The following is a 71,105-nucleotide window of genomic DNA, read 5'->3' as shown; positions in this document are numbered from 1 at the left end:
TTCAACACTTACTACCCACATTCTTCTAAATAGAAGTAGAATTTTGATAGATGATAAACAAGTCTGCGCTTTTTCCATCCTTCAAGTCCAATAGGCTGGCATGTGAGGCAAAATGCTCTATATTGTCACTATAAATGATATTACCTCTATATTAATCCCTAAAACCCGGGGGGAAATACTCTATATTGTCCTATATTCCCGCATTTTCAACACAAATGTATTGTGCTACATAAAAAAACACCGTCGGCTACAAGTTGGGTAAACTATACATGGGATTAACTGAAATTAACCATTCCAACATATGTAAAGTATGTGAATATTATTTCAAATGCATAGGTCAAGGCAGTTTTGAAATTCTTGCAGTGCTGTTTGAAGCTATGATGTTTGAAAACATTGGAATAAGCCTGATTAATTCCAAATCAGATTCTAACTTTATCAACATAAAAATAAATAGAAAAAGTGTCTTTTATTAGATGACCGGCTCGTAGCTAACAGCAGTACAAGTATGTGGATGAAAGACTTCTGCTTGAGGGTGTAGCATATACTAGATGAATGGAGTGATTTTTGAGTGAGAGGTTGTTGGAGTGTCAAGTGAGTAAGAAGTCCCACAATTGATATAAATGAATATGTTGAAAACCATATAAATGAGGGGACCCTTACACAAAAAACCTTAAAGGTTTCGGGTGAGAGATGTGATCTTTTTCTGACTTTTTCTAGCCCAATAGCAGAAATATCCCTAAAGCTTTAGGCCCCCCTAATGTCCCCAAAGTGGTACAACCAAGGGACCTCGAGTTGGATCCTTGTTGCCCTGTTATTCTAATAAAAGTTGAAATTTACGCTTTAGCACAATATAGGTGCGCACGCGCATCTTCAAGCATAATAGGATCTTCCGTGAGGGGTCGTGTTAGAAATAGTGTTGTGAAAATTGAGATTCTACATAGGATCTGTGTACGGTCGTAAATTATAGAATTGTAAATTGTATCATCATATTGATAGAAATAGTGTTGTGAAAATATGGTGATTAGCTGATATAGTATTAATAGAATAATATAGAAATAGTATGATAGTTTCATCATTAATATCACAAAAATCATATCAATGACATACTAGAATTATAATGATGGTTGTAACATTGAAAGGGATTAATCTTTAACCACCGGTTGGGGACACCAAGGAGTATACCAAAAAGAAAACCTAAGGAGCTCAACCATAAGGTAACAGTTTCTTCAAGGATCTTACAGGAAACTATATCTTTGTAATAAGATAGTATTATCATGTTAGGAATGATATCGAGTAACTTAGATTATCTTTTAAGATTAGTTTTCATATATTCCTTTTATAAATGTGTACTTATTGAATTCCCTCATTTGATTAAAAATGAGTCTGGTTTTGAAATAAATACGAATTTGTGTTTTATCTTATGTAATCAAACAAATATATCACATTAATATAATTTTATTCTTAGCATTCCTTTTTCTTCGAATAGCTTAATAGATAAAATCTCATAATTCCAATCGATCTTCTCCATATGTTCTAGTTGCAGAGTATGATGTGTGTTTGTTACTTCTTTCTAGTAACTCAACCGTGATTTCGCATATCCCAACGCACAAACGAAGAAGCACGATTTTGCCGCGTTGAGTTCCAAGCAAAATCAAACACACACACTAAGTTATTTAATACTATTTGCCATCAACTTGATAATAAATTGGATTACAAATACAGTCTGCACTTTTATTTTCCCATTCTCCAATGATAATTCTAGAAAAAAATTCGCAATGATCAGATCAAAAACGAAAGAAAGCGCATCCGACAGGGTAAAGTTACGTTAATTGACACATAATCAAAGCAAAGAAGAAGCAAAGTACATTACTGGAATACGAGAAGTTGCATATCGAAAATAGATTAGCTAATAAAGCAACTCATAACAAAAAAAAAGGTAAATTAGCTAGCACTGAACTTGTAGTTTCTTAGTTACCTGAGATCCGAACGCGTGTCTCCATTGAAGGACCAATTCGAACTTCGAAGCAACCTGGATAATGAGAAAAATACACAGCTCCTGAGTGTGCGACAAGAAGAAGCAACATGACAATGGTAGAAAGTGAGAAAACAAACTAAGAAAGAGAAATCTAAAATCTGCAACAGTTAGGGTTCGTTGCAATGAGTTCACCATTTCTTCTTCCTTTGGTATCATACCTTTTTTTTTCCGATCGCCGTTTCTCGGCAACCAAACGGATTCAGAAGATGGAAACTCTTCTCCGTTGTAAGCGCGAAAACGAAAATCGAGCGCGGGAACTCGCGCCATGAGAGGAGGATCCAGAAGCAACGAAGCACAAGGCGAATGGTGACGGTGAACCTGTAACCGTTCGTGTGCGAGGGAGAGGAAGCGAAAGGACGAGAGAAGCGTGTGAAGGAAGGAGCATTCTGTTCTGTTGCGATTTGCGAAGAAAATATCTGGAACTACTACTATTAGACATTGTTATCAGACTCGGACAGGTAATCGACTCGGTCGAGGCACTGGGTCAATGAGTCAATGGTTCAACCACTGGGTCATTGGTTTGATTGCTTGACTCGGTTTATATTAAAAAATTATAATAATTTAAAATATAACCTTAGTATATCATATATATAAAATAATATGCATTCTTCTAAACAAGAAGTAAGGTGGTGTAGTGGAAATTTGGATTAGCTTTCCTCCTTGAGGTCCTGTGTTCAAGTCCTAGCCATGACAATTTTTTTAAATAACTCTCAATTGAATATCATTTGACCAAATAATTAACATTAAATGTAAATTAATTACAGTTTGACCATTAAAAACAGTTTCGACAAAAAAAAAAAAATCAGAAAAAAAAAAAAAAGACTGACCGGTCCAAAAAAAACCGGCCGAGTCGCCGGTTTATTACCTGAACCGGCCGGTCCAAACCGGTTCATACCGGTTCAATTACATGCCCGATCCATTTAATGGCTCGGACCGGTCAAGGGTCCGGTTCCCGGTTCAACCGGTCGAACCGGCCGGTCCGGTCCGAGTTTTATAACTATGCTATTAGAGAGGCAATTTATTTACTTAAATAAACCGGTGTGGGGTCATGGGTTTGCATCGTTCTCAAAACTAATAATCATTGTTGATTAAGAAAAAAAAATGGGAGAATTTTACAAGAAAATATTTAAGGGCTTCTACCTTATGGGCTTGTTTGTTTTGTTTGCAGTTTTTATATTATGTTCCAAAAAAAATTAGAAACCGTTTTTATTTTTCAGTTTTTTAAGCAATTCAGATATTTTGAAAAAAAAAAAAAACAATTCAGATATTTTTTGTGTTTCTATTTTTAAATTATAATTTTTTTTAACATTGTAAAACACGATTTAAAAAAAAAAACATTGTAAGACACTGCATTCTAGGGAAGTCTGGTCGAGGCTGAATGCGTTAGCGTGGCCTGGGTTTCTGTTAGGGCATGCCCATGCTTGGATCAAATCGCAAGTGACGTGACGGGCTCCCATGCTTCTTTGTTTGTCTTTGCGCTTTGGAGAATGTGGCGATGGCGCAATAATGCAATATTGGGTGATGGTAGTTGGACTGCGTTGAGCACAGTGAATTGGATTATTAGAGAGCACACTGAGTTCTCATCTTACCTTGCGTCTGATCTTGCTAGCTCCATGGGGCATGCAGCGGTAGCGCGTTGGAGTTTGCCTCCTTCTGGCAAGCTGAAACTTAATACAGATGCAGCTTGCGACCAGAGTGGTGTGCACATGGGCATGGGGGCCTCGTCAGGGATGCTAATGGTGCGTGGGTTAGTGGATTTTGAGTAGGTTCCAGTGGAGGGGATCCATTTGAAGCTCAAGTTGGGGCTTTAAAGTTGGGTTTGACTATGATGTGGAATGCCAACATTAGGAGTGTAGTTTGTGAAGTGGACTGCAATGAATTAGTTCCGGTTCTAGTTGATGAGAGGTACCAATTTCATGTTATGGCGTCGGATCTTCTTGATATCCGGCTTCTTTTGGACCGTGATTGAAATGTCGAGCTTAGGCATATCTCTCAGGATGCCAATGGAGCTGCTGATTATCTTGTTGGTCTGGGTTCAAGACTCTAGTGCACTTACACTTGGCTTGAGGCTCCGCCTCAACAGATTTGTCTCATCTGGCTAGGGACTTGTTAGCCTTGCAGTTTCTTTCCTTGTTTCGTTTAATTTTCCGATGTTAAAAAAAAAAAGCGACTCACTTTAAAAACTATTTCTAATAAAACTATTTTTAAATATATAAAACTAAAAGATAAATCAAATAAACTCCACCTTCACATGTTAGGTTAACTTTAGTGTGAATTTTCTCCATATTCATATTCTCTTTCTTTGCTACTTCTTTCACAAAATAGTATTGAATTCATTATGTGATTTGTCGTAGAATTATAGAATCCTTGCAATGTGAAGGAGACTCTGACCGACACAATACGCAACAATCAAATGGGTGTGAGGCTTTCACCAAATTCCTCAAAACCCATTTTACCAATTATGACGTGGAAGGTTGATTTCTCACAATATGCAGAGGAGACTATGTATGTGGGGTTTTCGACATCATCACGGGTGCTAGCTAGTTCACAGTAAAACCAAACCTCCTTAGTCCTAACAAAGATTCCATGAACCACTGAATTTGTTTGATGGAAAGGGGTTTTGCTTTGTTTGAAATTCTTACTTTCATGGTGAGTGTGTGTTAGGCAGAGACGCAAGGGCGAGTAATGATGGCAACAAGCGGCACAACGACAACAATTGGCAAAGCAGGTGCAAATAGTGGCATCATTGAGCGGTGAAGGATCCTTGTGTAAATGTGAAAATGTGAAATACAATGATAGTGTGAAATCTAGATTCAATGCAGAAATTGAAGAAGGAACAAAGAAACCCTTGCTAAAAATTCCAAAAGTAAAAGGATCGATCGCCGGTTCCACACTGGATATTTGACTTCTCTATTAGTGGAGACAGAAAGAGACAAATCTTCACTGTAATTGTTTCTTCTATGGAAGAATCAGAGGGTGCAAGGGAAGAAGGGATCAAAGAACGCATGGTAGAATATTTATCTTCTACCTTCACAAATGATGCTTGCTCCATAGTAGAACAAAATGAGGGCAAAGGAGAAGATGAATCTGCGACGACATCAACTCCAAGACCAATGATGAAATATGAGAAACTCAAGGAAGATGATCTCACGGTGGTGATGCGGCGGCAATGCTTGAAACCTTGATGTCGAGCAGTAAGAGGTAATGATCATAGCAAGGTGACGGTGGAAAAGGCGAGCTCCATTATTAGGGCTCTTATGCCATGTGAGGATAATCAAGAACGTGCATTCTTTCACATGGTCCCAAACAAAAGAAAATGAGGAGAGAGAAAATACTTGACCCAATAATCTGCATTATTGATAAAGGAAAAAAATACTTGACCAAATAGTCTATCCTTATTGATTTAGGTGTGGAAAGATGACGCACAAGAGCCTTATTTGGCTTTTTACCCCACTAGTATAATTTCTACCAATAATTACCGATTTAGTGGAACTTTTTTTTTTTATTTAAACTTTTGGTGTATATCACTAGTTTTTGTGGCAGCACCCAAATTACTTTTCAAATGTCGCCATCACAAATAGCGATACATCTGTTTTTTTGTTTTTTATTTTTTCCTTTTTCCCACGTATATCGCCACTACCAGTGGATATATGAATATTTTTTATTTTTTTCACCTATATCGCCTATAGCAATGGCAATACCGTTTTTTTTTATAAGATGATGTCAATCTTGTTGGCGATACATCTTTCTTTCTTTCTTTCTTTTTCAAATGTTGTCAACCATGTTGGCGACACACACCCCCATTTTTTTTTACCTAAATCGCCACCCTTGGTGGCTATAATGAATAACTCGCCATATATAAGAGGTTGTGTAACTAACATTCATATCACATTCACTTGCAAATTTTTCAAGAGCTTCTGAGATTAATGTCCGAGGCCAATTAAATTTTTAAAGGTAATAAATTCATTTTTTTCGTATCTTTATTCTTACTTTCATTTCTTAAAATGTTTACATCATCTTTTAAAATTTGCAGATGTCATCTAATTTTATTGGTAGTTCAGATATTCGTGATAATACTGCAATAAGGGATATTGTGACTGAATTTAGTGAAGAAGAAGATAATAGAAATGATGAGTTTGTTGATGAACCTTCTGATAATATGATGTTATCACCTTTTTATACTAATACTATCACTGAAGCATATGAAGATCTGAATTTTCCAGATGGTTGTAGACATGGAAGGGTAGGTGGCAGCCAAAGTGTTAGTAATGAACTTATGGTTGGCATGTCTTTTGAGTCTAAACTAGCTACAATCAATGCAATTAAAGACTTTCATATAAGGCGTTCATTTGACTTTGTGGTTGAAGAATCAAGACCAGATAGGTATGTTGGCTAAGTGTACAAAATTTGGCAACGGATGTTTGGAGGCTAAGAGCATATTTCAGCAAAATTTGTAATAAATGAGAGATCAAGAAGATTAGTGGAGATCACATTTGTATAACTTATGTGCTGAGAAAAGATCATGGAAATTTAGACTTATCCATTATTGCTAATGGTATTGTTGAGTTAGTAAATGCAGATCTTAATATTCCAATAAAAGCTTTGATTGTAGAGACTAGAACTCAATTTGGCTTTTCTGTAACTTATAGAAAGGCTTGGATTGCAAAACAAATTGCAGTTGCAAAATTATTTGGTGGCTGGGAAGAATCATACAATTTGCTACCAAGATGGTTAAATGCGATCCAACATTATGTTCTTGGTACATTTGTTAAAGATAAAACTTCTCAACCAATGTAAGAGGGTATGAGAGACTCTTCCAGTTTGATCCTTGATCGTGTGTTTTGGTCATTTAAACCATGTACTGAGGGGTTTTTGTATTGCAAACTCATTATTCAAGTGGATGAGACATTTTTTACGGGAAAATATTGTGGCACATTATTAGTTGCTGTGACTCAAGATGGAAATCGTGACATATTTCCGATCCCCTTTGCAATTGTTGAAGGAGAGACAAAAGAAGCTTGGATGTGGTTCTTATACCATCTACGCAGATTTGTTACACCACAACCGAATATATATGTGATATCTGATAGAGGAACAAGGTTGTTGGCAGCTTTGCAAGATCCGAGAGTCGGATTTGGGCCCAGTGCACAGTCAGTGTTTTGCATTCGGCACATTGCAAGTAATTTCAACAAACGATTTAAAAATGTTGAGATAAAGAAAGATGTCGTCAACATGGGCAAGTATATATTTTTGTGCTAAAGTATTTTAACTTTGTGAGTGCATAATTTAGTATAACTGTGAATATTATTGACAGGATATGAGATGAGGCAACCAAGACTTGAACCAAAGCTACGTGAACTAAGATCGGATTTTCCAGAAGCTGCTGCGTGGTTAGATAATATCCCAAAAGAAAAATGGACTAAATCTTATGATGGAGCAAAAGATACGGGCACATGACTGCGAATCTTGCTGAGTGTATGAACTCTGTATTAAAAGGAGCTCGAGCATTGCCCTTGACAACGTTGGTTAAGATCACATTTTACAGGTTGAATTCTATGTTTATAGACAGAGGGATCAAAATATGCAACATGATGGGAGCAGGGCATATGTATTACGAAGAGTTATTTGCAATTCTGCATGAGAAACGACAACAAGCTATATCTCATTATGTTCGTATGTACAACAGACAATCAATGGAGTCTGAAGTGGAAGAAAGTGTGAATCCACGTGTTGGTAGACGTGCAATGGTATGCACTATTAAGTTGAATGACGGTGGTGTGATTACGGTGAGTTTCAAGCACTAAGGATCCCTTGTTCACATGTCATTGCATCATGTAACCACATCAATGTGGACTGTAGTTTGTTTATTGACCATGTTTACAAATTAGATTATATCCATAAAATATATGAGCATGAGTTTCACCCTCTTGAAAATGAAGAATATTGGTCATCGTACTCAGGTCCCACACTCAAGCCTAATCTAGAAAGAAGAAGAAATACTTCAAGAAGACCAAGGACTTCTCGCATCCACAATGAGATGGATACCAGCGTTCCGAATAGAACAAAATAGTTGAAAGCATTTGTCTTCACTTGTCTAGTCTCTTATCAACCTAATATTCACGGAATATATTCTCTAAGCTTGACCAAAACCATTAGTACTAGACAGAGATTTGATTCTTCTATACTATCTTCTTCAATTTAATCATTTCGTGCTTGAATATGTCAAGTCATTTCTTTGAACAATAGAGATTCTTTGAACAAGCTGGCATGGAGAATGTGAGTGACCTGCGCATGGTAAGAAAAAGAAGAAAATGACCATTGCATTGCTTGAAAAGAGGCACATGCTTTGAAAGCATTGATAGACTAATGCATGACAATGTAATAAACAAGTGAATGAAGCCAATATTCAGCCAAGAAATCACATGAATAAAGCCAAGATATTCAGCCAAGAAGTCACGTGAATAAAGCCAAGAAAGCATTGATAGACTAATGCATGTGGACTCATGATGACATGCATATATGTGGACTCATAAAATCCAAGATATTCAACAAATAATACATGTGAATTTAAACAAAGAATCATGACATGCATATATGTGCATTGATGACATGCATGTAGTTCCAAACTATTTGATGTGGCTGGCAAGGAAAGAAACCTTTATTCGCACAATTTCAAGAAACCTTCATTCATTCCAAACTAGTTTTCATCATATATACGTATCACCGAACTTCACTACTTCATTCACACCATTTCACGTATTTGAACACCAAACTCAAACACTTCATTCTAAAAAAAGTATTCATCTTTACCTTCAATTTAGTTTCTACTTTGTCCCTACAAAAACATGGAACCTGGACCGCTTGATGGATCATTATTGCGGCATCAAAGAAATCATGTATCAGAGAAGATATGGGAGGGAAAAGAAAGGATGATCAGGCTAAGACATTGACTAATTTTTGGGGTGCGAGATATAGATGCTTGTATCATTGACTTAATAGCTGAAGCGGGTTTCAGACATATTGAGGACGCCAGCATAGATCACTACCTTATTACAACATTGGTCGAGAGATGGATGCTTGAGGCATATACCTTCCATTTTCCGTATGGTGAGGCCACTATTAGATTGCAAGATGTCGCCTTACAGCTTGCTCTTCCCATTGAGGGTGATGTTGTTACTGGACATAGTAATGCTAGCTGGAATGATATTTGTGACCAATTATTGGGAGTGCATCCCCTAAAAAATGACATGATGGGAAGTAAGGTGAATCTTACTTGGTTAGAAACCACATTTGAAAATCTTCCTCCTAATCCAACTGATGAAGTCATAGCTCAACATGCTAGGGCGCACATCTTGTTACTTCTTGGTGGTCTTTTGTTACCCGAGACATCACGGAGTCGTGTTCACCTTATGTATCTTCTTCTTTAAATAGATTTGCCAACTGCTAGAAATTAGCTGGGGTTCAGCTTTTTTAGCTTCCTTATATCGAGGTTTGGATCGAGCAACTAATCCTCTACAATCAGAGCTTAGTGGTTGTTCGTTGCTTCTCCAATCATGGGCATGAGATCACATTCCATGCATTGCCCCACGTCTAGATATTTCTAGGGTGCATCTGCCTCTGCAAGAAGGATCTCTCTTCTCTCTTGTACAAATGTATTATTACCATTAAACTTATATTTTTTGTTTACATATGTCATTATTTTTTATTACTTACAATTTACGTGTCAGGTGGAGTAATCCATTATGCACAACTAACATCCCAAATCATGTTGTAATCATACGAACCATGTTTGATCGGATGCATATAAATGAGGTCTGTGTTTTAATTTTTTTTAACATTTTTCTTATAAATAATCTCTTATAAAATTTGAAATTGTTTTAAATAGGTCAAATGGACACCCTACGATAAGCCTGAAATAAGGGAGATAATTGGTGATTTTGAGGTGTCGAATGTTATATACGCAGTTGTTCCCCTGATATGCTATGGTGTTGTGGAGTGGCACCATGTAGATAGGGTGATGCGACAGTTTGGGTACCAACAATGTGTTCCAAACCGCCCAGCTAATTTAAACAAACTCCACAAAATTAATTTGCGTAGCAGATCAGAAAAAGTTGGCCTGAGCTTCATGAACGTTGGATTGCACTATGGAAAAACTGGCCTGCCCAACAGATTAGGGGACAACCGTGTACTGGTTCGTTTGATGAAAACTCAAGATATATGGGGTGGTATATACCTCGTACTCGTCGATATATATCTCGTTAGGGGGTCATTGTTGCTGCTACGATAATTAAGTTGATCTTGGCTATTTTACAAATTTTTATTTCTTATGATATTTTACCCTATTTGTGACATGATAATGTTTACTTTACAACACTCATTTGCGCGTTGCGTTATAGATTACACTGAGTCACCCACTGTTTTCAATAATCCCATACAAACAATCTAAATCATTAGGGAAAGAGTCATTGCCTTTTCAGGTGCTTTAAAAGAGACCAATCCATCACCTTCTCCAACAAAACTATGAACAAGCTCCACCAACTCAAGATTCTATCAAGAAACACAACATCACTCACAACCACCTACTTCTCAAACACAATATCATTAACCTGTGCAAAGAGATTTTTATGCAGGAGAAAGTTTGAGTTTTTTTCCTCAAAACTCGTTTTCGCAGGTTCCTTTAATGTTTGACCAAAGATCAATGTTTGCCACATCTCTTACCACAACTGCGTCTGCATACTTGCCACCATATCAATTGTCTACACATCAACCACAACAGCCTTTTCCCTCATAGGTTTCAACCTCAAATTGAAGAAAGTGATGATGATGATGAACCCCACCTGCACTACAACTGCACCAGGCTGGTCCGAGAATGAGAGGTCAGCTGCCACCGCAGGTGGAACAACCTCAGAGGGAGCGACCACAACGTCAAAGAAGAAGGCCTCATTGTGGAACATCATCCCAACATCAATTAGTTTTATGTGTAATTTCATTATCACTGTATCACTTTTTAAATTATCTTAAGATGTTTTATGTATGACTTTGCAAGTGAATGTGATAGGAATGTTTGTGGGCATTAATATTGTTATAGTCCCTTTAAAAAAATAAAACAAAACATTGCCACTAAGGGTGACGATTTAGGTAAAAAAAAAAGGGTGTGTCGCCAACATGGTTGACAACATTTGGAAAAAAACAAGAAAAAAGAAAGAAAGAAAGATGTATCGCCAACAAGATTGGCAGCATCTTATAATTACAAAATTAAAAATTGTATTGCCATCGTTATAGGCGATATAAGTGAAAAAAATAAAAAATATCCATATATCCACCAGTAGTGGCGATATACGTGGGAAAAGGAAAATAAAAAATAAAAAATATATGTATCACTATTTGTGATGGCGACATTTGAAAAGTAATTTGGGTGCTGCCACCAAAACTGGCGATATACACCAAACGTGTAAATAAAAAAAAAGTTGCACTAAATCGGTAATTATTGGTAGAAATTATACTAGTGGGGTAAAAAAGCCGCCTTATTTATAGAGCAACTTACTAGTTCTAGTAGCCTTAACTATATGGATGTCTGGGTTGCCATGTTGGACTCCAGGAGGAGTGTTAGGAAGGTCAGAAAGGAAGGTTTTTATTTGAAACCAAGTTATACCGGTAAAATGCTTGGAGGTTATGCTTTGAATATCGTTTGTGAGATAAGTTCTAGGCTGAGTTTGCGTGATGACTTTTGTCAAGATGTTTCAATTGACGATGAAACTTAAGATGAAGAATGGGAGGAAGAACAACAAAACGTGAGGTCGAAGAAGAATGGAGAACCAAAAAAGTCATGTTGTGACTTTCATTAATATGACATGACATTACCAAAATTCCACATTAGATTAACAAAATGATGTGTTAGGCTACATAAGGTAGTAACCTAAGCATTTATAAGCCGAAGGACCAAAACCTAAGTCGGTTTATCCTTATTTTACCATAGCTAAAAACATATTTTTTTGAAACTAACTAAAAAAAACATAGGCTTAATTCCAGTTTGGATCCCTGATGTTTCACAAATGTGCGGTTTGCACCCCCTGTGTTTAAAACGTGCGGTTAAGGTCCCTCATCTATTTAAAACGTGATAACGATGCCTTTCCGTCCATCTCTGTTAGTTGACCAAATGGAAATACTAATTGGTGACGGAAATAATCCGTCACAAAACCCTTCAGCCATTTTACCCCTGTTCAAAAAATTAATCCCATCAAGATCCACCCATCATCATGTTCATCATCGTAACATAAAAATTTGGCTTAATTCCCCTAAATTTTAACAAATTCAATTTCATTCACCGTCATCTTCAACTCATCACCATCATATTGAGAAAAAACCCCCACAAATTTCTTCAACTCATCGTCGTTCTCTTCTCATCATCATCTCCTATTCAGCCAAACCAAACACAAATTCCAGAAAATTCCAGACACCCAAAACTATTGTTCCTTGGGTACTGCCTAAGCCAAGAGCCACCGTTCATGGTTCTCCCCCCTCTCTCTCTCTCTCTCTCTCTCTCGTGGTGAAGATCCAAACGCCACGAGCTCAAATACCACACACCATCCCCAAATAATCAAATCTCTCAATCGTAATGAGAACAACAAACCCAGAATCAACCAAAAAAATTCAAAAAATTAATCTTTCGTACCAGTTGGAGACATCATGCTTCCAGTGGCCCTCCTCACACCAACACCACTACAAGGTCAGAGAGGGTTTTGGGGTCAAGCAAAAGATGGGGTTGGATCTGGGTTCTTTGCGAATCTGGGTTTTGGGGTAAGATTTTGGTTCTTCTCGAATCTCGGTTTTGGGTTTGTATTCTTTAATTTTCTGGGTTATGGGTTCTAGCTATGGGTTGGGGTTCTGGGTTGTTCTGGGTTATGGTTCTGGAAGATGATAACAAGGAAGGGTAGCACAAAAGTTTGATTAAGTTGCTGGTTTTTTGGGTTTCATCAGATCTGGGGTTGACATGATGCTATGAAATATTTTTTTGAATCATGATGCTATGAAATAAAGGGGTCTGAATTGTGAATTTTTTAAGCCTTAAGGAATTGGGTTGTGTGAGGGAGGAGTCGGTGGAAAGTTACGAATGAAGATGAAGGAGGTTACTGTACTGGGTTTGGAGTGGATTGATTGATTAGAGGCTTAATTCCAGTTTGGGTCCCTGATGTTTCACAAATGGTGGTTCAGCCAAGGATGAAAGGAGAAGTAGTATGATGAGAGTGATGAATAGAGGAGAAGGGTGCTACCATGGTGTGTTGGGTTGCAGAGGAAAGGGTAAAGAAAAATGAAGAAGATGATGTTGCAGAGGAAAGGGTAAAGAAAAATGAAGAAGTTGATGATGGTTGAAGGATTTTGTGACAGATTATTTCCGTCACCAATTAGTAGCCTATATTTTATGAATTAAATAAGTGACACATCAGCATTTCCGTTTGGTCAACAGACGGAACCTAACTGAAGTTAACGGAAGGACATCGTTATCACGTTTTAGATAGATGAGGAACCTTGACCGCACGTTTTAAACACATGGGGTGCAAACCGCACATTTGTGAAACATCAGGACCCAAACTGGAATTAATCCAAAAACATATTTAACACGAGATATATATATATATATATATATATATATATATGGCTTAAATGCATTTGTTGCCCCTGATGTATCGCCAATGTGCAAAAGACAACCCAAGTCTATTTTTGTCGACGTTTGTACCCTCAATATTTTGAGAAAGTATAACGAATGCCCCTCCGTCAGATTTGACGTTAAAAAACTAACGGAGGGGCTGACGTGGCTTTTCTATTTTATTTTTCTTTTATTTCTTAAATGACACATCATTAAATAAAAATCAGAAACTTCAAAAGGGGTGGGGGGAGATTCGAACCCAGGACTTGAATGTGGCAAAACACACACTTTACCAGTTAAGCTACTCAAACAATTAATAATGTTACGAACAAAAATTTATTTATATCATGTTTATTCATCAAAATACATAAACCCTAACAGTTCTCACTATTTCTATTCATCTTCATCCAAACACCACAATCTAGCACAGAACAAATAGAGCGAGTCAGGTCCTTCAATCTCCGCCCGAGTCCAAGTCCGCTCAGCCCCAACTCGTTCGCACACCCTCCTTGCTACTAGAGAGACACCTCGTTTAAATTTTCCCTCTTCCAATCTCAACCTGCACTTGCAGTTTCAGAAACAAAGCACATCCAACCCGATCCGGTTGTGTCGACACGTGTTCGGGCTCCTTCGGTGTTAGAGCGGGTTCGATCCATGAGCTTCTCGCGTCAGTACAGATCAGAATCGATGCATCGAGAGGGAGAGGATTCGGGTCCGGACCCGGGTCATGTGGAGATGATGAAATCGGCGAGTGAGAGGGTGAATTCAGGCGAGAGGGAAGAGGAGGAAGGGGCAGTGGAGCGGCGGAGGCCGGCGACGGCGATTGGGAAGGGTAAGACGACGTCGTGGGGAGAAGATGAGGAGGTGGATGCGAGAGCTGATGATTTCATCAACAGGTTTAAGAAGCAGCTGAAGTTGCAGAGGATGGACTCTTTCTCCGTTACAGGGATATGCTCAGAGGAATCCCTTTCGAAGAAATTAGCTTTCATGGTGAAGAATGGTTGTTGTACCATAAAGTAAAAATTGCCATGGTTAATTTGCTGTTGTTATTTATGTTCATGCTTTAAATAATATTAGTATTAGATTACATTATATATGCATGGAATTAATCTCTTCTTTTTCATCCAAAAACCTTGAATATATGGAACCAGTAATTCAGAAGTTTTTGGGTTGTATTAAAAAAGTTACTTAGATTTCATGAGACCAGTTATCCAGAGTTTCAGTACTATGTCTATGGTGTTTGCAGAATCAAGCCATGTGGTGTTTGGATGAAGATGAATACGAAATAGTGAGAACTGTATGGGTTTATGTATTTTGATGAATAAACATGATATAAATAAATTTTTGTTCGTAACATTATTAATTGTTTGAGTAGCTTAACTGGTAAAGTGTGTGTTTTGCCACATTCAAGTCCTGGGTTCGAATCTCCCCCACCCCTTTTGAAGTTTCTGATTTTTATTTAATGATGTGTAATTTAAGAAATAAAAGAAAAATAAAATAGAAAAGCCACGTCAGCCCCTCCGTTAGTTTTTTAACGTCAAATCTGACGGAGGGGCATTCGTTATACTTTCTCAAAATATTGAGGGTACAAACGTCGACAAAAATAGAGTTGGGTTGTCTTTTGCACATTGGCGATACATCAGGGGCAACAAATACATTTAAGCCTATATATATATATTTTTTTTTTTTTTAATTTTTTTTTTCTCATTAAAATCAATCCAATCAGAAAGGCACTAACCCCAATGAAGCCCACCACCCCAAGCATATTGTTGTCCTGCACACATTCCCATTTTGAGGACCCCACGCATCACACCTAAAATACAAATCAAAATCACCACCAACCCCGACATCACCCACCCCCAAACACACTCACTCTCATCACTACCATCCCACCCATATATAGTCCCACCAATCTCGTACATTCCCCTATCACTCGCACTGTAAGAAAAGAAAACACCACCTCAATGGCCATGGCTCTCCGCCGACTCTCCTCCACCTTCACCAAACCAACCACCGCCTCTTCTGTTTACCGCATGTCCTCTTCCCTCCCCGCGCTCGACAATGACAAATCTCGCGCCGATGTAAATAAACCACTCTCCTTCGTTTCTTCCCTTCTCTAACCATTTCATTTCATTGTTTCGCATCTGATTCTGATTTTTGAAATTTCGCAGTGGATAAAGCAGCTCAATGATCCTCTGGAAACCATAGATCCTGAGATCGCTGACATAATCGAACTCGAGAAAGCTCGTCAATGGAAGGTGAGAATCGAGATTGGTTTTTCATTTCTTTCATTTTTTTCATCATGTTTGGTGTTTGTTTGTGAATGTTTTTCTATGTATGGATGTGTAGGGATTGGAACTTATACCTTCGGAGAATTTCACGTCGCTGTCGGTGATGCAAGCTGTTGGATCGGTGATGACGAATAAATACAGTGAAGGGTATCCTGGTGCTAGATACTATGGAGGAAATGAGTATGTTGATCTGATTTTGATTGTTCTGTTTCAAATTCAGACATTCATTGTAGTATACACCCTCCGGTCATATATATAAGCAAAAAACACTTTTTAGTTCATTCATTTAATGAATGTATCTAGTCATTAAAACAACTAGATACATTCATTAAATGAATGAACCTAAAAAGTGTTTTTTTGCTTATATATGTGACCAGAGGGTGTAGGTTGATGCAGGGTTTTGATTTGTGGTTAGGACATGATCCTTAAATGTTATTGAAAATTTGGGATAAATGTTGTTAATGCAACTGCAATTGCGGTTGGAGACCATTAAATCTTTGATGTGGTGGTCACAGTTGTTGTTGCTGATAATAATTTAAAACCCCATTTGATGTGTTGATTTTGTGTAATCAATTCAGGTACATTGACATGGCCGAGACCTTGTGTCAGAAGCGTGCACTTGAAGCTTTTGGGTTGGATCCAGCAAAATGGGGAGGTACATAAGTGCAAAGGCATTTATTTTGAGTTTCTTTATTTTGATAAAGAGTGGGGCCTTCTGTGTGTCAAGGCATCATGCCAAAGAAATTTGGAACATTATGATTTTTATTTGTTCAGTTCTTTTTTTATGGTTCAAAATCAAAATTTTGGCTACTTGCTTGCAAACCACAAAGGATTGCCAATATACTATAGTGTATAGGAGATCTATTAGGTTATTAGTGGTTTTATAATTTTATACTGCTCTGATTGTTAATCATGGATTCAAGCTACTTGATTCCATTCCAAGCATTTACTAGTATATTTGTTTCTGAAGGAGAGTATGTTTGGTAGACGTGTTGGCAGGAGACCACTGGATTTGTGGTTCTATACTATTGTTGGTGCTTTTTTAAAATATAACAAAGCATGATATGGGATAAATTTTTTTATCATATCTTGGCTGTACTGAAAGGGTGGGAGCAAGGAGAACCAAACAAAACTTTTCTGTTTTACTTCATTTTGCCCATATGTCAAATGCTATCAAAATGCATTTCCTAACCTAAACTACTAATCATTCACTGGGTTCAAATGAACATTTTAAGTGATTTGAGTTTCATTGCTGGTAAAATAAACGTCTATTTTAGAGCGAAATAATCCATTGATGTTTTGTTCTTTGCATTTTTTTGTTTATTTCCGTCAAATACTTTTTTTTTTGCTTTTTGGTTTAAAATTCTCAATATTGTTCATGGGTTATGTTAGGAAAAAAATGATTGCTCAGTATTTCAGTTTCTGGTCAAACCAAAGTAATTATTTATTTTACTTCTAAGTTCTAACAGCATAAGCTGCAAACTAAATTAACTTTCTGGCCCCTGATACGGTGCAAATCTGAATTTCAAAATTCAATAATTTGTACTGTAAAGCTGGGTAAAAGTCAGTTCTTATTCTTTTTACTCATGAATGAGAATAGCATATGTTTTTAGTTCATTGTTGTCCACATTAGCATTTATTTTTAGGGTGAATGCTTATCACCTCCTCTTTTATGGCGATTGAGGAGAATCTTATCTTCTCATAACCTACCTACTAATCACTTATTTTGAGTCACTAAGACCTTGCCACAATGGTTTCTCTCATATTGATTCCCTTGTGTAATCGTCACCTTTTATATCTGATTTTGTAGTTATTTGTTTATCAAGTGAAAATCCTTGTTAACTTTTGAAGTTATTGAATGATTGTCTTAATACATACCTGATTTACGTTCTGAAATAAAAATAATATCTAAAGTCGTATTTGTTTGTGGGAGTAATTTACTTATATAACTGGAGTATTTAATGTTCTCCTGCTTTTGATGCATACTATTTCAGCATACATGTTGTCTAGTGGATAAGTACTTTGTTATTCTTTTGATGAACTCATGTTATTCTTTGGATGATTTATCTGTCTTTTTATTTTCCTCTGCAAGTTAGAGGAACATAATTCTGATCATGTGAATTTTGGAGTCTTACATACTCTGCCTTTAACAGTCAATGTGCAGTCGTTGTCTGGTTCCCCTTCTAACTTCCAAGTTTACACTGCTTTATTGAAACCTCATGAAAGAATTATGGCACTCGATCTTCCCCATGGTGGGCATCTATCACATGGCTATCAGGTTAAGTTCTGCTTCTAAATATCACTTGTGGTCATTGCACCTTCTGCCATGAGTTGAGAATCATATCAAGTCTACATTAGGACATGATGGATGCATGTTGTTGAAATAGCTCATACTAGTTTTTTTTGTTTTGGCTTAATAAGTACCTGTTTGGTTTTCTTTTTTGTTTAATTTCCTGTTTTCAGTTTTAATTACAAAGTGCTGCATTGTTTTCTGTGTAAAACTTTGAAACAGAAAATGAAGTGATCAATATATGGCCTTTAGTTTTTTTATTCTTTTTGATAAGAGCATAATTTATTTAGACTGTTAAAGAATGTATTTATTAAGAGCAGCTTGATCCCTTTTGCATGTCTTACCTAGGAGCACCCTTAAGCAACCTATGAGCAGAATCTTACATGGAAGCTAAGAGTCTTTTTGGTTTTCTGTTTCTGTTTCCTGTTTTCACTTCTAATTATAAAAAGACCACATTATTTTTTTTTCACTATTTTCTCATAAATATATCCAAATATAAATCACCTCACTTTTAACTCAATTTCACTACAATCAATTTTACCAAAATCAATTCTGACAACACTGGTCCAAATTCAGATTAGTATTGTCTGGGAAACTTCAACTATTATGTTCCAAATGATGTCATTCTTGATACTTTAATTTAACACAAATTGTTTAATTTGTATCATTTTGATATTCGCTTACTGAAACTTTTAGGACCATGTGCCACATATTTTGAATGCAAATTTTCATTTGTATGTTTGTGCCATGCAGACTGACACCAAGAAGATATCAGCTGTATCGATATTCTTTGAAACAATGCCGTACAGATTGAATGAGACTACTGGTTATATTGATTATGACCAGGTAGGTAGGTACCCAAATTGTGTTTTTTCATTGTTAGGGAGACTCCTTTTTTTTTTTTTTTGCAGAAACACAAGTTTTAATTAGATACCAAATTGGACTATTTTCTTTGTATGAGTTTTCAGTGCAGAATTTTAATCATTATTTTACCAGATGAAAAAAGATTCAGTGTTCTGGGCATCATTTAGAATTATCTGTTCTTATCCCAATACATGCGTGTTCAGATAAATTTAATCATTTTATGCTCATGTTCAAAATATATTGTCCTTTTAGTATTTGATTGTGATAGGAACCGAATTATTGTGATAGAATGTTTATACAACTCTGGTTTTCGAGAGCCAGCCTCTCCTAATTCTGGAATTTGAGAGTCCAGACCTCTCCCACCATAACACCCAACTTCTGAATAATCCCAACTATCTTACATAACTCCTATTTATAACCACTCCTATATGATTTAAATTCAAACCATAGCAGTTACCTAACTGCTTTAATCATAAAATTACCCAACTAATAAATTAAATAATAATAACTTCCTAACTGCTACTGTTCACGAGTACTGTTCATGCAGTTCCCTATCAGATTGCCACTTCATCATTTGGCTATGTATTTTTTTATCATTACATAAGTTTTCCTTGCAACTTGGGGAAAAAAACTTTTTTTCTGAACACGGGAGGCATTGTATTTGCACTTTCTCACAAAGGTTATGCTTTTTTGTGCATACTGTGGGCTTAGACTTATATATCATGGCCTGACATATTTAATATCTGCAGATGGAGAAAAGTGCTGCACTTTTTAGGCCAAAGTTAATTGTCGCTGGTGCTAGTGCTTATGCTCGCCTTTATGATTATGAACGTATTCGTAAGGTAAACTACATCTGATTATAGAAAACTTAGATATTTGATGTTTAGAACAACTGAGCGATGATATTGTATCTTTTACACTTGAATTTGTATAGGTCTGTGATAAACAGAAGGCAGTAATGTTGGCTGATATGGCACACATCAGTGGGTTGGTTGCTGCAGGTGTTATTCCTTCTCCTTTTGATTATGCAGATGTTGTAACAACCACAACACATAAGTCACTTCGTGGACCACGTGGGGCTATGATCTTCTTCAGGAAGGGTGTGAAGGAAATAAACAAGAAAGGGCAGGAAGTGAGTTGAAGATTTTAAAGTTAATGTTATAAGGAAAAATTAATTACAAAGTAGGGAAAACACATGTGATCCCATCCCCCCTTAAGTAGGGAAAAGTTAATGTTAATACCATTCTTGATTTCAGTCATCGGAAAATGTTCAATCATGCAAACTTTTATGATCTAGATGCTTGGGTGTGAAAGGTCTGTGTTATGATCCCACACCGGGCTGGGCATATGGGCAAAGTACACCCAAAAAGAAAAAAGTTTGGCTTTATGGTTTAGTTTGGTCCAATCTGTTCTTAATTCTAACAATTTCAAAGTTAGCTTACTTGAAAAAAATTCATTGGCTGAATTCCATCTGGCAGGTGTTGTATGACTACGAAGACAAAATAAATCAGGCTGTTTTTCCTGGACTTCAAGGTGGTCCTCACAATCACACTATTACAGGCTTGGCAGTTGCACTGAAGCAGGTTTTTTTAATAGACTAGCCAAAGAAACTATAGTCATTACTCCTGGAAAATATGTACTTCTGTATAAAAGCAAAATGGTCATTCTTGTGCATATTTTTTTGCTAGGCTGATGTAAATTCATTTCTTTCTTTATTTATGTTAATGTAGGCTATGACGCCAGAATTCAAGAATTACCAAAAACAAGTGCTTAGTAACTCCTCGGCTTTTGCACAGGTAAAGTGAATGTCTTTTTAAGTATGCACACCAGTGCGGTAAAAACTATTACAATCTAGTTAATGGAATATCTTCCATTGACTGTTGAGCCTGAGAGATTTGACTGTTTTAGCTGACTATGCTATGTTGATTGAATTCCAGAGTTTGATAGAGAAAGGCTATGAACTTGTATCTGGTGGAACTGAAAACCATTTAGTGTTGGTGAACTTAAGAAACAAGGTAAAAAGTGTGGTCCTTTCCTTCTTGGTCATATTTTCATCTGAAAAAATAAATCTGGGTAGTGCCATTTTGTTGATACACGCATGTAAATAAACCTGTTCAGAACAATCTTTCTATACTTACATTGAGTGAATGTAAAATCAGCTGTATGGTAAAAGTTGGCTTCAAAAGATATCTACTGTGTGAAGCCTTCTCCTTAAATATTTTAGGAGGCAACAGGGAATAGCAACACAGAAATGCATGAGTAGGTTGTTTTTATTGAGAATAGAATCACTAAAGGATAAGTTTTTCTCTTTAAACAGAAAATAAGAACCCTTTAGATATTGATGAACTTCATATGATAGTGACCCTACCTTATTCCTAGACAAGTTCTTAGAAATTGGTATTGACATTTTAGTTATTATTTTACCTACCCAAACTACTAGAAAACTTTCAATCCTTCGAAAACTGTTTTCTTCTTGTGTTATTACAGAAGAGCCTTCAAACAAATCAGAAACTTCCCCAATGTTTGTGCAATGTGCAAGTTATGTTTAAGGGATGTTCCAGGATTAAGATTAGGGAGTTTAGGCATTTATTTGGTAGCCCTATATTGTAAAAGCTGTAAATATTTTATTGGGTTTGATTTGACATTTATACTTAGTAGCATCGAGGGGCAAGCACTTTCTAATGCTGTGCCATTTGACAGGGCATCGATGGCTCAAGGGTTGAAAAGGTGTTAGAATCAGTTCATATAGCTGCCAATAAAAATACTGTTCCGGGGGATGTGTCTGCTATGATTCCCGGAGGCATCCGAATGGGTAATGTCTCTCTCAGTCATCTATTTTTCATGTTTGTTGGTAAATCTATAACTACATGTTAATGAAAGTTATCTTGTCATGATTCAGGAACCCCTGCTCTCACATCCAGGGGTTTCATTGAGGAGGATTTTAGAAAAGTAGCTGAATACTTTGACGCTGCAGTCAAGATAGCCTTGCAGATTAAGGGAAACGCTAAAGGTTAACCCTACCATCCTGCATATTTGTTATGTCATGATATTTGCAGATTTGAAAGCATAGTAAGGTATCTTGGCCTTCCTGTATGCTAAGCTCACTCCTGTTATACTCCTGTTATACATTATGTTCAGGTACAAAGTTGAAGGATTTTGTGGAAGCTATGCAGTTGGATGAAGAAATTCAATCTAAGATTGCTAAGGTCCGTCATGAAGTAGAGGATTATGCTAAGCAGTTCCCCACAATTGGTTTTGAGAAAGAGACAATGAAGTATAGCTCGTGAAGATGACATATGGAACTTCTATTTGATTTTTTTGGAGGTTTCTGGAATAATAACTCGGGAGTTTGGGAGTTTGATATGCTGCTGAATAGATTTGTACCCTAGTCTTGCATGAAAATGAGAATTGTATTACCAATGATTAAGTGAAAGATAAAAAGGAAGAAATTTCCTTCCGATGATAGACCATTTATAGGGTTATGTTGCCTATTAAAAAATTTTTTTATAGGGTTATGCAATTTCTTTCAAACTTGAGAAAAGATATTGATTTAAAATGGAAACTATCTTTTGATTGTGTAGAAAAAATGAGGTTGAGCATTAGTGGAATTTGCTATTTGCATTTGTATTAGCCTTTGAATCAATGAGCCCCCCTCTCCTCTCTTCAATATACATATCCCCTCCAAAAACTACATTACCCTCTAATGCTCCATTACTAGAGTTTTGGGTCACTCTGCACGAGTGTGGTATTATGATCTTGGAAAATGTTTCATTAACACTTCATTTGCACTTACACAAGTTCGAAAAGGATAGAGAAGATAGAGAAATAAAAAGTGATGTGATAGAATAAGTCGAGAGTGAGTAGAAATGAGATGGAAGAGAAAGAGAGATGTTGATGCATCAAAGTTCTATGATCTTAATAAGTTTACATTGACACTCATATTTCACTTTTACTCTAGATAGAAAAGAAGAAAGAGAGAAAAATGACATATATGATAGGTAATATGATAGGAAATGAAGAGACATAGGAAAAGAAAGGGAATGAAAATGAGATGGAAAAGAAAAATAAGATCAATATGTTCACAGTGAAGAAGGAAAATTCAATAAATAAAATAATAATAATAATAAGTTTTCTTTGAAAAATGTATTTATATTAGTGATGTATTCGATAGTAATATATATATTTTGAGAAGTCTTAGCAACACTTTTTTTCTAACACTTTTTTTCCAAAACTCTCTCACTAATTAGTTGAAATTCATATGGGTCCTATATTTTTAGCAGATCTTACTTAAATTTTAACAAGTCAACTTAAAAAGAGGGTTGGAAAGAGAGTTTTGCTAGCATTTTTCATATATTTTTTCAATAAAGACTTTCTTGATTTCTTATTGGAGCGTGACTTTTATTTAAAGTTTTTTTTTTAAGTTAAGCAAGAATGACTTTAATATTTATAGCTCAAGTGATAAAGAGTTGTGAGACATGAGTTGTGAAGGAGAAGATCCACAAATGAATTCTTGTATGGTGTAATTCACCTTTCCAATGTAAAATAAAAATAAAGTAATAATAATAAGAGTTTAATAGACATGCACTGACAGTGTAAAATAGTTTTACACAGACATCCAATTGAATTTCGCCAAATCAGAAAATATATTATTCTTTTAATTAAAATTAAAGTCAAATGTAATTATGTCTCCTATGTGGCATGCTTTGATTGGATGACTGTGTAAAACTATTTTACACTGTCAGTGCATATCCATTAAACTCTAATAATAATAATAAAAGAAAAGAATTTCAACTAGCTCAAGACTCGAGTAGTTTATTTTAACGGATAACGGTATTTATTCTAGTTTCGCACCTCCACTAAGCGATTGGTTGGGACACTGGTTATCCGTTCTCTTCCCTTCCACAATTTTTAATCCAAGCAACAACAGGATATTTCCAACCCAACCCAATCAACCATGCAAGCAGTTGTGAGTTTCTGCTATCATTCCCGCAATTCTCCCCTCACAGCCATACCCTGAGTGACTGAGTCTGCCATGGCTTCTTTACCTTCTGTTGCTGTTACTGCCACTCTTAAGCTCCACCCACAATTCAAAAAATACCCCCCAAGCTCCATTCCCATAGATAAGGTACCCTTTTTTATCCACTTTCATATTTTGGTGTATTGTGTGCAGCCATTTTTCTATCTATTGATAACATATAGTCATAGATAATATATAATTGGACATACCTTACCTCCTGTATAGTGAGCACTAGTACAAAATTATAATTATTAACAAAATAAAAATTTCAGTGGTTAATTGTTTACACTGCTCAGAAATGTGTTTGTACACCAATTAAGTTTAAGTTCAACGTGAACAAACTTTCATTGCAATCCATAAAATGAGTTATATTCACATCTTATTTTAAAGTGTGCTAAATTCTATTTACATCAGTGTCAACCGATCATTGAAATATATTTAGATGTCAAGGGTCTAGTTGAGTAGCTGTGACGAGTAAGTGTATGTGTCTGGACTTTGAATTTCTGTTAAACTCAACGCTGATTCATGTTTAAGTCAAAGTGCTAAAATCTTGCTTCTTCGTTCTTCGTTCATGTGTTAGGATGTGTATTTTGCTTGCCATTTAGCCATGTACAATAATAAACCTATGCTATTCACCACAAGCCCTCCCTAGTAGGATTGGAGATGTCATGTTCCTGCCACTTAATCCACCAAAAAATAGAATTATACTAATCTGGTCTGGTCTACTTAATTTGATATTAACCTGCAGCTTATGCTTTCAGGGTCAAAACATTTCTTTGCAGAAAAGCCACAAATTCAACACTCATTTGGATCCCAGCAGGTATCGGGGTTTTCAGGAAGCACTTTCACTGGCCAAAGAAGGGACAGAGGAGGTGGACTCATCTTTCTACATTCCCTTGCTGCAACAATGCATAGACAAGAGGTCCTTTTCAGACACACAAATTGTTCATGGCCACATCATGAAAACGGGTAACCACGAAGACGTTTTCGTGGTGTCATATCTGGTCAGTGTTTACTCCAAATGTGGGAACATGGAGGATGCTCGAAGAGCCTTCGATCACATGCCCAGAAGAAACGTGGTCGCCTGGACCACGTTAATGCTGGGCTATGTGCAGAACTCGCGGCCAAAGCACGCCTTTCATGTGTTTGATGAAATGTTACATACAGGGAGTTACCCTTCCATGAACACTCTAGCTATAGCTCTAAATGCTTGTACATCCTTGAAGTCTTTGAAGTCAGGTGAACAGTTACATGCTTACATAATCAAATACCATATTGACTTTGACACCAGTGTTGGCAATGCACTTTGTAGTTTGTACTCCAAATGTGGCAGGTTGGAATTTGCTCTGAAAGCATTTAAGAGAATCAAGGAAAAGAATGTTATTTCATGGACTGCAGCTATTTCTTCTTGTGGGGACAGTGGTAAAGCTAAGAAGGGTTTAAGAATTTTTGTTGAGATGCTTTCTGAGAACATGCAGCCTAATGAGTACACTTTGACTAGTGTCCTCAGCCAGTGTTGTGAAATTCAGTTCTTAGAACTTGGGACTCAGGTTCATTCGATGTGTACTAAATTGGGCTATGAATCAAACCTACGTGTAAGGAATTCTTTGCTGTATTTGTACCTCAAACGTGGTTGTATTGGTGAGGCTCAAATTCTGTTTAAAGGAATGGACGATGCCAGTTTGGTTACATGGAACGCGATGATTGCAGGGCATGCAAAAATGATGGAACAGTCAAGGGATAATCTTTATGCATGCTGGAATGGAACCGAAGCACTCAACCTTTTTTCCAAGTTGAATTGCTCAGGCATGAAACTTGATCTATTTACCTTCTCAAGTGTACTAAGTGTTTGTGGTAGAATGGTTGCTTTTGTGCAGGGAGAACAAATTCATGCTCAGACCATCAAAACCGGGTTCTTATCAGATGTGATTGTAGGAACTTCACTAATTAACATGTACATTAAATGTGCAAGCGTTGAGAGCGCAAGCAAAGCGTTTCTGGAGATGTCTACTAGAACTTTGATATCATGGACTTCCATAATCACAGGTTTTGCACAGCATGGTAGGTCACAGCAAGCATTGCATCTTTTTGAGGATATGAAACTAGCTAGAGTTAGACCAAACCAGGTCACTTTTGTTGGTGTTTTGTCAGCATGTAGTCGCGCCGGCATGGTCAGTGAAGCATTTAATCACTTTAAGATCATGCAAAAGGAGTATAAAATTAAGCCTGTGATGGAACATTACACTTGCTTGGTCGATATGTTAGTGAGGTTGGGTCGGGTGGAGGAAGCTTTCGATTTGATTAAGAAAATGGATTATGAGCCTAGTGAGTTTATTTGGTCAAATTTGATTGTTGGTTGTAGAAGTCATGGGAATCTGGAACTAGGGTATCATGCTGCTGAAAAGTTACTAAGTCTCAAACCAAAAGATCCTGAGACATATGTGTTGTTGTTGAATATGTACCACTCAGCTGGGAGATTTGAGGATGTGTCTAGGGTGAGAAGGATAATGAAAGAGGAAAAGGTTGAAAAATTAAAGGATTGGAGCTGGATTAGCATCAAAGACAAAGTGTACTCATTTGAAGCAAATGACATAGCACACCCACATAATTCACTAGTATGTAAATCATCGGAGGATTTACTGGTGAAAGCTAAGAATCTTGGATATGAGATGCTAGAAAGTTTGGAAATAAGTGAAGAAGAGGAGGGGGAAAATACATCCTCCCTTACCATTTATCACAGTGAGAAGCTGGCTATTACATTTGGTTTGGAGAATTTGCCAAACTTCTCACCAGTAAGAGTTGTCAAGAGTACCATAATGTGCAGGGATTCCCATAATTTTATTAAGTATGTCTCAATACTGAGTGGTAGGGAAATCATTGTTAAAGATAGAAAGAGGCTTCATAAATTTGTCAATGGAGAATGCTCATGTGGAGAATTTGGTGGTTTTCTCTGATATCCTCCAAGCAGCAGCTAAAGTTTTTACCAATCAAAAGCTGACTATCAAAAGCTGATACATTTTTTACACCTCTCTACACTTACTAATAACATGTTACTCTACATTGACAAGTTTTAAATTGAAAAAAGATATTTCTTCAGCCAAGAGTGTATATAACTATGTACCTTGGTAGAAACAGAGGGATAGAAAGAAAATAGAAAAAGTGAGATTTGTGATATATGATGTAGGCGGAAATGAAGAGGAAATAAGTGTAAGGTGCATGTAAAATTTGGACCATGATTTGTAGTGGTAACTGAACCTGAAATAAGATTTGTACAATTCAAGCAAAAATTGCAATCTTTGACTATAAGAGTTGGATACATTGTAATGGTAGGAACATAAAAGATAAAAAGAAATTATTTTTTTTTGAAACTAGATAAAAAGAAATTTACAAATACCAACCTTACAAAGTTGTAGATAATTTCTTTTTTAATTACACCTGACTCCATTTTCTGTGACACTTCCTCTAAAATATATATATCTTACATAACTAGACCTTTTTCTTCTTTTCTTTTCCATAAGAGTCAAAGATTCCACAGGTGATGAAACTACTTCCTTTTGCTTTTATTCTTGGAGACCTTTAACTTGCTTGTTTCAGTAGGTGGTCTCCAGATTATATCCTCAAGATTGCTAGAAAAGTTCTTGTAGAACTGCAACATGGAGGAGGTACATTTTTTGTCATAAACCAAAATACAGGATGCTGAGTGGAAGAAAGATGAGGTCACACTAAACCATGAAAGCTTGTCTCTCAAAAACTGACCTTGAGATATTCATCTGCATCTCCAGCTGCTTTCTGAATGTCCACCATGAAAAATGTTGGAGCAACTTCAAAAACCTTTTAAACGAAAAAAGGGAAAAGGAGTTCAGAAAGTTATGAATTAAATTGTTCTTCAAAATATTTAGGGACTGTAGTGGAGAAATAAACTTACTCCCAGCATAACTGAGAAATAAGAAGTTTTATTTGCTGAAATACCCTCTATTCTCATCTGAAAATTCAGACCAAAATCATTCACATCAGTTTAATTAAAATTAAAAAAAAATGGCAAAGCTTAATCCTCAGAAGAATTAACAGCAGATGCTAAGTATCTTTATGTTGATTTTGTAGGATAGACATGAGTAAATGATAAAAAATAATCCAAAACAACAAATGTGGAAGGAAGTGAGAGTGCAAACGGATAAAGCCATTCACTAATAGGATGTTTGAATTAACTTATTTTTCCTCAAAATCAATTCTGGCACATTTTGGTTTAGAATCAATTATAAAAGGATTTCCAAACATGCTTTAAGTGTGTAGGCTATCAACCTTATAGTTGCGTATATGCGTCTTAAAACCCATTGACTGTGCCACAACTTCCATACTTGATAAAACCACCTTTGCTGGCTTTTGAGTGATGAAGCGTGTTTGGTAGTTCAAAGAGTCCTGTAAGGAAGGACATAAAAGAGATGAATAACAAACATGATCCACCTTAAGATAATGACAGAAAATAGGCAATGGTGTTGCATTTGGTCACAGCAAGCCAGGTAATTTCATCAGGATTTGCAAAGTTCCATGAAAATATTAAGCCAGAAAATAGCAAACACAACAATGTCATAATCAACATATCAAATACCTTTCCACGATCAAAGAGTGTTGCAAGGTTTAAGCCTTGAGATAAAATTATCATGTCGAATGCATTAAGAACCAGAGGACCCATGTCCTCTTTCTCACATTGCTGATTAGCCCTCTGATCCTTCAATGACAAAATAATCAATATATCAACATAACTGAGAATATAATTTTCATATGATTGCACAGGAAACAGAATATAATAAGTTAAGAAAACAGTGATAGTTCTTCGATTTGAATCAGTCCTTTCAATTATTATCTTACAAAATATTAAGACGTAGTAACTTAAAATATCTTTTTGTTAATACTGTTATTCTGTACCATTTGATGAACTCCTCTAGGAAAAATTTACAATAGATAGGAGGATTGGACACTCAAAGTATATTGTTTTTATGTATGAAGTTGATTGTGACTTAATGCAGAATTAAATAAATAAACAGACCTCAATATTGTCAGACTCAAATGCAGCATTTACATCATCCAGATTTACATCTTCATACTCAAGGAGATGAGCAGGAATATAGCCTCTTTGAAACCACTCATCATTTCTAATCTGCTGAATGGTTATACGCTGAAATCAACATCAAACAGGCACACACAAACACATAGATGAGAATACGGAAAAAAAGAACTTGTGAGAAACAAGTGTTGCTATAATTGGAAGCATACATTAAAAATGCTACCACATCTGAAAATAAATGAAATCCTTGAGCTTGAATGAATAATACATGTTCATTAATATTCATAGAACCAATACTCTAAAAACAAGTTAAAGAAATATTTGGTGAAACATAATCTAGTCCACTTTGGCTTCGTGAAATAGACAACTTACAGATTTCACACCAACAATAATCAGAACCATGCTTGACACCTACATATCTACAATCTTATTGAAAATGCCATGTAGTTCATCATCACATTTGATACCCCCATATCATGGATTTGGGTTCTCGAGGGTAATCCTAAATTCACACATTTAAGTAATCTGAGTCATTCAATCAAAATCGGACAGCTAAGATAAGCTAAAAATCTGGGTCGTCAGATCTTTATCGTACCACTCAATTTTTTTAATTTATTTCCTGAAAAGAATCCGAATACCCATACCATCTACCTCACTCTTTGTCCTGTTCTAGATGCCTTCTAACACAATTAGATGAACCATGTCAGACACCTAACTCATTTTTCTGCTTCTGTGCTTGGACACCATTAATTCCAAATCGACAGTGAAAGGCTGGGTCTAAAAATTCTTTTAAGACATTAAGAAAAAACAAATCTTGTGTTGTAAACCAAATTCTTACGTGTTCAGGATTTGTGTCCAACATTCTATATATCAAAGATTTTGCTCCCACGGGAAACCATGGCGGGCATGAAAACTCTGCTTTCCCAATCTGCAAGGGAGTTAGAAAAAACCAACAGCATTAATAATACTCTGAACCTTCAATCGAACCAAACATCATGAAAAAACAAACAATTAGACAAAACAGTATTCCTGAGCCTTTTGACACCCAAAGAAGTGTTTATCACAAAAACTTGTAGGAACAGCAGTCAGTGCTTCTTTAATAATGCAAGAAACATTATTCTCTATCACTATATGTAAGATAAATAACAAAAATACTTATGACTGGGGATTCCATGTATTCTACAGTAAAGTACACATTTGACAAGTCTAAATTCATGCCTTACTGTATAATGCAGTAAGATCAAGCTCATCAAAGGGAAGATATCCAGCCATTAGAACATAGAGGATAACCCCACAGGACCAAACATCTGCTGGAGCACCGTTATAACCCTTGTGACTGAGTACCTGAAATTGCAAAGGAAAATGTCAAATGCAGAAGACAAGTGACAAAAATAGCTGAATTTGACACAAAAACATATGAAGAAAGCAGTAAGGAAGCCTTGTATTACCTCTGGAGCTACATAATTAGGAGTCCCACAAGTTGTCCGAAGCATACTGACCCCCTATTTTCGACAATATTGGCAACGTTTGTCAACTACGAAAACTTCTTATATCATTTCAATACATGAATTGAAGTCAAATTTAAGAATTATTTGTCAGCACAGTCACCTGTTCTGTCAATGCGCTCAAACCAAAATCTGAAATCTTTATATTTCCTTGTGAATCAAGTAAAAGGTTTTCCGGCTGCAGAAGGAAAAGGAAAACAGTTAGAAGAAAGCCCAAAAAGGATGAAGAAAGCATTCCAGATCCCAGTCAATGCAGCAAACCTTTAAATCTCTATGATAAACTCCTTTACTGTGGCAATAATCTACACCATCAATAAGCTGTTGGAAATACCTTCTAGATTCAGCTTCACTGAGACGCCCATGGTGTACCTGCACCATTATTTTTTATCATATCATCATTAATATCTGAAGAAGTATGATAAAAATCACAACAAAATATTCACAAAAAAGCACAAGAGCCATCTTGAGCCACTTACAATCTTATCGAACAATTCACCACCTGTAATGAACTCCAATATGATATAAATCTTTGTACGGCTTGCTAGAACCTGAAGAAAATCATATTTTAAAACAGAATGACGCACTTGTTAACAGTGACAACCAAGTCATAAGAGAAAGGGAAAATTTCAAACCAAGTCATATCCTGAAAAGATTTTTCAAACACTGTTCCTCTCAAGCAGTTAAAGAAAGCAAAATTCTACAGTTTTGGATTTACTTTAGTAACCTGAAAAGACTTCTAAAACTTATACCATGTTTGGTTTCATGATTTGCACAAAATCTGAGACACATTTACTCAGAAGTTAAGGCCAGTAACCTTGACTAGAAGTGATTCTAGAGCATTTCACTGTGGAACCAAACATGTTATTACTCGATTCCATATTTCACACTTCATTGGTAATGATCATGACTTGGAGAACACGTAATTTAGTTCAGAACAGAAGCCAGATGGCCCCTTGAAGAACTTTAAGGAGGAAGAAAGAAGTAAAGGTCTACAATCAAGCAAATATCACATGCCTCATGCAAACGAACAACATATGGATGTCTGACTAGCTTCATAATAGAAATCTCCCTCTTGATCTGCATCACATTAAAATAAATAAGTAAACAAAAAATATCAAATACAATTCAAAAATAGAAACCGTAAGCATGAATATAATAATCAAATCTCTTGTGTCTTAAAATGGTAGAAATTCAAGCCTAAATATAAATGTCCTAAAGGCACGCTCACTTACTCGGATGCCAACCCAACTAAGTGTCTGTTTGGTTTTCAGTTAGGAAGTCTGTTTGAAGCATTGGAATTCGAAATCACGATTTCCACTGGACATTCAGACAACGGAATGCACTTGTTGGGTTGAGTGAATGTGCTTTAACATTTACCCAACTGAAAACCAAACAGGCTCTAAATCGTTTGCAAAAGCTCATTTGAACTTATCTTATAGTATAAGCAATTAAGCATTATGCAAGTTTTTGAGAGAACTTATATAAACAGCTTATGAGCTGCCCACAAGTTGTTTTGAGCTTATTTTCATAAGTTCGACCCAATGCTTTATTTCTGTCCTAGTTGATCCCGATTCGACATTAGAAGTATATTGATTTTTCCCCAATAACCGAATACTTTTCAATGTAAATACTACTAAAATTAGATTATGAATAAGCTCTTAATTCAATAAGCTTCTCAAACTAGCTTATGAATAAGTGTTTATGCAATAAGTGCTTATTACTATAAGCGTTTAATTAAGTTGTTTATCGAAACGCACTCTATATTCTATACGGGTAAACTTATAAGCACTTCATTTCACTTAAAACACTCTTAATCCAAACAGGCCCTAATGACGAGTAACTAGTAACGATGATGCTTATCCAAAAAAAAAAAAACTAATAATGATGATGATGAGTGTATGAGAAAGGAGATAGAGAGCCTACCTGATCAACCATTTTGTGTTTGATGATGGTGGAACGATCGAGAATCTTCATGGCAACACTCTCACCAGACTCAGTGTTCTGAGCGAACTTCACCTTCGCAAACGTTCCCTCCCCTACGGTTCTCCCAATCTCATACCTGCCCACTTTCCTCAACACCATCTTTCTTTCTTCTGTCTCTCCCAATCAAATCAGCTACTGCACCATGAAACCTTGTAACAGATCAAACTTTACCAACAAGCTTCTAGCTTTTCCGAAGTTTGATGAACATTATACTAGTTTTTATCGAAGGACAATGTGAAATGTTGAAAAGGAAGACAAGACAGGTAGGAGTGGGGTGATAAGATAAAGACAAAGGCAGACCTGGTGGAAAAATGTTAGGAAAATTGGACCCACGGAAAGGGGGGAGGCAACGCTGTTTGAAAATTGAAACCTCAATATTTGAATTTCAAAAATATTTGTGGGTGATGGTCGATATGAAATTAAATTTCATTCACACGTGAAAATGGAATGGAGAGAAGAGAGATAGGGAAAAAATAAAAAAAATGAAAGATATGATGTATAATATGATTGAAAGAGAAAAAAAATATAAATAAATAGTGAGAGTGTAAATGAAGTGAGAATGTTGTTTAAAAAAAAAAAGTGAGAATGTAAATGTACGAGAGAGCTCGCGGATATGTGATGATTTTATTTTGTTTTGTCTTCATTTTGGAACAACGGAAAATGCGAGTTCTTGACTTAGAATTTTGCATGATAATTTCATGAGGGGTACGCGCTCAGCGCTCTTCTCCCTCAAATGTTAGGATTTTAGAGATGTCTATAATTGAGTTTGAGACTCTTATGTTAAGAGACTATTTTGTTGTTCCTTTATTTTTGTTCTTGTCTTGTTTTATTTGTTTTCCAAAACACTAACAAATTAATTTAAAATGAACTAATGTATGAATGGTGAAAGTATTTATTTTAGTCATACAAAAATAAACGATTTTTTTCTTATCACTTTTTACTACTTAGTTAGATGTTTTTATCAAACTCTCTTATTATATCATGTCTTATCATATACTGACCACCAAATGTGCCATGTATTAAATTAAGATGCAGGGGCAAAGGCCAAAACATCAAAGTTAGAAAACGACAAAAAGCCTAGGGAACATCCTCTACCCAAACAAAATGGCCAAATGAAAAGGAATTACGAGTTTAAAAAGCAGCAACACAGTTCCCGCTTCTGCGAACAAAAAAAAAATCAAGAAATGGTGATGATGATCTTTTCTAATTTGTGAGTCGAGAGGCTTCTTTGCAATGTCTTCATATCTTCCCTTTATGCTTATGAATCTTCTTTGAGATGAAAGATAGCCGGTGGAACGTGTTCTTCACAAAGCTTCTATCTGTTGGATCAAACAGTACTTTGTGTACTTGTGTCAGATGCGTTAAATGCATAGTACTGTTTGGTGAGGACCTTTTGCCGAAAAGATGTAGTTTGTCATCTAGTAGGTAGCATAGGTTTGAACTTCTCTTCGTTGGTGTGAAGATATGGTAATTCGATAGTGACACCATTGTACTTTTACTTTGTGCATTGTACTTTGTCATAACATGTGATTTGTCTTTCAAGACTTCTTCAAGAAGCTATTCTGAAATATTTTCCAATTAGAGTGTAAGGTTCACTTGTTAGACACTGTAGCTTTCTTTCCGTGATAAATGACCCTCTCTGCTTCAATCGTTCTTTCTTTCTTTGGACGATCTTTCTTCTTCGACCATTCTTCTTTCCTTCTTTCTATTGGCCATTTGGAACTAAATGATAACCTTTGACCAAATGCTTGTAGCTTCTTCTTAGGAAATGACTTTGCTCAGATGTAGCTCAAGGCAGATCATTGTAGGCGTAGACGACAAGCTGTATTTCATTCAATATTGCTTACATGAGAGAAAAAGGAAAGTTTGATAGCAATAACGTTGTACTTGTTTCCTTGATCAATGTGTTTTGTAGAATATCACGTGATTTTTGCACTTGACTTTCTTCTCAAGAATATCACGTGATTCTTTGCACTTGACTTTCATAGTAATTAATAATATCATTTTTTTGAAGGAAAATAAATAATATCATTTTTAGCTACACTTCAAATTCAAAATATTTTTAAAAGTTAGTGTCAAATATTTATATTTATATTTATACATTATAGTCTATTTTATTCTTTACAATTTCATCTTTCAAATTATTTTATGAAAAACATTGAATTGCTGTTCTCACTATTATTATATTTTATTACGTTTTTTTTATAAGCATTTTTTATTACGTAATCATATTATAAGTATAAGATAATTATTATTCAACACCAAAATTGACGGATCAGATCAATGGTGTTTTTTTTAACAGATGCAAGATGCAGTGATGTTTCTAGTAAAAAAAATATATAGGGTATTGTTGTGTTTTCAAGTTAATTCTTATTCCCCTCTCATTTTCTTGGCATAGTTGCGAAGAAAACTGTCATACTACTGTAGATGGACAGTTTTCATGCCATTTTCCTTGCATGTGCTATCCAAACACACAAAAGTGATGTTTTTCTGCAGTTTTCCAGCCCCTCCCTTTTCCTTCCTGGCAAAATCACCCTAAACAAACATAGTGCAAACAAACACAATGTAAGTGACTATGCAGAGATCGAGGTTCGAAAGATGTAAGCTTGAATGCTTGTAACTTTCTCTCTTCACTCTTCAATCTTCAGCTTTCTAATTTATAGACTTCATGTGTCAGCTAGCTGTTTGAGATGTTCCTACATTTGGGGGACCTGGTTCAGTTGTGCAGTTGTAATTTATGCCATTCGTGAGTGTGATAGGTTGATTTCTTCATAGATGTGTCCAACGGTTAAAAATAAAGCCAATATGTTGTCTTCACGTGGACTTCTTTACTTGTGCAAAATGGTTCTGATGTTGGTCAGATGCTGCTGAATTATTAATGAAACATCAGAAGCTAATTATCATCAGCACGATAGCAACTTTAGATCAGCATGCACCTACAGAACATTCAAAATTCAATTCGACAAAAACTCGTAATTGTTATCATCAAGGTATAGGGGTCCACTATGGTAGTCAACTTTTTTTTTGTCCACCGGACCATCATTAACCACCGTTGGATCTTAGAATATAAGAATATTTTTTAGATTTATGGTTAAGATTGAATTTCTACTAAAAGGGTAAAATCGTAATACCACCATAATGACCTTCCCCCTACCCAAGCAAATGACCACCACAACCACCAACAGCAGTGCCACTACCACCACCGCCACCATAAGCCGCCACCGGCGCCACCAACTGAACCAGCAACAATCTCTTCAGACAACCCACATTGATTCCTCCTCGAACTCCTCTGTTGCTGCTTCTCCGAGGGCTTCCTCCTCGCCTCCATTCTCCTCAGCGTCTACAACCCCTTCCTCTTCCTCCACTCCTCCTCTGTCTTCGTCGCAAGCGAGTTGCTGCTCCTGTGGTATGTGCTTCCCTTACAGAGACCCTCCATCCATGAACTTCAACAGAACCTGGATATCCGCGTTGTGGTCGTACTTCTCATGGCACTTCACCACGTTGACATCATCGACATCCCTCAAGATCTGGATCTCGCGGTGGATCTGCTGCCGCACGGACTCCTCGTGGTGGCCATATATCACCTTGAGCGTGTAGACTCGCCCGGTGGTGCGGTGAACCACCTTGTCCACCGTGCCGCCCCTCCCGCTTCCGATGTGGTTCAATCTCTCGAGCTCCGAGAACGGGATCACCAGTTGCTGCTGCAAGGCTCCTCCTCCTCCACTTCATCCGCTTCCTGCAGCGGAAGCAACACCACTAGATTTGTGTCACACTAGCGGTATAGTCAGTTGGTCTTTCTGGTAGAGACAATTTTTAGATCTGAAACTTGGAGGCCGCCGTCAGCAGCCATGGCTAGTGGATGAAGGTCTGAAACTTTTAGGGTTTAATTTTTAATATATATTTATTGAAAATGACCAAAAACGCCCTTGGTCCATGGGTGGACCAAAAATAAAGTTGCCAACTTTAGGATCATTGGATTTGGCAGCCCACTCATTAGAAATGTCACCCCACTTAAAACACTTTTCGGAAACTTAATTTCCGAAATATTTCAGAAATTAAGTTTCCGAAGTATTTTCTCACTCAAAAGTGGAGAGTTACATTTTATTTTGCACTGCAAATCACGAATTAATTTCGGAATATAAAATTCCGAAATAATTCGGAACTTGAAAATCCGAAAATGGGGGTGTGAAATCTAATAATAGGGGTGAGAAATCTAACCCCCCAAATTTAGTGGGCACCCAAAGTATACATCATCAGGGGGTTTCAAGATCTTACAAATTGCTCTAGCAATCCCGACACATGTGTGATGAAGGTCAAATGTCTATCATTAAGGGATGAACTTTCGATTTAGGAGTCTCAACAACTACTTTTAAACACTGCGATCGACATCTGTTGGGTTTGTCAAAAACAATATTATAATAAACTTTATTACTCATTTTAAATTTGGATCTTTTTTCTTAGAAAGTCAATTTATTTATATTTTATAGTTTGTTGTATATTTTAATAAATATTATAACTAATTGAGCAACAAAAAGAATGAATATACCAAATAAATGTTAATAGAAAGTAATTACTTACCATATTGCTTTCAATAATTATTTACCATATTGCGTGCTTTCGAATTTTTTTATTAATTATTGACTTAAAAAATTTAAGGAGAACAATTCACAGGATAAAAAAAAATAAGAATATTAGTATATAGCTTGTACAATGCACGTTCAATGCACGAGAAAATATATTAAAAATATATCAATTTGAAATATTATATTATTGAAAAACTCATTATTTAAAATTATAGTTGTTGAGTTTAAAATTTAAATGAAAAAAATTAAGATCACAAATAAAAAGAGCAATAAATATTAAATTTAAAGGATAAGTAAAATTAATACAAAATAAATATTAAAACATTATTCAAAATCAATAAATCATTTTTCAATGATTTGTATAACTTGACAGTCTCATAAGTCTCATTTGAGGCGTGTAGAAATATTTCACCTTACGTTCAAAAAAAAAGAAATATTTCACCTTGCTTATTTGAATGATATTGATTGTTAATGAATAAATTAGGTTCCTTATCAAGATAATATTATAATATATAATAATATTATTAATCTTAAATATTTATCTTAGTAAGTCTATTTAAAATTAATTGTATAATTTAATATATAAATATTTCAATTTGTTAAGTTATAAAACTAATGATTATAAGGAATACATATTTTAAGAAAATAATTATTGAACAACGTAACAAAACATTATTTTAATAATATAATTATGTTAACTATATTCCATTTTATGTCATTAAATAGTATATTAAATATGATGATTTCAACTTAATTTGATTTATTTTGTAATATAATTTATAAATATGTTTTAAAATGCCTAATGATCTGTACATAGTTCGTTACGACCCAATTAAAATTATATCATAAAGTCCTATAAATAAATAATTTAACTTTTATCCAATAACCGTGTAAAACGTTTTACACATGCATTCATTCCTCTCATAAATTATTTACTGAAATTTACTACCATCTGGTTTCCTGTAGCTCTATGTTGCATGGATACGGGTACGGTACCGGTACCGGGTACGACATTTTTTGAAAAACCATGGTACGGGTACTCCAGTTATATATATATATATATATATATAGAAATAAATGTTTTCTACCACAATATTTTTAATTAAAAATATCAAATCTCCTAATGGTCAATACTTATATGAAAGACCAACATAAAAACCATCACAACCTAATAAAAATCATTAAAAGAATATGTAATATCTTAACATATATCTTCAAACACATACCGTCATAGATAATCTTAAGATTGAGTAACATTGAAGAGACATAACATAAGATTGTTCAACATAGACAGTAACATAAATTAAAATAGTGCAAAAGAGACAATACGATTGTTCAACACAACAAAACAATTAAACGATAGATTGTTCAACAACCAACAATACAAAACCAAAGCTCTCTCAAACAGTAATGGTGTCATCATTCCCTTCTCCATCATCAGTGAACAAAAACGAGGTAATTTTGAACAAAATTTTTTTTTTTAAAAAAGTATCCGGAGTACCCACGGACGTACCCAAACCTACCCGTGGCGTACCAAAAAACGTACCCCAGTTTTTTTTTTGGGTGGACTTGGGTACGTACCTGGTACGTACCCACGCGTACCCATGGCGTACCCGTACCGGGTACGTACCCGGTACAGGTACAATGCGATTTTTGGAGTACCCGTGCATCATAGCTGTAGCTTGATATACTTTGTGAAGATAACATTGGATGAAGGATTAGTGGCATTTGTATTGAGCACAACATGAAAGGAATTGGGGGTTACAACAAAGGCATTGAGGTTATCGGCTTTAGAAATTGGAGTGATATTCTTGTAGAAATTGCTTCAATTTTTCAATGTTATCGACTTAAGTATTAACATGTAAATTATAGTTAGATAAAAAATTCCAATAAAGACATTACAAAATTGAAAATTATAGTTCATTATATTATTGGCTTAACTAATTGAACAACCGTTTGAAACACTCTAACTCATGGTCCCATCTGCAATATTCACATAAGCTAATACCATCATTATCATCATCTAGTAATACCCATCTACCGGTTTTTACTTTCCACCCTTTGCATGTGCTCTTGAAATTACAAAGAGGGCTATGATTGAGCCCTAGCATTCCATTACTTTTCCACATAGATTTTAATAATTGTTCCACTTTCTTTCTGCAACCTACAACACACATGGACTTCATCAGAAAACGCATATGCTCAAGACCTTGTTTTCTCAACTCATTATTTTCAGAGCATAATAAAATCATACCAAGCACATATTTTGCTTCCTTGTGACCATTTTGAGCAGCTACCTCTAAGATCTCATGACCATCAATCTTTCCATTTTGATAATCAAAGATTTTTCGTAGCCCTTCTCTGTACAAGCTATCTATGTTTCCATATTCCCTACAGCGATTCAAGAACGATGATGTTTTGTCATTAGTATACCACTGGATTAATGGGAACGTATCCAAAGAAACTTTTCTCCAAACATAACTATCTTCAGTAGCATCAAGAAAATCTTTGCAACATATTTTGATTGCGTGAAGATCGACGAAGGAGTGTGAGGCTACAGTTGCAACTACCTCTACCAGCAAGTCTTGTGGAAGCGTTTTTATGGAGGAGGTGGGATAGGGACCTTTACGGCTTCTTTGTCTCTTGCTCCTTGCCTTCTTCACTAATCTTGATAAAGTTTTTTGTTGTGGGTGCTCAACCTTAGAAGTTGCACGTCCTCTACGAGCATATGCAACAGATAGATTGTGTGGTTCAGGACCACCTGCAGAGCTGCAACCTCTAGTTCTAACCATGTCTGCAATAAAAGAATTATAGTTAAATTAGTCAAATTCATTATATAGTTAAATTAAGCATTCAAATAATACATAAACCATGATTTAAAGATGCCAGATTCTAAATTTCTGACATTATAAGGTTACGGAAATTATAATCCAGGTAGTTTAATTTACCTTTAGTGACACAATATGCTACCTAATTCTGGATTATAGAACCTTAGAATACATACCAGAAATTAGAATATCATGTAGGGTATAAAGAAGGTTGACAACTAGTTTCTGAAGTAAAATATTATAGTTTGAGTAGTTAGAATCAAGTAGCTTTTCTTTTTTTTGTGACAGAATCAAGTAGCTTAATTTAACTTACAGCGTGGCCAAAAGTAAAAAAAGGTTGTAGTGCAACATGTACATTACCTACCGTTGATTGGAATCTTGTAGTTGTAAATCAGGCACTTCGATCTACACAATGCTACCAGATTATAATTTCTGGAACTATAAAAGATACATGTTGGAATTAAATTTCAGAACTACACCTTACATGAAGCTACAACCTAGTAAGGAAAAGCTTCGCCATGGCGAGAGCTTCACCTAGATGACACTAGGGTAGAAAATAAAAACTGACAAAGAGGAGGAAGGAAGGGAGCTTACTTGACTGAAGGAAGAAACTTGAAATGCAATGGAATGTGAGGGATATTGAGAAGTGGAAGAAAAAAATTGTGAGGGAGAGGAAGAGATGGATGGTGCGGTTTTAAAGATTTAAGGCTTAATATAAAGGTAGAAAAGGAATACTAAAACATAGAAATATAAATAATTTCACAGATAAATAAAGTAGTTTAGTAATTTGTAACAAAAAAAGTAATATGATAAGTAAATATAATAAAATTGTTAAATAACCTAATTCAAATAAAAATATTAGTTAAAATCAAGAAACATATTTTCTCCAGTTTAAATAACTTGACATTTCATGAGACGTGTGTAAATAATTCTGACCTTCCCTATTTCAATATTATCAATTGTTAATTAATGTATTCAATTCCTTGTTAAAATTATTATCATATATAACATTGTTAAAAAATATTAATTCTTTTTCTTAGTAAGTCCTTTATATCTACCAAAAAAAAAGTCATTTACAAATAATAGTATTTCTTAATAAATATTTCTATTGATTGAAAAGAATAAATAGAAGAAATTATAATGAGAAAATACCATCTCATAATAATAAATTAAGAAATTAAACTAGAATTAATTAACATGATAAAGAAAAAATTTAATAATATATGATCAATATTTTAACATAAAAATTATAAATAACTTTCCAGATACATATAAAAGTAATATGGTAATTAAGAAAAAAATAAGAAAAATAGACAAGAAACATAACTTTAGTCGAAACCAAGACATCATTTTTCTCTCGTCCAAATAACCTGACATTTTCAATAGGTATGTAAACATATGTCATATACCATGCAATTTGAATGACTTACGTTTCTTGTCAAAAAATATTATAATATATAAAATTAAAAATTTGATATTAATTGTTTTGCGTAGTAAGTCTATGCATAATTAATTGTATATTTTAGTTAATATTTCAATTAATTGAGATATTAAAATATTAAATATAAGGAATATATAATTGTTTACACCAAATTTTGGTAAAACAAATAGATAATCCAAGGATCAATCTGGGGACTGGATTCGAGTCCTCTTTGGTTCTTTGGTGAAAATATCTTAAGTATTAATTAGCAAAACTAAGAGAATTTAATAAGAAAAATAAACAAAACGAATAAATTCAATGAAAGTTAAAGAACAAGTATTGAAACTTTATTTATGTATAGTAATCAAATCTAAAATACAAGAGTTGCACGAAATCCATACTCTTTTTCTCTAAGTTTGCTTGTAGTCATTGCATTCGACTGTAAGCGTTTCGAGTACATTCGAGTAAGTAAATTTGTGACCTTGATTTAATGCAAAAATATACTATTTATAGACCTAAAACATAACTGCTTTCTAACGGTCTATTAATGAGACAATTACAAGTGTCTTCTAGAACATCTCCTCGTCCTACACGTGTCTTCCTTACGTCATACTGCTACAAACGACTCTTAACGTCAAATCTCTCCCCGCATCGAAGTCCAAACCTTGAGTCGAAAACTATTCGCTCACATTCGACCCTAATCACCAACATCATCTGACACTTAGCAAATTTTACATGCCCGATGCCTCATGAATTCGACTTCCATCAATCACAGTCGAATTATGCTTTATAAGTCGAAATTATCTCAAATTCGTAGTTAATAGATGCCCCCCAAAATATCATATTTTCGACACCTTGTATGATCTATGAGAAAAATGATAATTTTATATCAAATAATTTCGACTAACACTAGGATTCAATTTATCCTTTTTTTTTCTCTTGACATACCAAAAGTCCTTTTTTACCCTTTAATAACTTCCAACTTACTCCACTACCATAAACGTCCAATCATGTCAGACGCGTTTACCTAGGTGAATCATGAGAACAAAAACCGCCACATCCCATTAAGAATTCAAACGGGTTTCTTTATCAACCTAATTCAATAACATTTGGCATCCGGTGCAATCCTAGCCATTCATCCAACTTCACCCAAAGTCTATAAATAAGTAAAAACCTTCTCACTTCCACTTCTTCTTCAACCTTATACTATCGTTAAGAGAAACAGAACCCTGAGAGCTCTCCATCATCATCTCCGCGATTTTCTTTCCAAAGCTCTAACCACCATCGGCACCACCTGTCTTTCACCGACACTACCGGCGTGACACTGTTCTTCAGTCACCTCTTTGTCCGACGCTATGATATCATCATCTTCTTCCCACGTTCCTGAAGCTGCTTCCCTTCCTGAACCCATTGTTGTTCAAGGAAAAACTTACGTTCCTGAATCTCCGAATGAGAAGGAGAAGATAAAGATCTGGAATTCCCAGGTACTTATCCCATTCTCTCTTGGTGACAAGTTGCATGCTTATTTAGGCCCTTACCAAACTACTTGTCCCAAAAATTTATCTGCATTTTTTCCTTCACCCATACCTGATGAAAAGATCTTAGCTTTTAGGGACTCTTACAACCTTTCTATCCTAAGTGACCCATATCGGGCTTTCCGATCTTCTCCTTCGGTGAAGACGAATCCTTATATAGAATGGCTTAATAAGGTTGAGGAGGATTTTTGGAAAACCCTAGAAATCTTCGACATAACTCAACTGTCTAGGTCGAAAATAATATATCACCCTTCGATGTTAGCCAGTTCATTTTTCTTTTGGGAACGTTCGACCAATACTTTTTACACTCCTAGTGGAATGATCACACCTACCTTAATGGATGTAGCTGCTATTACTGGTCTTCGACCTACAGGTTCCCCTTTCAGTTTTGACATGCCTATCAAGCAAGACATAAAGCTAGATTATTCACACATGACATACAAAAGCTTCGTCTTGAGACACCATGACAAAACCACTGAGGAAGTATCCGACTTTGAGCATGTGGCCTTCTTGCTTTATTGGCTCTCTGCTTTCTTCCTTTGTTCAAAGTCCCTTCAAGTCCCCCAAAAATTTGTCATTCTCGCCCAACTTCTTCATGAGGGGTCTGATGTTTGCTTAGGCAAGGTCTTATTAGGTGAACTCTATCTTTCCTTAAGCCAAGCGGTTTCATCGCTTCGCAAACCCTCTGGTGACGAAAAAAGTATTTTGTTTGTCGGTCCTTTGTGGTTTCTTCAACTTTGGCTAAACGTCATCTTTGAGACTAAACTTCCCACTCACGCCCCTAAGAATGTTTCGACCAAAATTGCGGCGTTTCGACTCAACCACTTGACTCCAACAAAAGAACAAGTCGACACCGAAGCCTCTTTCCGCAAATTCTTTGCCGCATTCATGGAAATGAGCTCTTTTACTCCAAGCCTTGCTCCCTATAGCACTCGACTTATAGGTCCTGAATGGCTTGTTCGACTGTTTCCATGTGAAACCCCTAGGGCGCATAGCGAAAGCATCACTATATGGAGGGAAGTTCTTAGACCTCAAGTTCTTTCTTTGGGTTTCAAGAAAGTCGAAGTCAATGTGTTGGGTTATCAACCCCAACTTGTAGCTAGGCAATTCGGCCTAAGCCAAATGATTCCCATTCCACTCTTCTCGAAAAAAGATGTTATTTGCAGTGAAGAGTTTTGTGATAAAGATGTCGACTCTTTTTATGAAGCCTTCAATTTGTATGAGAAAAAGACCACTGCCCTTCGTCTCGAAGCATTGGCTTTCGAGCCATCTTTTTACTACACTAGAGAATTTGAAGTCTGGTGGTCAACTTACTACAACTCCATCAAGACCACCTTAGGAGATTGTATTTGAAAGATGACTGAAGCTCTTCGATTTGTGCAGAAAAAACCAACCAAGAAGTTTTGAGGTACGCACATCAAAGAAATCCAGTCATTCCAGAGATTTTTCAAAACTGTTTATCTTCCAAGTCGATTAAACGTAACTATTTCGGAAGCGGCAAAAACTTTAAAAGAAAAGGTCGAAGCCAAAATATCACAAATAAAACTTTTTCCCCCTTTTGTGGATAAATACGATTATACTTTTTGACGTTACTGTCCAAAATTTCCCTCTTTACCCAACTGTGATCTTGCTTTGGCTTTACCTGTTATTTTTCCAAAATGGCTCGACCACTTTTCGTACAAATGTTTTATGCAAAGCCTTTTGCCTCTTCCGAAAAGAGTTACCTCGACTAAATATTTCTCGCACAACTACCCCGGGCATATTCATGTTAACACATGTCACATCCAAGTTCTCACACAAATTCACCAAAGTCAGATTAACTATTTTTTTTTTCAAAAATTCTTTATCTTTTCTTTCACCTGATGATTTCTCCTCTTTATAGCGGAACCTATACCGAAAGTACCTTCAAAAGAAGACGAAGATTCTGAAAATTCGTCTAGCATTCCCATTCAGCAAAAGAACATCCCAAAGCAAAGGTATATTTGATAAACTTTACTCTTTTTCGACTTCGATGCTTACATTCCGCTTTTGCAGGCTCGAAAGAGGGGTTCTCAGAGTTCGACCTCTGACGCTTGGAAAAAGATAAAAATTTCATCTAACACTTAGTCTTTTCAGCAAGATCCTATTCCTGAAGACGAAAATGTCACTCTCGACCCTAACAATCCAACTGATGCTGATAAAGACAAAATAAGTTCTAAGATTTCAGAAGCTAATGAAGAAGACGAAAATCCTCCCCTCTCTTCTGCTAAGAAACACCCTAAAGATGAGCCGAACCAGGAAGAACAAGAAACTTATTCTGACCCAGAAGATTCTGATTCTTCCCATAGCGAAAGTTCTGGAGCTTCCAGTCCAACCAAAGCTCAACAAGAACAAGTAAGTATTTCACTTTACTCGTTATCTTTTCTTTTCCATCGTGATTCAGTTAAACGAATTCTAATTCCTTTCTTACATCTTCAAATTTCCAGGGCACTACTTCGAAGCCTAAGCCTCCACATCAATAGGTTTAATGTAATACTTAAGCTTAGTACATGAAAACTACAAACAGAAACATAATTTTTCTACTAAACTATATCTAGTTTCAGCATCATTGGGGATTCGACTCAAATAATAAATAGCCCTCTCGACTCCCGTTTCATCATCCTGGGCTAGCACACTGCCAATTGTTTCCTCTAACGCCGAAATGTAGAGCTTCATTGGTTTTCCTCGAATGAGGGGAGCCATAACCGGTGCTGTCGTTAGACTAGCTTTTATCTTCTCAAATGCTTTTTGATGCTCCTCTTTCCATTGAAACTCTTGTTCTTTCTTGAGTCGAAGTAATGTGGAGAATACCTTAGTCTTCCCACTTAGATCCATGATGAATCTTCTCAAGAAATGAACTTTGCCCAATAGCGACTGTAACTGCTTTTTATTTGATGGTGGTTGAGTATCGAAGATAGCTTTCGCCTTATTCTGGTCTATCTCAATGCCTTTTTTGTGGAAAATGAATCCCAGGAATCGTCCTGCAATTACACCGAAAGCACATTTGAGTGGATTCATCTTCAAACCATACTTTCTCATCTTTTCGAATGACAACTTAAGATGTTCCATATGAATCTCTTGAGATTTCGACTTTACTACAATATCATCAATATACACTTGCATAAATTTCTCAATATATTCATGGAAAATGATATTCATTACCCTTTGATAAGTTGCGCCGACATTTTTGAGGCCGAAAGGCATCGCCACCCATTCATATGTTCCTAGTTCTCCTGGGCACCGAAACACAGTCTTTGACACATCATCTTCTGCAATATAAATTTGATTATACCCTAAGTATCCATCCAACAAACTTAAATATTCGTTTCGTGCAGCAGAATCTACCATCATTTCGGCCACAGGCATGGAATACTCATCTTTCGGCGTAGCCGAATTTAAATCTCTATAATCTATGTAAACCCTCATTTTACCATTTTTCTTAAGTACATGAACTACATTAGCTAACCAATCGACATACCTGGCCGTTCGGATGAACTTTGCTCCAAGGAGACGTTCGACCTCCTCTTTGATCTTCTAGAAAACCTCTGGGGCGAACCTCCTCGGAGTTTGCTTCACTGGCTTCTTCCCGGGTCGAATAGGCAACTTCAGTTCGACTAAATCCCGTCTTAACACTGGCATTTCATCATAGTCCTTGTTGACAGATTTTTTACCACAACTACTTTCAAATCCCTTTCAATATTCAATTGTAGTATAGTAAGGGTTTTTATCATCCTCAGGGAATTGGAAATACAACGTCGTTCTTTAGCTAAATTACTTAAGGAAAGAGTTCAAGAAACGTTTGGTTGATTGTTTTGAGAAATGTTGTGGACATAAAACAGTAATAGAAACGGGTTTAAAATAGATTGAGAAAACTGTTGGGATTGGGGTTCACACATCAACTCTCATATATCCTATAATTCAAAACATACAACCTATTCTATCCTTGATTTCATCACATCAGTTCTTATCTATCTAATTAATTTCTCACATGAGCAGATTAACGATTCACTTCTCTAATTATCGATGTCTCACATAACTAACGAAGCAAAACGTAATGAGTTCAGATGTTAAGCGACTAATAACCTAACCCTATGTCTAGCAATCAGGTAAATTAGATGATACAACCTAAATCTAATTCAAATATGTAGCTTCCACTCACATATCAAATCTCAAATCATGTTCTAGTTGATCAAGCTAAAACAAGCATTAAAATCAAGATCATATCATTGAAATCAAGAGATAAAATAGATTCATATGAAAGAGAACTAAGATAGATACATTTAAGTCAAGTATTACACCCAATCCCAACAAAGAGAAGTTTAGCTATCCATAGACATGGATGCTATGCTTACAAGAGGAACTAAGACGAAAGTAATGATCCGTGCCGTCCTTGGTGATGTTTCCAGCTTGATGGATGGTGAATCAAAGCTCCCAAAGTTCCTCCCTTCTTCTCTTTGAAGTTTTCTCTCTCAAAAGTCCAAAATAGGTAAAAAGATGATCCATTTCTGATCTTGGTCGAGCCTTTTATACACAGGGCACAGTTTTGCTTAAGCTGATAAAGGTTCCGCTTAAGCGAGGAGGTTCCTTCATGTTCAGGTAAGGTCTTTCAGCTTAAGCGAGACCATTTCTCGCTTAAGCCAAATTGTCTTCCAGAACCACTGCTACTGCCATGTAATTTGGCTTAAGCGAGGCTACATTCGGCTTAAGGGAAGATCAATATATTTGCCACTGATACTGCCATATAATTTGGCTTAAGCGAGCCAGCATTTGGCTTAAGCGAACTTCAATATTTGTAGCCCTTTTGATTTGAAATTGTTTGAATCTCTTGACTTTTCTTCTACAATAAAACCAAAGAGCTTAAATGATAAAACTAACATATCTATATATTTTCTATATAAAAACTATCTACTTACTAAATTAACCTATTGAGGGATAATTTGGAAGATAATGTACACATCTAGAACAGATAAGTACCCAAATTAGTAGAGAAAATCAAGTATTTTTGGTACTTATCAACTCTCCCAAACTTGGAACTTTGTTTGTCCTCAAACAAAAGGTATTGGCTATCAAAAAACATATTCACAAAGGTTCTTGAACAAGCATGGCTTATGAACTACTCATCTCAAAGTTTCTTTTCACAAACATGATTCAAGCATCAGTTACCAACTAGAACATGTGAAGCCCACAACAAATGGTTACAGTAATGATACAAAAACACACCAGCATGAAATCATTGGCATAACATTGAATCCAATACTCTTCAATCAGGGAACCACTAAAATTATCATCAAACTGTTTACTCAACTCTTCAATTTTCTATAAGGTAAGTGTTTCACACTATTCAGCCATTGAATCACAACATGTCAAACTTGTTACCTGTCTCATCAACTATTAAAACTGCATGGAAACTCAAGAATCACAAAGGTCTTTCTGGGTTGTAATGTGGCCAGGGTTCTCAAGAAAATTGGTTTTTCTAGATTTCAAGATATTTTCAAGTCAAGAGAGAAATTACATTTGGATTCATGCAACAATTATGAACATTTTTCACTCTCCTTCTACCAATCCTCTTTTTCATCCCTTCTACACAATTTCATGCACATAATAACCCATTTCTTTTTGAGTGAATCGTCATATTGGTCCCTGAGAAAGTAAGCGTCAGTCATATTAGTCCCTAGAATTCATTAATGGTGAAAAAAATCCCTGAGTTTGTCTCCGTCGGTCATAGTAGTCCCTAACCACGTTGGGCCGTTAGTCCCTGGGACGGAAAAGTGACATGTCACTTTAATTGACACCTTGGCTTGCCCCCGTGTCGTGCTACGTGGCATAAGTTACTTTCTCCCCAAAATCTTTATTTTACAATGGTCCCTGATGACGTGACACCTCCCCATTGGACCAATATGTGGGCAAATTAGTCCCTGCCAACCTATGATGATAAGACGTTGGAGAGTAGAGAGAACGTCAGACCATCTTCTTCTTCCTTACCCAGTGCAGAGAGAAAACCTTCAACCCAAAGTTGCTAATTTCTTGATAAGACATTTTTAAGGTATGCATTATTCTAGAAATTCACTGAGAATACCTATATTGAATCACAAATATTTTATTAAAAAAGGCACACTGTTCCTACATGGAGACCGATCTACACTGATGCGTACATATTGGCTGACCAAATAACCATAATATATGCAACATCCCAAGACATTAGGAAACGTTGTTAATGCATACTAAAGGTGGACGGACCTCATTAAAGGTGATGTGCAATCGCTCTATGAACGAAGGAAAGCATAATTAGGGGAGTGATTGAGAAGAGTGAAAAATGAATGATTTTTTGGTACTCTATTCATGATTCAATTAATGTTTAGCATTATAAGAAGGAAAGAGGGCAGAGGAACAGAGACATGTTCATCTTTGTACTCTAAGGCTGAGTTAGGAAAACATCTTCTTCTTCCTTACCCATTGCAGAGAGAAAAGCTTCAACCATTCACATGCATAACCGCCACCATTTCCCTTCGTGCTTGACCTCTGTTGAACGTGGCCTATGGAACCCTCACCCATTGTCATGTTCGATTCAACAACAAAGAGCACATGAATTGCAGTTTGGAGAGAAATCGACAAGGAATTTTGGAGATTCAAAGGATTTGGGGATTTAGATATGGTTTTAGGGTTCAGTGATTTGGGAATTTTAAACCCATTTCGAAGGGACTAAAATGATCGATTTAACCCCCTTATAACTTTGTCCTACGTGGCTGAGTCTATGTGCCACTTAACGTTGGTTCCATCCCAGGGACTAACAGCCCAACGTGGTTATGGACTACTATGACCGACGGAGACAAACTCAGGGATTTTTTTCACCATTAATGATTTCTAGGGACTAATATGACCAACGCTTACTTTCTCAGGGACCAAAGTGGTGATTCACTCCTTTCTTTTTCCTTTTTTTTCTTTTTTTTTGAAACATTATACACAAGCATTTATATATATATATATATATATAATTTTTTTTTTCAAACATTATATGTACAAAGGATAGAAAGTTAAACAAAAAGATATCAAAGCTTCCACTCCCCCCAACTTAGCACATTAGCATAAAATCCTCACATAAATGCTCTCTTAACTTAAAAGTAAAGGAGAACATTGTTTTTTCATTTAAGTTTGGGATCATACACAAAGAACAACAAAATTTTCATTTAGGCTCAAAAGGGGGCTCAAACAGTTTCCTTGTGGACATCGTGCTGGATTCTGGGTTAGGGGTGTAGGATCACGCGCTTACCACTACGCCAAAACCAATTGGTGTTAGTGAGGGCGCAACGTTATTTATTATAGCGTAGCAGACAGCGCCCCGTTTCGAATGCTACCTGCAGGCAGGATGCTGGCCCACCTGGACCCAACAATCCCCCCCAGCACCTGCCAGCCAAACTAGCTGCACAGCATGCCTTCCGTGGGATTCGAACACGGGACCTGGCTCTGATACCAATTGAAGGTATGAAAAACGGTAGAAAGGGGGGGGGTTTGAATAACGTTTTCAGTACAAAACTACCACCTTAAAGATTTTGACAAATCTTTCGAGAACTTAAGTGCAAAAGATAAGAGATAGAAAAGCACACAAGGATTTTATCCTGGTTCACTTGATAAATCACTCAAGCTACTCCAGTCCACCCGTTAAGGTGATTTCTTCCTTCTTAGAATGAAGGCAATCCACTAATCAGGTAAGAGTTACAACTGCACTTGAAACCTACAAGTGACTAACAATTACACTGACTTAGCTCACACTAAGATTCACTCTCTTAGTCTTCTCTAGGATCCGATCAAACTTGATCTCCTAAAGGAACTACCACTAAGATTCACTCTCTTAGTCTTCTCTAGGATCCGATCAACCTTGATCTCCTAAAGGAACTAAACAACTGTTTATCAAGGAAATGTTTACAAGAGATTTGCTTCTAAAAAGCTAATAGTAAACACAATGAATTTCAGATGAAAGAAAGCTTAGAGTATTTTGAATATCTTGCGCGTGTGTATTGCTTCTAGTATTCTCTTCTAGCCGCTTCTTTCAATCTTCAGCCTCTATATATACTCCAAGGATTAGGGTTGAGCGTTGCATGGGAAATGCTACCGTTGGAGGGCAGTTCTGGAAAATCCAGCTTCTGCTGTGGCTGAGAACGTTAGGTAGGTCGTCAGGAAGGTACACTTGCTTTTGTACTTGGATAGCGACTTGACCTTTTAACCTAGGAGACTTCTGATCAGGGGAATACTTCATATTGGAACTTGTGAAGCCGGTTGATCAGAGTCAGAGGGAAAGCACAGATCCTCTGACCATTGTATCTTCTGATTCTGAACTCAGAGGGAAGAACATGGCCTTCAGAGTTTCTTGCTTCTGGACTTCAGAGTTTCCACTATTCAGCTTCTGGATCTTCAGAGTCTTCTACACCATCAGAACATCTGAACCTTCAGTGTTTCTTGGTTATCAGAACTTCTGGATCTTCAGAGCTTCTAGCGTCTGAGTCCACATCAGAGTTTGTATATCTTCAGAACTTCTGAAGCTTTTCCACTGTTCATACTGAACATGGTGAATGCGAAAGCGTTGCTTGGATTACCCTTTATACAAAGTGCTTCTGATTTGTGTGAGATTGAGTTGAGGTCAGAGCCTGTAAATAGCACACTCAGAAAAACACGTTAGAGTACCACAATTGTTCATATCAAAAGGTTAACTTGTAATCATCAAAACATGAGTTGTACTACTAGATCAAAACTTGATCTTACAATCTCCCCCTTTTTGATGATGACAAAACTAAGATTTTTGATGAACAATTCTTAAACAATAAACTGAATTCACTCAGAGTTTAGAGATATAGAATAAGACTTATCCTGATGTGAATAGTTTATCTTGCTCATTCTGAATTCAAGTCACTGCTTGATTCTGAGCTTAGCTCCCCCTGAATCTAATACTTGATGAAAACGTTAGTAAAGTCTAGATTCTGAGCTAAAACATATAAGAGTTCAGAGTGAAAAGCTTATGACATAGATGAAAAACGAATAATCAGAGCGCATAAGTGATCAGAGTCATGGACAGGGTATCAGAGTCTTGGGTATCAGAGTCAACTTAGAATCACTTCAGACGAAGTGAAATGTATTCCTTGTATTTGCCCAGTGACACATCTATGGTCATGAAGGTGGAACTCTTAAAATCTCCAAAAGAAAAGTAAGTCACACTAACACATCTTACACATCAAAAACTGGGTTTACTCCCCCTTTTTGTCATAAGCAAAAAGCTTGGGGTGTGAAAAACTTAGCGTGAAGTACAAGGTACTCCCCCTTAGAGAAGGTCTAAGTTTAAAGAAACTGAAGACGATGTAAGAATCAGAGTTAGGCGATAATAAGTAGAAGAGTTAATGCAAGGGATGAGCGTTTACCACCGGCCAAGTGAGTAAATAGAAGGGTCAGTTACCAAGAACTTAACCTCGAGAAACTGTAGGAGCATTAACTTTCAGAGAGAAAGTGAAGCCTATAAAAAGCGTTGGAGAAAAAGGTAAGCTACACACCTCGAATAATTTTCAGTAAGAAAACGATGGCATCATACAGAATGGCATTAGAAGAGCTCAGAAGGAAGGCTTTTGAGGAAGATATGTTCCTCAATATTAGGCATCCCGATGGTACAAAGACCATACAAGAGCTGACGAAGACACTGCTGGAAGAAGATCTTGGTCCAGAGATGGAGAAAGATCTGAAGGAGTTCCTCTGCTTCGTGGAGGAGATTCAGGGGCTTTGCCAGCGGGAGCTGAATCTGCTGGAAGAGAAGGAGACTGTGGAAAAGAGACTTAAGACGACAGAAGATAGTCTAGAGAGAGATGAGCTGAGCATCAAACTCGGCAACATAGAGTATACACTGGATCGTCTGGAGAAGGAAAGAGTGGAGCAGCGCCAAGAATGCAGAAGAATGAGGAAGGATCCTCCATTCTAGATATAGGGAATAATGTATGATGGAAAGAATTATGATGTAAACATAGAACAATTATGAATAAACAGGTTTTGCAAACATATGTGACACAAATATATATAGATATATGCATATAGAATCACAAACGAACAAATGAAAATAAGTAAATAAACAAGAAACAGAGTTTAACAAAAGAAAAACAAAGTAAACGAAAGAAGAAAAAGAAGAGATCCTAAGACTAAGGTTTGTCAGTCCGGCGCAGAAGTTCCATCATCATTTGCTTCATCTCAATCAGCATGGATTCATGAGTGTCAAGACGTTGTTCCATGATGTCGAGTCTGGATGAGCTTGGCTGAGTAGAGCTGGAAGGAACGTTCTGAGCAGCTTGAGGTTCTGGAATGGAAGCAGAAGCAGCAGGAGTAAACATAACTGGTGCAAGTCGCTCTGCCTCAGCCTCAGCTTCAAGACGCTCTGCCTCAAGTCTGGCTTGTTCAGCCTTAGCTGCTGCTTGACGTGCAGCTTCTTCTTCTTGTTCTTTCTTTCTCTTGGCTTCTTCAATGACTTCAAGAAGCTTGTTTCTCTGTTCTAGTTCGTGAAGAGCCACCCTCCTAGCAAACCTTTGCTTTGCAGCCTCAATGCTCTGACTTCCCTCTGCATGCAGGAGCAGCAGCATAACGGGAAACTGAGCCACCAGCCAAGTGCTCAAATTGTTCCACTCATCAGCCACATGTGCAGCATTCTCACTGAGGTCAGTCTGACCGTGCACATTGCGGAGCCTCAAGGAGGCTTCATGATTGAAGATATTGATGCACTCAGAGAGAGATGTGGGTTGTAGGTGAGTATAGGGAATTATGGAGAGGTTGGTTTCAGGAGAGGCTGGGTGATTGCTGCTATGAGCTTCAGAGGCCCCTTGTGGAGAACCAATGTTAATTATGGGAGCATTGGGTTCAGAGGTTCCACGGTGAGGGTCTGAGGTTTCAACCAGAGGGTGAGGTGATCTAACCGAGGATTGGTTAGACACTGAGCGTTCGAGTTCAGAGTCTGGTTGAATTGGCTCTTGTTGGTCAGGGACAGGGTGAGCTTGATGAACTAGGGGATCTGCCTCTTGGATAGGATTGGCCAAGATAGGTTCATCTGGGTCAACTAGACGTTCAGGTCTAGGGCCAGGATATTGCCTAGGGCTTGGACAGGTAAGGTAATATTCTTCCAAGGCAGATACCTAGCAGATTCACGAATGACTTCTCCGTGATGATGATCTTCCTACCCAGTATGTAAGAGACCACCTGAGTGTCATCACAATCGGCGTGCTTCCAGAATTCCTTTACCAGCTTCTCATACACCGGTCCTCGAAGTCGATTGAAGTAGTTTCCCCAACCTTGAGCTTGGACTTCAGGATGAAGATCAAACCCATTTGCAGCCAAGTTGTCGAGGTTGAATCTCCATTCTGCAAGGACTTGGAGTTCCTCAGGAGGAAATACACAGTGAACGGCACAGCCCCGTTCTGCAATAGGAACAATCTCCTCTTGAGCTTGAGCTTGTTCTTGTGCTGGGTTCTCAGAGCCTCGTTGACCCGTTGCCAAACCGACTACCATATGAGGGAACTGAGGTGCATCTGCAGTAGATCTTCTGGTTTGTCTCACCATTTTGAAGAGGTTGAAGGTTTGAGGTAGAAGATGAAGTTTGAAGGATGAGGAGAGATCGAGAGAGAAATTGAGAAGGAGGCGGTTTTGAAAAACAGAGAGTGCGAGAGTGAAAACCGGAAGTGAGAGAGAACGTGTGTGTATAGTGGGTTTTATCAAATAACCGTTGTTGATTCAAACAGCACTTTAAGATCAACGGTTGAAAATTAAAGATAGATAGTAACAGTAAAATACACAATCACACACAGAAGATAAGCATATCTACACGCAATCATAACAGACTGTCACACGGGCACAAGGAACTATGCATCAGAAATTCTGACGCACGTGTTGTTGTCTCAGCTTCAGAGTCAGTACCAGTGGGCACACACACTCTGATTGAGTTACCTTCTGGACTAGACATCTTCTGATCAAGAAGTATCATAGTCAGAGGTTCTGATCCATCTTCACTCTGGACAAAAATCCATGTTTAGATTTTTCAGAATAAAATTAAATCTATCTTCAGCTAAGGGCTTTGTAAAGATATCTGCCCATTGATGGTCAGTATCAACAAACTTCAGAAGAAGTACGCCCTTCTGTACATAATCTCTAATAAAGTGATACTTTACCTCAATGTGCTTTGCCCTTGAATGCAAGATAGGATTCTTACTCAATGAGATTGCAGCAGTGTTATCACAATAGATTGGGATATTGCTCTCAAGGATCTGATAATCCTCCAGCTGATGTTTCATCCAGAGCATCTGAGTGCTGCATATTGCTGCTGAGATATATTCTGCCTCTGCAGTTGATAGTGCAATGGTTGATTGCCTCTTGCTTGCCCATGAGACTAGATTGCTTCCCAGAAATTGACAATTTCCAGAAGTACTTTTTCTCTCTGTTCTATCTCCAGCATAATCAGCATCACAATAACCTGAAAGCTTATACTCTGATGTTTTCTTATACATCAAGCCAAGGTTAGTGGTGCCTTTCAGATACCTTAGGATCCTCTTAACAGCAGTTAAGTGGGTTTCCCTTGGATCTGATTGGAAACGAGCACATAAATGAACACTAAATAATATGTCTGGCCTAGATGCAGTTAAGTATAGAAGTGAACCTATCATGCCACGATAGAGCTTCTGACATACTTTACCACTTATATCTTCTTTTTCCAGAATGCATGTTGGATGCATTGGAGTCTTGGCCACTGTAGATTCCAGCATATTGAACTTCTTCAGAAGTTCTTTAGTGTACTTGCTCTGATGGATATATGTTCCTTCTGGTGTTTGATCAACTTGTATTCCCAGAAAGTACTTTAATTCTCCCATCATACTCATCTCAAATTCAGCCTGCATCATCTCAGAAAATTCTTTGCATAGAGATTGATTAGCAGAACCAAATATAATATCATCAACATAAATTTGCACAATTAAGATATCATCTTTATAAGTCTTGCAAAAGAGAGTTGTATCTACTTTACCCCTTACAAACTCATTCTCCAGAAGGAATGAGCTAAGTCTCTCATACCATGCTCTGGGAGCTTGCTTCAGACCGTAGAGTGATTTCTTCAATTTGAACACATGGTCTGGTTTCTTTTCATCTTCAAAACCTGGGGGTTGATGAACATAGACTTCCTCTGAGATATAACCATTTAGGAAGGCACTCTTTACGTCCATCTGATGTAGAATTATGTTGTGATTTACTGAGAAAGAAATCAATAGTCTGATTGCCTCCAGTCTTGCTACTGGAGCAAATGTTTCAGTGTAGTCTATTCCTTCTTGCTGGCTGTAGCCTTGAGCAACTAGCCTTGCCTTGTTTCTGACTACATCTCCTTTCTCATTTAGCTTGTTTCTGAATACCCATTTCGTTCCAATAACATGGACATTCTCAGGCTTCTTCACTAAGCTCCAAACATCGTTCTTGGAGAATTGATTCAGTTCTTCTTCCATGGCCAGAATCCAATCCTTGTCCTGAAGAGCTTCATCTATGGATTTGGGTTCAATTAAGGACACCAATCCTTTCAGACTCAGTAAGGTCTCTTCAGAGGGTCTGAAGGCAGATCTGGTTCTGACTGGTTCATCTTTGTTGCCCAGAATCAATTCCTTAGGGTGAGCTGCAGTGATTCTGCTCTTCTTCAGAGTTTGTGAGTTAGAGGGACCAGCTTCTTCCTCTGGTTCATCTTCCTCTGGCTCAACTTCCTCTGGAGCTTTGCCTTTGTCAGAAACATTAATGCTTAAATCTGCAAACTTTTCAACTAGCTTTGACTGGTCAGAGTCAAGCTTATCATCAAATCTAACATGAATAGATTCTTCAATAGTCTTAGCATCAGTATTATAAAATCTAAAACCTTTAGATCTATCAGAATAACCAAGTAATAGACACTTAGAAGACTTAGCATCAAATTTATGCAATCTATCCTTAGTATTGAGAACATAACAAACACAGCCAAAAGGATGAAAATAAGAAATGTTGGGTTTTATGTTCTTCCACAATTCATAGGGAGTCTTATTCAGAATTGGTCTCACAGAGATTCTATTCTGAATGTAACATGCTGTATTTACTGCCTCTGCCCAAAAGTGCTTAGCCATGCCAGTTTCTTGGAGCATGGTTCTAGCCATCTCCTGAAGAGTTCTGTTCTTCCTCTCAACAACACCATTTTGTTGAGGAGTTCTGGGACAAGAGAAATCATGTGCAATTCCATAGGAATCAAACAGACTCTCAAACTTGTCATTCTCAAACTCTCCACCATGGTCACTTCTGACACGCACAATTCTACAAGCCTTCTCGTTTTGCACTTGAGCAATGAAGGTAGAGAACACAGCATGAGACTCATCCTTGCGGGTTAGAAACTTTACCCATGTCCAGCGGCTATAGTCATCAACGATAACCATCCCATATCTCTTGCCACCTATAGACTCAGTTTTCACTGGTCCAAACAGGTCGATATGCAGAAGTTCTAACGGCCTTGAGGTTGAGACAACATTCTTTGCCTTGAAAGGGACTTTTGTGAATTTGCCTTTCTGACATGCTTCACAAAGAGCGTCTGAAGCGAACTTCAGATTGGGTAAGCCCCTGACAAGGTTTAGCTTGCTCAGCTGAGAAATCTTTCTCATACTGGCATGCCCTAACCGTCTATGCCATATCCACTGCTCTTCATTAACAGACAGAAGGCACTTCACATTCTGAGCCTCCAACTCAGATAATCTGATCTTATAAATGTTGTTCTTCCTCTTGCTGTTAAACAGAACAGAGCCATCGATCTGACTTACAGCCCGGCAGGACTTTTGATTGAATATAACATCATAACCCTTGTCAGCTAATTGACTTATAGACAATAAGTTATGTGTTAAGCCGTCTACCAATAAAACATTATCAATGCATGGACTACTATTTACACAAATAGTACCAGTACCAATAATTTTACCCTTTTCATTTCCTCCGAAGCCAACTTCGCCTCCAGGCTTAAGTTTCAGCTCTCGGAACATACGCTTTTCTCCCGTCATGTGACGCGAGCATCCACTGTCCAGATACCATGATTGGTGTTTCAGTGGAGCTATCAAGGATATCTGCAACATAGATAATTTTGTCCTTAGGTACCCACTTTCTGGGTCCTCTTTTGTTAGTTACCCCAGAGGTTCTGATCACCTTGGGTGTCTCAACATAATATTTTAAAGGAATATTTGCATGATATTTAGTCATAGAGAAAGATCCCTTTTTAAGAGGGTTTTTAGCAACTTTAGCAGGTACAGGATCAGGCAATATGGTACCAGAGGTAACAAAGCATTCATATAAAGATTTAGCTTTAGACACAGAAGGCTCATTTCTAATTGGTTTAGAATAGCCAATGCCATGCATTCCATTTCTGCTTACACCATAGATCATTGAAGCCATTAAGCTTCTATCTACGCTTTTAGCCAGGAATCTTTGAAAAGATTTTTCATACTTAGATTCATGCTTACTATCAGAGGCATCGCAGGCAATAACTTCTTCTAACTTAGCAATTTGATTCTTAAGCACAGAGTTAGAGTTAACTAAAGCATGATTATCATTTTTCAAATCAGATATGATTTTCTCATGTTCAGAAGGAGTTTTAGAAACAGCAGATAAGTTCTTTTTCAGCTTCTTATGCTTAGACAACAAGGAGTTATACTTATCCATGATATCAGACAAAGCATGTTTCAGTTCAGAGGTAGAGAAGGAAGCAAATACCTCATTTTCATCGTCAGAGTCTGGATCTCCTTCTGATTCTGAGTCAGAGTCAACAGCTTCCTTTGACTCTGCTCCTTTGTCTTTGACAATGGCCATGAGTCCTTGGACTTCACCATCAGAGTCAACATCCTCTGACTCTGATTCATCGAATGTCACCATCAGACTCTTCTTGGTCTTGAAGTGCTTCTTTGGCTTCTTGTCCTTCTTCAATTTTGGACAGTCACTTTTGTAGTGCCCTGATTCTTTGCACTCAAAGCAAGTGACTTCCTTGATTCATGACTTCTTCTGACCTGAGGATTCAGACTTTCCTCTTGCCTTTCCAGAGCCTTTGAACTTGCTCTGCCTGTGCTTCCAGATGCGGTTGAGTCTCTTGGAGATTAGAGTCAGCTCATCTTCATCAGAATCTTCTGATGCTTCTTCAGATTCTTCTTCTTCAGCTTGAAGAGCCTTTGACTTCTCAACTTTAGCCTTTTCAGATTTGGATTTCAAGGCTATGGATTTTTTTCTCAGATCTTGCATCTCTGAGCGCTTCAGCTCATGGCATTTCAAAATGCTGATGAGTTCTTCTAAACTCATATTCTCAACGTCTCTCGTGAGCTCTATTGAAGTCACCAAAGGCATCCAACTTTCAGGAAGACACCTGATAACCCTTATGACATGATCTTTTGTTGTGTAGCTCTTGTTGAGAGGACGTATGCCAGCTACAAGCAGTTGAAATCTGGAGAACATTTCTTCAATGGACTCATTTGGCTCCATGATGAAGGATTCATACTTTTGGATCAAAGACAATGCCTTTGATTCTTTGACTTTCTTATTTCCTTCATGAGACATCTTCAGAGAATCAAAAATGCCTTTAGCAAACTCACGATCTGTAATCTTCTGGTACTCCTCATAGGAAATAGCACTTAGAAGAATTGCTCTTGCTTTGTGATGTTGTGAGTACAGCTTCTTTTGATCTGCAGTCATCTCTGACCTTGGGATCTTCTTGCCATCTGCATCAACTGGACGCTCGTAGCCATCCACAATAATATCCCAGAGATCTGCATCGAAACCCAGAAAGAAACTTTCCAGTCTATCTTTCCAATATTCGAACCTTTGACCGTCGAACATGGGAGGCTTTGCATTGTAACCATCTCTTTGAGTTTCACTAGTGGTGGCAGCCATTGTTTTTCACACCGGCCCGGATCACTGAACACTGTTAGGTGTGGTAATCAGAACTTGCGCTCTGATACCACTTGTAGGATCACGCGCTTACCACTACGCCAAAACCAATTGGTGTTAGTGAGGGCGCAACGTTATTTCTTATAGCGTAGCAGACAGCGCCCCGTTTCGAATGCTACCTGCAGGCAGGATGCTGGCCCACCTGGACCCAACAAGGGGCACTATTTTTGGCTCTTTTTTGTGTGCCCCTATCTGTCTTTTGTGCAGTTTAGAGTCCCAAGCTCTTTTCTCTTCCTTTGGAGTTAGTGGTTGAGCACACTTTCTTGTTTGCTTTGGTCCTATCGAGCCAACCACCTTGGGGAACTTTGTTAATATTTATTAGCTTTTAGTGCATGTGTATTAGCACACCCAGACCAGTTTCTGTCCCTTTTAAAACTGTTTTCTTTACACTGCTGGCATAGCTTTGGTCTTTATTGTTGTATCTCTTGGGCTGTGTATATTTAACTGTGTATCTTTGGGATTTTTTCCCCTTTCAATGATATTCTATTGACAAAAAAAAAGACGCAAATATTCTTTTTCCACAATTTTTTTCCATCTTTCTCCTTTTCCTCCACCCACTTTTTTCATGGCTGCTGTTGGTCAATCTGCAAGTGCACAGAATCTGCCCAGTTTTAATTTATCGAATCTCAGGGAATTGGAATGCGAATTCAGTTTAAGCCTCGAGTTCATGGTAGGAAAGCGAGTAAAATTCAGTTTTAAGATTGATTGTTGAAACACTTAGTTAACAAGCTAACAAAGGTTTACGTGTTAAAATACAATGATGAAGATGCCTTGAGTTCTTGCTCAACTAATTCTGTTTTAGTAAACCTATTCTACTCACAAAGCTCTGCGTCTCTCCTTGATGTTATAATCTAAACAACTACCTATCGATGCCTCGCATAGGTAATACTCTCAAATCAAAGGATAAGCCCAATTCCTTGCGTACTTAAACAATTGTTTGAGGCATTAAGTTTTCAATTTCAGATCAACAAACCTCAACCCTTCCTCTATTCCTAGTAGCAAGCATAAAAAGGGTAATCTCAAAACAAGTCCCTAATCTATAACAAACTTCCGTTATGATTATAGAAAAGCAAAAAGCTAGCATGCATTCAAGCTTAAAAAATAAAACATAGAAGTGAGATTCAAGGGTTTACTCGGAACAACATGAATAGAAAAGGAATTACAACTAAAACATCCAAAGTCTTACAAAGAACCCAAAGCATGAAAGGTTTAGCCAAGCATGGCTATCAAATCCTTACAATAAAGTGAAGATAGAACCTGGTACATAGGACTCGGAGAAAGCCCCTCAAGCTCCAGAACCAAAACCCTACTTCTAAACATATGAAATATGAGAAAAATGACAAGAGCCCCCAATGAAAATGACTAAAGCCTTATTTATATTCAAACGACACGAGTCTGGGCGCTCAAGCATTGGAAAAGCATGCTTGAGCGCCAATACAAAAGCACAAAACAGATACTTTTTGGCCTAATTGGCGCTCAGGCGCCCTAGTGGAGCGCTCAGGCGCCATCTTCAGATGCTGGCTCCTGAAGCTACTGTTGTTTTGGCGCTTAGGCGCCCGAGCGCCCTTGCACGCCTGAAAAACTCCTCAACTTCAACTTTATTCCACTTTAATGCTTCCATCAAACCTTTAAGCCCCTTGATCCTTCATCTTCAGCTGAACCAACCTGAAACCCTTTATGCAAAAGCTATAAAATATCTAGAAACCTAAAGGTCAACTTTGCACATAAGCCCCTAAACATGTGGAAACTTCAAGAAACTCCTAAACTTACCTAAAATGCGATAAAAGCCCTTGAAAAACTACCAAATTACCAAAACAAAGCAAAAACACTAAAAAAGATAAAAATGCATGAGAATGCATGAAACACTACATGAGACTCAATAAAAAGACTCGAAACTAACAAAGAAATGATCCTAAATACAAGACTAAACGAGGGCCATCACACCACTATACTCAACGACAGCTCGCCCTCGAGCCTCACTAAGACTAGCTTGCCCTCAAGCACAAAGAATTGCTCCCAACACACATGCCAAAAGAAAGATACACAAACAAAAAACCGGGGCATCAAGTGAATGCAGTTAGTTCCAAGAGAAAGATTCAACAATCAACTTCATGCAACACTCAGACAAAGGAGAATTAGAGCCCACCAAAGAGAAGCATTTAGAACTAACATCCTAGCATGAGATAATCATCTAGTGCACTGAGCACACAAGCAGTTCATAGGTTCTGTGAATCATTCACTCAAGAGCAACTAAAGTTGACAAAACATTTTTCAATGAGACTTTAAAAGGGTGTTAACATTGGATCGGTTAAGCTCAAGATAGGTGATCCCTAAAGAAGACTAAGGCTGCTTAGAATGAGTGTGGTCCTCTTTGAAATTCCGGAACTTCCACACAATTGTCTTAGCAAACAAGTATCTTGTCCCCTTTTTACTTCAACACTATTTTCTTTGCTTTTCTTGTGGAACTCCAATTTTGACAAGGAGTTCTTTTTTTTCTTTTTTGATTTTTTCAATATATTTGGGGCCAGAGACAATTGCATCTTTTAACGCTAGCTCCAATAAGATTTAAGGACCACAAATCCCCATTTTCCAACCAAACAACAAAGGTAACAAAGAATTCTCCACACATGCTCAAATGGGTCAACTAGGGACAAATATTTATATACACAAGCTCTGAAGTCCAAGAAAACCTACAAGTCTAAAAAACACAAGTCTCATAAAGCAAGCAAAGAGTGAATTCAACCCAGAACCAGGAAGTACAGGTGAGTCAGGATCCTCCAGAGAAATTTATAGTGAAGGGTCAAAGATGGACCCTTGTGGACTCACATCAACTCCATCCTCAAGGCGACACTTAGAAGACTGAAGTCTCATTCTCTCTTTCCCAAACATACAATCACTCCCCCAAAAAGCACACAATGTCCACAAAAGCATTTTTAAAACGGACAACATGTGAGAGAACAAAACTTGGGAACATGTCATTTGAGTATAAGGAAGTAATGGCCAAGATACGCAGACTCTAATTATAAAAATGCATGATCAAAAAGACAAATTAGTTATGCAAAGGAAAAATATGCCAAAAATGCATGAATTATGCTAGTGGGAAGAGTCGACCTCTTTTATCAAACACAATGGAGGCCTCAGATCCACCTCCTACTTCAAGATTCAGGCTCTCATTCCCTGCAAAATGCAACAACCAAACAAGCAAAATAAAACAAGACTTGGGTTGTCTCCCAAGCAGCCCTAAGTTATAGTCTTAGGTAGACTGTCCTCTCTGTTAAGCCGGAGGTTTGAGGAATAAGGTTTCTACCTTCAGCACCTCACCACCTTGGTATAATTTCAATCTTTGCCCATTCACAGTGAAAGTATTCTTGGTCTCAGGGTTTTCAATCTCAACAACACCATGGGGAAATACCCTCTTAACTACAAAAGGCCCAGGCCACCTAGACTTAAGTTTCCCAGGGAAAAGTCTCAATCTAGAATTGAAGAGCAACACAAATTTCCAAATTTCCTATGAAAAATTTTCCTATCATACCATTTCTTTGTCTTCTCTTTGTAGATGCTAGCACTTTCATATGCTCGGAGTCAAACCTCGTCGAGCTCATTCAACTGAAAAAGTCTCTTCTCGCTAGCATCTTTCCAATCAAAGTTCAACTTCCTAATGGCCCAATAGCCCTTGTGTTCTAATTCCATAGGTAGGTGACAAGCTTTCCCAAAAACCAAGTGGAAAGGAGAGGTACCAATCATATTTTTAAAAGCGGTTCGGTAGGCCCATAAAGCATCGTCAGGTTTCCTTGACCAATCCTTTCTGGAGGAATCTACCACCTTTTCTAAAATACGTTTCAACTCCTGATTAGATATTTCAACTTGCCCACTAGTTTGAGGATGATAAGGGGTAGACACCTTGTGTTTGACACCATACTTTTCCAAAAGAGACTCAAAAACTCTATTAGAAAAGTGAGTACCCCCATCACTTATGATTGCCCTAGGAACACCAAACCTCGTGAAAATGTTATTTTTCATGAAAGCTACCACTTCAGAGTCATTTGTTGAGAGTGCAGCGGCTTCAACCCACTTAAAAACATAATCAACAACCACTAAAATATACTCACAACCAAACGAAGGTGGGAAGGGTCCCATGAAATTGATGCCCCAAACATCAAACAACTCAACTTCCAAAATATTTTTCAAGGGCATCTCATTTCTCCTTGATATGTTGCCAGTCCGCAGACATCTATCACAACTCTCAACAAAAGCTTTATTATCTTTATGTAGAGTAGGCCAATAAAATCCACTTTGGAGGACCTTTGCAGCGGTTTTCTCACTACTAAAATGTCCACCATAACTTGACCCATGGAAATGCCAAAGAATTTTTTCAAAATCAACCTCTGGGATACACCTTCTTATGACTCCATCAGAAACAATTTTGAAAAGAAATGGGTCATCCTAGAGGTAAGATTTTGCATCATGCAGAAACTTCTTCTTCTGCTGCCAGGTCAAGTTATGGGGAATCAATCCAGCAACTCGAAAGTTAGTAAAATGCACATACCAGGGTAAGGGTTCCTCAGTGGAAACAGCTAGGAGTTTCTCATCCAAGAACTCCTCTTGGATAGGTATTGAGATGGACGCTCCACTTTCTAACCTCGACAAATGGTCCGCTACTCCATTATCCTTGCCTCTCTGGTCCATGATCTCATGGTCAAACTCTTGGAGGAGTAAGACCCATCGAATCAGCATTGGCTTGGAATCCTGTTTAGCAAACAAATGCCTTAATGCGGCATGGTCAGTATGAACAATAACTTTAAAACCCAAGATGTAAGGCCTAAACTTTTCGCAAGCAAAGACTACACCCAACAACTCTTTTCAGTTGTAGTGTAGTTCCTTTGGGACTCATTTAACACTCTACTTGCATAGTAGATCACATACATCACTCTCTCTTTCTTCTGACACAAGACAACCCTTAAATCTAGATCACTAGCATCGCACATGATCTCAAATGGTAAGGACCAATCCAGGGCAAAAATAACCAGGGCTGTCACAAAACTCTCTTTCATAGATTCAAACGCTTTCAAACAATTCTCATAAAAAATAAGAGGTGCTTCCTTTTCAAACAAATTGGTCATAGGCTTAGCTAATTTGGAAAAGTCTTTGATGAATCGCCTATAGAACCCAACATGCCCGAGGAAACTCCTAATACCCTTGATGTTAGTTGGGGCAGGGAGCTTTTCAATGACTTAAATCTTAACTCTATCAACCTCAATCTCCTTTTCAGACACCTTGTGTCCAAGAACTATGCCATCCCTAACCATGAAATGACACTTTTCCCAGTTCAAGACAAAGTTGGTCTCTTGACCTCTCTTCAAAATGAAAGCTAAATTCTCTAGACAAGCATCAAAATTTGGACCAAAAACAGAGAAGTCAACCATAAAAATCTCGATGCAAGTCTCAATCAAGTCAGAGAAAATAGAAAACATACACCTTTGAAATGTGGCTGGGGCATTGCAAAGCCTTAATGACATTCTTTTCTAAGCAGAAACGCCGTAAGGGCAAGTGAATGCCGTCTTCTCTTTGTCTTCCGGTGCAACACAAATTTGGTTGTACCCGAAGTAACCATCTAGGAAACAATAATATTGATGCCCATCCAACTTATATAACATTTGATCTATGAAAGGAAAACGAAAATGGTCTTTCCTCGTTTCCGAGTTCAGCCTTCGGTAGTCAATACAAACCCTCCACTTCGTCACTTGACGAGTGGGAATCAATTCATTGTTCTCATTGGCAACCACAATGGTGCCTCCCTTCTTGGGGACCACTTGAACGAGACTTACCCATTCACTATCCGAGATTGGATAAATAACACATGCATCAAGCAATTCAATTATCTTTTTCCTCAGCACCTCCTTCATGGAAGGGTTAAGCCTCCTTTGGGGTTGGACTATAGGTTTATAATTTTCTTCAAGCAAGATTTTATGCATGCAAATCGTAGGACTAATGTCTTTGATGTCATCAATAGTCCAACCCAAAGCCGACTTATGCTCCCTCAAAACACTTAGAAGTTTTTCCTCTCCCAAGGAGGTGAGAGCACTACTCAAAATAACATGTTTGTTCTCACCTTCCTAAAAAAAAAGCATACTTGAGAGAGGAAGGGAGCAGTTTGAGCTCACTCTTCTCCTTAATTGGAATCTCCTCATCCCTAATTAACTCCTCTTTCCAAATCCTCTTTCTGAAGAGGGATGAGACAGATCCTAACTAAGAGAGAGGGAGTAGAATTCACCTCATGGCACAAAGAATCCAGTTCATTTTCCAGGTCTTGGTCCTCTATATCCAACCCCTCCATAATTGTTGTTTCAAGGGGTCCTTAATAGATATCCTAACAAACTCTTCACACATGAGCTCATCCACCACTGCGCAACGAAAAACTTCCTCATCCTCTTGGTGTTTGAAAGAGTCGAAAATATTGAAGAGGACCTCATCATCACCTACTTTCAAAGTTAGAGTTCCCTTAGCCACTTTAATCTCAGCCCCACCAGTGGCTAAGAAAGGTCTCCCCAGTATGAGAGGAACTTTGGAGTACTCTTCCATGTCCAGAATAACAAAATCCACTACAGGAAAAACTTATCCACCTTCACTATTACATATTCAATGATCTCATAAGGAGTTTTTATGGACATATCCGCCATTTGCAAAGAAATCATAGTTGGGGTAACCTCACCTAAGTTCAACCTCTTAAACAAGCTAAGCGGCATCAGGTTGATACTCGCTCCCAAATCACACAAGGCTTCAACAACAGTTAGCCCCTCAATCTCCACTGGGATAGTAAAACTCCCAGGATCTCTTCTCTTTCTAGGCCTCTTTCTTTGCAAAATGACACTACATTCATCGGTCATCATGATAGTTTCATCAACCTCACTCAACTTCCTTCTTTTACTGGGAATATCCTTCATGAACTTAGCATAGATTGACATTTGCTCCAAGGCTTCAGAAGAAGGAATATTGATGTGGAGTTTCTTAAAAACCTCCAAAAACTTAGAAAATTGTTTATCCTGATTCTTCTTAACCAAAGCCTTAGGAAATAGAATCTTGCGAAATTCAGGAAGATGAGTGTTAACAACTCTAGTTCTTACGGGCTCACTCGCTCTTTTCTCCGTGTCTCCCTCATCTATCTCTTCCTCAACTTGTTCGTTTTCCTCACCCTCAACCTGTTTTTCTATCCCATGCAACAATCTCTCACTCCTGGTGGTAAGAACAGTAGCATCTTCTTGTTCGAAAAAAGTTAAAGATTCAGAAGAGAACTTACCTTGAGGTATCTCGGCCATTTTCTTGGCCAGCTGGCCGAATCGACTCTCCAAGTTCTTAATGGCTACTTCTTGGCTCTTGTAATTGCTCTCTGATTGATTGATGAAGCTCTCCAACAACTCCTCCAAACTCCTCTTGCCACCACCCTTTCCAAGAGCTCATGGTTGAACAAGAGGTCTCTAACCTAAGGACGAAGCTTTGCCTCCTTGAGCTATGGCTTTGACCTCGCTGCCCCCAACATTGACAGTACACACGTCACTAGCATGAGGTCCACCACAAAACTCGCACTCCAAGGAAATCATTATAGCTCCAATTGACTTGGTCTCCTTTATGTGCTTTTGAATCTCCGCTATCTGCTCGGAGAGTTGCTTGTTGGAGGCCATGAGCTTGTCATAAGCTTCAACTTCAAAACAACTCCTTCGAGTTTGGCGTTCATTTTCGGAGTTCATGGCTTTCACTGCCATCTTTTCTATTAAGTCATACCCCACTTGTGGGGGAAGAGCATCAAACTCCCCATTAGAAGCCGTATCTAAGACAAACCTCGATGAGTATTGTAGACCATCATAGAACTTTGCAACCAATTCAGCTTAGGTGAGATTGTGTTGAGGACACTTCCTCAAGAGCTTCTTGAAATGCTCTCAAGCTTCATAAAGATTCTCATCTGAGGATTGCACAAAAGTCATGATGTCATTCTTAAATTTCCTCAAAAGAGCTATTGGGAAGAACCTTGTTATGAATTTTTCTGCCAAATCTTCCAAAGTAGTGATACTCCCTTGAGGTTGTGAACTCAGCCAACTCTTCAGCTGCTTCCTTCAAGGAGAACGAAAACAAGCTCAATCGGATTGCATCCGTCGGGACATTGCTCACCCGGTAAGTGTTGCAATTCCGAATGAACCTCTCCATATGAGCATGAGGATCTTCTACAGTACTACCACCATATTGGCTTTTGTTCACCAAGTTGATGAATGTCAGTCTCAACTCGAATTTGCCAACTCCCTTGGGAAAGACAATACTCTCGGGATAATCATAACTCATGGAACAAGAAGTGAGCTCGCGAAGAGACCGGTTGACATTCTCAACTTCTTTTTCACGTAATCGGAGGGTGATCCCCTCTTGGATTCTCGCCTCAATATGGGCTTGCATCTCCTTCTCCGTCATACGACCATCCATGACGACGGCCACCCAAAACTTTCCTGAAACGCTTAACAGAGAGAAATTAGTAGCACCAATTCTAGGAAAAGTTCAAAATAAAAGTAAAACCACAAACTAAAAACTTAAACAAAAAACTACAAACAATTCCCCGACAACAGCGCCAAAACCTTGTTGGTCAATCTGCAGTTGCACAGAATCTACCCGGTTTTAATTTATTGAACCTCAGAGAATTGGAATGCGAATTCAGTTTAAGCCTCGAGTTCACGATAGGAAAACGAGTAAAATTCAGTTGTAAGATTGATTGTTGAAACACTTAGTTAACAAGCTAACAAAAGTTTAAGTGTGAAAATACAATGATGAAGATGCCTTGGGATTTTAATCAACTAATTCAGCTTTAGTAAACTTATTCTACTGACAAAGCATTGAGTCTCTCTTTGATGCTATAATCTAAACAACTACCTATCGATGCCTCGCATAGATAATACTCTCAAATCAAAGGATAAGCCAAATTCCATGTGTACTTAAACAATTGTTTGAGGCATTAAGTTTTCAATTTCAGATCAACAAACCCCAACCCTTCCTCTATTCCTAGTAGCAGTGGCGGATCTACCGCCTGGCCACCCTGGGCCTGTGCCCAAGCTCTGGCAAAAAAAATTTATTTTTTCTTTGGCCCAGATCATATTTTGGGCCCCAAAAAAAAAAAGAAAAAGGGCAAATGTAAAGGTAAGGGAAAAATTCAGGGACTTCATAAAAATAAAATTCTGAAACCCTAGTGAGTTCATAAAAATAAAATTCAGGGACTTCATAAAAATCGGTGAGACTTGGGATTTAGAGACAAAGAGAGTGAAGGAGTGAGAGAGTTAGTGTGATTCACTGAGAATTGAGAACTGAAGCATGACAGGGGTGGATTCACTGAGAGAGGATCACTTGAATAACTCAAATATAGCATTGAACAAAATTGAAAAAGAAAGAAATTGGAGGCTCTACACAAGGGACACATGCGACACAAATGAAGGAGAAGAGAAGGAGATGTGCGGCTAGGGTTAAGATGTTGAGAAGGAGGAGGTTGTGTTACTGCTAGGGTTAAGATGTTGAGTGGGTTGGGCCTTCTGTTTTAAGTTTTAACCCTCTCCTCTCCTTGTTTTTTCTCTTCCCTATTTTATACTCTGTTGAAAAATTTTGCCTTTTTTGTCAAATACAAATTTTTTGTGCCAACACTTTCTTGGGTCTACTCGGCTGTATATTTCTACCTAGCTAGTGTGCGACTGTCAACAAAAAAAAAAAGATATGACCCAAATGTTTATAAGGTAGATAACAATCTATTAAGTGTTTGACCACAAAAAAATATATCTATTAAGTATTTATAATTTTGGTGCACATTAAGTATTTATAATAGTTAAACGTTTTTATTTAAAAAAAAACGTTTTTAAAATAAGTTACAATAATATTTTTATATAAAAATAAAACAATTACATCAAGTTAGTTATAATAAATTAAAATATTATAAGTATTAGTTTATGTAATAATATTGATATAATTATAACACCATCAAAATAATTTATAAATATAATTCAATAACACTAAAGCTATTTATTTTTCTAGAAGATAAATAAGAAATGTCAAACCTGAAGAAAGAAAAAGGTTTGCTGCTATATATTCTAATTATTTGCCTTATATTTTTAAATTATCTAGTGTACCGCGTACTTATGCCAAGTATCGAGCGTCTGACGAACCTAGTAATTCTGGATTGTACCAATATGTTAAGATGAGGTGTTTAACTGAGAATAAGACATATTTTTCATTGCAACAAACTATTCACACCGCAACACTGCGATGCCCGCAACCGCAATTGCAATTTAAAACCCGGGGTCAAACGTCAGTTGTGAGTACTTAGGCTTAGGCTTAACCTTGCCCAGGCTCCACAAAAATCCTGGTTCCGCCACTGCCTAGTAGCAAGCATAAAATGGGTAATCCCATAACAAGTCCCTAATCTATAACAAACTTCCGTTATGGTTATAGAAAAGCTTATTATTAATAATAATAATAATTTAGAAAAATTGTTGCCAATATATATATTGGTAAAAATATTCAATGATTTTTTTGGTGCAAAAAATATTCAACGATTCAATTACTTAATTAAGAAATTTAAACGCACTATTATATTTAATTTTATTCTTTAAATTTATAATATCGGTTGCATTTTTAAATACTACTTTATTCTTATTTTTTTTAAATGTTATAGAAAATATTTTTCGTGCGTTCCACGTGCATTGCACTGCCTAAAATACTAGTTATATATAAATCCATGCAATAATAAAATAGTACGTAAGTGCACAAATTTGTGTTGCAAAAGAAGATGAGGAGGTACATCTCCAGCACAAAGGGAATGTGGTTGGGACGAGTAGTACAAGGTGACACTATTGACGCCAAAAGTGTGTGTTTACGTTTGGAGAGTGTTGCTGGGGCGATTACCAACAAGGGGAAATATTTTTAGGAGGAGAGTTATCCCCCATGAGGCTTTATGCTTATTGTCCTATGTGCTCTCAGGTTGAAGAGACAGGGAACCATTTGCTGATTTGGTGCCCTTTTGCTTCCAAAGTGTGGATGTATT

The 71,105-nt window shown here is 37.2% G+C and overlaps 4 protein-coding genes and 1 non-coding gene across 6 annotated transcripts; 3 read left to right on the top strand and 2 right to left on the bottom strand.

Moving 5' to 3' along the window:
* The first annotated feature begins 15,533 nt into the window (after window positions 1-15,533).
* On the top strand, window positions 15,534-22,754 carry LOC130734121 (serine hydroxymethyltransferase, mitochondrial-like). The gene is made up of 14 exons (XM_057586427.1): window positions 15,534-15,760; window positions 15,851-15,937; window positions 16,029-16,150; window positions 16,549-16,625; window positions 18,124-18,248; window positions 19,014-19,106; window positions 19,874-19,966; window positions 20,059-20,256; window positions 20,603-20,707; window positions 20,855-20,920; window positions 21,062-21,139; window positions 21,825-21,936; window positions 22,024-22,134; window positions 22,263-22,754. Exons 1-14 carry the CDS (start codon window positions 15,644-15,646, stop codon window positions 22,409-22,411), a joined length of 1,533 nt encoding a protein of 510 aa, XP_057442410.1. The 5' UTR covers window positions 15,534-15,643; the 3' UTR covers window positions 22,412-22,754.
* Window positions 22,755-23,966: 1,212 nt separating this feature from the next.
* On the top strand, window positions 23,967-27,284 carry LOC130734119 (pentatricopeptide repeat-containing protein At5g04780, mitochondrial-like). Its single transcript, XM_057586423.1, has 2 exons — window positions 23,967-24,249; window positions 24,903-27,284. Exons 1-2 carry the CDS (start codon window positions 24,157-24,159, stop codon window positions 27,093-27,095), a joined length of 2,286 nt encoding a protein of 761 aa, XP_057442406.1. The 5' UTR covers window positions 23,967-24,156; the 3' UTR covers window positions 27,096-27,284.
* Window positions 27,285-27,420: 136 nt separating this feature from the next.
* On the bottom strand, window positions 27,421-32,979 carry LOC130734120 (CBL-interacting serine/threonine-protein kinase 8-like). Of its 2 annotated transcripts, XM_057586424.1 has the most exons (14): window positions 32,632-32,977; window positions 31,723-31,785; window positions 31,185-31,256; window positions 30,970-31,077; window positions 30,812-30,886; window positions 30,652-30,705; window positions 30,422-30,547; window positions 30,042-30,131; window positions 29,186-29,314; window positions 28,748-28,867; window positions 28,441-28,557; window positions 28,067-28,123; window positions 27,898-27,972; window positions 27,421-27,787 (listed from the first exon to the last, which is right to left on the bottom strand). In XM_057586424.1, exons 1-14 carry the CDS (start codon window positions 32,788-32,790, stop codon window positions 27,686-27,688), a joined length of 1,347 nt encoding a protein of 448 aa, XP_057442407.1. In that variant the 5' UTR covers window positions 32,791-32,977; the 3' UTR covers window positions 27,421-27,685. The 2 variants fall into 2 exon arrangements, with proteins under 2 accessions (XP_057442407.1, XP_057442408.1); XM_057586425.1 differs by lacking the exon at window positions 28,067-28,123 and having other exon boundaries at window positions 32,632-32,979.
* Window positions 32,980-39,214: 6,235 nt separating this feature from the next.
* LOC130730023 (uncharacterized) lies at window positions 39,215-42,933 on the bottom strand. Its single transcript, XM_057581897.1, has 3 exons — window positions 42,837-42,933; window positions 39,529-40,068; window positions 39,215-39,438 (listed from the first exon to the last, which is right to left on the bottom strand). Exons 1-3 carry the CDS (start codon window positions 42,931-42,933, stop codon window positions 39,215-39,217), a joined length of 861 nt encoding a protein of 286 aa, XP_057437880.1.
* Window positions 42,934-67,936: 25,003 nt separating this feature from the next.
* Window positions 67,937-68,043, top strand: LOC130734849 (small nucleolar RNA R71). Its single transcript, XR_009018188.1, has one exon. It is a non-coding gene; the product is annotated as a small nucleolar RNA R71 (small nucleolar RNA).
* Window positions 68,044-71,105: the final 3,062 nt, after the last annotated feature.

This window comes from Lotus japonicus, chromosome 1, assembly GCF_012489685.1.
Source record: "Lotus japonicus ecotype B-129 chromosome 1, LjGifu_v1.2".
Lineage (NCBI taxonomy): Eukaryota > Viridiplantae > Streptophyta > Magnoliopsida > Fabales > Fabaceae > Lotus > Lotus japonicus.
Note: the sequence above shows the minus strand (reverse complement) of the source record. Positions and strands in the feature narration are given on the sequence as shown.

Coding starts and splice junctions, on each gene's coding strand:
- LOC130734121 (XM_057586427.1), top strand. CDS start 15,644: ATGGCCATGGCTCTCCGCCGACTCTCCTCCACCTTCACCAAACCAACC. Junction 19,107..19,873: donor GTTATATTGATTATGACCAG/GTAGGTAGGTAC, acceptor TAATATCTGCAG/ATGGAGAAAAGTGCTGCACT. Junction 20,921..21,061: donor ACTCCTCGGCTTTTGCACAG/GTAAAGTGAATG, acceptor ATTGAATTCCAG/AGTTTGATAGAGAAAGGCTA.
- LOC130730023 (XM_057581897.1), bottom strand. CDS start 42,933: ATGGGTTCAGGAAGGGAAGCAGCTTCAGGAACGTGGGAAGAAGATGAT. Junction 40,069..42,836: donor TGAAGAACAGTGTCACGCCG/GTAGTGTCGGTG, acceptor CTTTTATTGCAG/ACATGGTTAGAACTAGAGGT. Junction 39,439..39,528: donor GGAAGCAAAATATGTGCTTG/GTATGATTTTAT, acceptor TGTGTGTTGTAG/GTTGCAGAAAGAAAGTGGAA.
- LOC130734120 (XM_057586424.1), bottom strand. CDS start 32,790: ATGGTGTTGAGGAAAGTGGGCAGGTATGAGATTGGGAGAACCGTAGGG. Junction 28,558..28,747: donor CACTCTTTGATCGTGGAAAG/GTATTTGATATG, acceptor CCTTCCTTACAG/GACTCTTTGAACTACCAAAC. Junction 27,788..27,897: donor ATGCAGATGAATATCTCAAG/GTCAGTTTTTGA, acceptor TCCATGTTGCAG/TTCTACAAGAACTTTTCTAG.
- LOC130734119 (XM_057586423.1), top strand. CDS start 24,157: ATGGCTTCTTTACCTTCTGTTGCTGTTACTGCCACTCTTAAGCTCCAC. Junction 24,250..24,902: donor GCTCCATTCCCATAGATAAG/GTACCCTTTTTT, acceptor TTATGCTTTCAG/GGTCAAAACATTTCTTTGCA.